This window comes from Carcharodon carcharias, chromosome 5, assembly GCF_017639515.1.
Source record: "Carcharodon carcharias isolate sCarCar2 chromosome 5, sCarCar2.pri, whole genome shotgun sequence".
Taxonomy (NCBI): Eukaryota; Metazoa; Chordata; class Chondrichthyes; order Lamniformes; family Lamnidae; genus Carcharodon; species Carcharodon carcharias.
The window spans coordinates 31,022,524-31,094,612 of record NC_054471.1 but is presented as its reverse complement, the minus strand read 5'-3'; positions in this window follow the sequence as shown (position 1 = coordinate 31,094,612).

Below are 72,089 nucleotides of genomic sequence, written 5' to 3'. Positions count from 1 at the left end.
GTAGATGCAGGAAGTATGTTCCCAATGGTGGGGGAGTCCAGAACCAAGGGTCACAGTCTGAGGATATGGGGTAGACCATTTAGGACTGAGATGAGGAGAAATTTCTTCACCCAGAGAGTGATGAGCCTGTGGAATTCGTTTCCACAGAAAGTAGTTGAGACCAAAACATTGTATGTTTTCAAGAAGGAGTTAGATATAGATCTTGGGGCGAAAGGGATCAAAATATATGGGGAGAAATCGGGAGCAGTCTATTGAGCTGGATGATCAGCCATGATCATAATGAATGGCGGAGCAGGCTCGAAGGGCCGAATGGCCTACTCCTGCTCCTAGTTTCTATGTTTCTATCCCTTTGCTCTATCACTATGTTATTCAACATGGCTGTTGAGGTGATGAAACATTTGCCATATTGGTGGCATTTTAAAGAGCAAGTTGTCTAAACAGAGCTGATATTAAGGGAAACAAATTCTGCAGTTAATCTGCCTTTACTAATAGATCCAATATGTCCAGCTGGTGTTTATAATGGTTCTAATTCTGTTTTTATTTTATGGTCAGTAAGTCCTACTGTGATAATTCACTGCAGTGACATGAAAATGATTGTGAACATGTGTCAATTATACCGTTTTAGAAGATTCCGCTGCAGCTTCCTAATTCAAACAATTTGGTTTCAGATGGTTTCTCAACAATCGAATTACTGCCCGGAGGCTCTTTTGAGGTTTGCAATTAAAGTCGGAATAAGGGTCATGTTGACTTAACTGGAGTTTATGAAGAGCACACTGCTACCTGGATTTGAACTGTGGTTTCTAAATTAATTGAAGCGCTATCCTTTTGGCTTTCTTCCAATGTGTCTATTCTCTCCAATGAGCCGTGATTCATGGTGAAGCATGATTCAATGGCCAGAGACTCATGATGGAGCATTGTTCAGTGGGCAGTCGCTACTGGTAGAGCATTGTACAGTAGGAAGCAATTTTCTGTGGTGGAGCATGTTACAATGGGCAGTGACTGATGGCGGGGCTTTGTTCAATGATGAACCTATGATGAGCTATCACCACCCCTGTTCACACTTCCATCAGGAGTCACTTGATAGCAAGCATGATCGGGAACCCTTGCTGAATTCTGTCTGCTCTAGCCTGGGTGATAAAGCTGATTGAGATGATTTCACTACTTATGTTTGAACCTTGGACCATTTCATGCGATGCAAGGGTCAGTTTTGGCTCAATTTCAGCATTCCAGCCTCTGCCAATGTTGAAGCCTCAGTTCAAAGTCTTGAGTTTGTAACTAGATTGATATTTCGGTCCAGTACTAAGGGAGTCTAATACTGCTGGAGATGTCAAAATTGGAATGAAGCGTTAAAGTCACTACTCTCTGTTAGACTGAAATATCCCACGACTTTATTTGAGAAGTAACAGGGGAATTTCTCTTGGTGTCCCGGCCAGTATTTGATCTCTTAATTAACAGCACTAAAACAGATTATTTGGGCATTTGCTTTTTGTGGGACCTTGCTGTGGGGAAATTAGCTGCCTTTGTTTCCCTACATCATTTTGCAGTTACTCACTGCAAAAATACTTTGTTCATCGTGAAGTTCTTTTGGATGAGATTAAGGTCATAAAACTCTCTATCACCCGGGGGTTGAACAAGAAGAGGGACATTACCAGGCCAAATTCTTCCAGCCATTACAGACAAGGCTCTCAACTTTTGCCTCACTGGCAATAAGGCTCATGTTGTCAAAAAGCTCTTTTATTTGGTCACCCCTCTTGTTCTGAATCTTCCTTGTGTTCTCTGCCATGTTGGGTTTTTTTTTTGTGGTGCTTTAATCTGTCATTTTGGGATAGTTGACCATTTTACCATCAAAAGCATTTTTAAAAAAAAGGAGTTTTTTAATGTCAGAGTTTTGCAGCAAAGTGTACCACGTATGTTTTTATATTTAATATAAACAGTAAGATGGTAGGCAGTTAAATGATAATGAAGTAAGTTTGATGTAATTTTTTAAGTGATAAGTAGTTCATAGGTCTATCTTTGCATGTTCACTTACTGTGAAAAGAGAAGCTTTAGCAACTTATATCTAGGATTGAGAATTTGAATACAATTAAAATAATCTGGAAGTGAAAAGCTAGTATATTTAAAAATGACCGTAAGGGTATCATATTGTGGTAAAAATCCAACTGCTTCACCAGCGTCCTTTAGGGATGGAAACATGCTATTCTTATCTAGCCTGGGCTATATCAGGCCTCGAAACCCACAGCAACATAGTTGACTCTTAGGTTCCCTCAGAAATGGCCTAGCGAGCCAACCAGCTACACCAAACTACTAGAAGACCCGTCATCAGCTTCTCAAGCCAAATAAGGATGAGCAACAAACACCAACTTTGCCAGTGGCGCCCACATCCCAAGAATTTTTCTCAAATTTTGGGCTAAATTCATTCTTCCACATGTCCCATTGGGTATTTATTGAGCTATATATGCTATATACACGAGGGTCAGATGCTAACTGTCTTGGCAAAGAAGTAGAATGCAGTATTGAAAAAAATGGGGATGGTGGTAGTTTGGTGATTAAAGGGGTGGTGGAATATAAGAAATGGCTCAAAAGTGTATATGCAATGATCACAGTTGAGAACATGGGCCTGATTTTTGCACCCGAGATGGGCAGCTCAGGTTGGGAAATTTCCAGGCTCCACGCACCCACCTTGGGAAAATGTACCCCAAATAACATGATTTTCACTCCAAGACTCTGAAGAAGAGTCATACGGACTCGAAACATTAACTCTGTTTCTCTTTCCACAGATGCTGCCAGACCTGCTGAGTTTTTCCAGCATTTTCTGTTTTCATTATTGAAATATCCAGAACGTTTCAATGAAATTGGCAGTTTCAAAGGAGCTGCAACATTATACTTGCAGGTGAATGTAAGTCCATCAAGTGATCTGGCACATTTTGTGCATTGTAAATGCCAGCAACTAAGAGAAGAAACAATGAAAGATTCCACACCACAGAAACTGTGGAAAACTATCATTAAAGGAAGGCCTGAATCAATTCAGCATGTCCATGAACACATAAGACTATTTTAGCCTTACCAGGACAAGCTAGGCATTTCCCAGAAGTCATTTTTGAAGGCAGGCAGGTCATAATACCAGAATCTTTGTGACCTGATATTCTTCAACTTCATCAGCCACACATGGGCATAGATCAGATGAGAAGACTTGCAAGCGAGACAGTCTATTGGCCGGGTATGAACATTGACATTGGAGTCATCTCAAGAAGTGCGAGGCATGTCAAGAGTATGAGTGAAATCAGCACAAAGAACTGCTGATTCTACATAAAGTTCCTACCCATCCCTGGTTCAAAATCATATCTGACCTCTTTCATGTCCATGGTACTGATTTCATCTTCATCGCATTCTACTTCACCAAGTACCTCATCACTCGATAATTGCACAACATGTCAAGCATAACTGTTGCACATACTCCAAGTGCTATTTTCAGTTTATTTGATGTGCCTAGAGAGATTATTATGGATAACAGCCTGCAATTTGTTGGTAAGCCATTTCAGGATATGTGAGAGAAATGGAACATTGATCACACTACTTCTCTTCATTACCTTAGATTCAACGGGCTAGTTGGATGAATGATTCACATGGTGAAATCCCTAATTCTCAAATGTAGACAGACCAAACAAGATCTACATACTGCAATGGTACACCTGAGAGTGACACCTTTAAATGCAACTATTCCATCACTGGCAAAGCTCAGGTCCATCAGACTAGTGCATAACAATTTACCTTCTGTTATCTATTCTACTCTCTCAGAAACTAGAGAGCAACTTTTAAACTACAAAAGAAGATGACCAATGTGTACAATAAAAATGCAGGTACAGAACTGCAAATTTACAGTTGGTACAAGTTTGCATCCAAAATTTGACAGAAGGTATATGGCAACCAGCCAAGGTGACAAGGATTTGTTCAGAACCTATATCCAATGAAGCCATTACACAAAAGGCATAATGGTGAGATGTAACTGGGGGAAAATCAGATCCAATCCAGCTCCTTAACCACTGTGCAGTCCTACTGCATTGAGGACTGAATCCCAAATGCAACCAGGAACAACATCCAAGGATGGCAATCCCACAGATCGCTATGAGCAATTAAAGAAACCTCTAGACAAAGTTACCTTTACATGATTTGGTTGTACCAGCAAATTACCATTATGCTTCAGTGACTCATAGATTCATCTGTTCTATACACTTATGTAATGATAACTGAACATGTAGATGCATTACAAATCATTATACGTTTTTGGAGGTTGGGGGAGAGTATCTTTAAAAAGAAAGGGGGATGTTGTAATATGCCTTTAAGGGTTTGCAGCATGACATCACCAGAAAGGAAGTGTACCATGTGATCCAGTTTTAGTTTCACTTTTGCTTTTCAGCAGAGCACACACACACACAGCTATGTAGCTCTGGTGTCTTCATGCTTTATGCCTCTGTATACATGTTCCCATGTGCCCAGTCTCACTAAATGAACACACAACATGTTTGGACAGCCGCTATCAGTGGTTGGTACACTTATATTCTTATAAAACAGGGCATGGGAAACTGATAGAAAATTTGCAGTAAATGAAATTAATGCTCAGATGATCTGTTTCAGATGGCAGGTAAATGCTAGCCAGGAAACGAGAAGCACATCCCTGCTTTTCTTCAAAAAGTACCATGGAACCTTTAACATTCACCTGAAAGAGCAGGTGAGGCCTTGGTTTAAAGCCTCATCTAAAAGACAGTGCAGCACGCCCTCAGTATTGCACAGAAGGGCCAGCCTAGAAGATGTGCTCAAGTTTCTGGAGTGGGACTGGAATGCACAAGTTTCTGACTCAGCTGTTACTTTTGAGAGGTAATAGAACACCACTTGAAGCAAAGTTACAGCTATATCCCAGACATCAGTTTCATGTTATTTTATGAGGAAAAAAAAACCTTGAGACAAAATTTCATCATACAAAAAGTTTCCTATTAAAAGTCAAAATGCCAGTGATTCAAGGGCAATCTCATGCCAGACAAAGCAAACTGTGTTTTTCTCAGATGTCAGGGCACATTGGAATAGTTCATTTAAACCACCAATGATTGGAGTGCTTGTGTAAACCAACTGGGAGCTTTGTCCAAGGCAGCACGGTAGAAGTGGATGTAGCAAGTGGGAAGGGAAAGCAAACTGCTGTAAAATAAGATGTGATAGACAGGGTGGCCTCTTTCTGTTCCGGAAGTTTCACACCAATGTGAATAAAATTCTTAGCCTTGTTTTCAAATCCTTCCATGGCCTTTCCCCTCCTCATCTCTGTAACACCCCTCGAACTCTAGATTCCTCTAAGACCCCTGCGCTCCTCCAATTCTGGCATCTTGCACATCCCTGATTTTAACTTGTTTCACCACTGGTTAACTGTACCTCCAGCTCCCTAGGGGCTAACCTCTGGAATTCCCATCCTAAACCTCTCCACCTCTTTACTTGTCTCTCCTTCTTTAAGACTCTCCTTAAAAACCTGACTCTTTGACCAAGCTTTTGGTCATATCCCCTACTATCTCCCCATGTAGTTTGGTGTCAAATTATATTTAATAACTCTCCTCTGAAATGCCCCTGGACATTTTGCCACATTAAGGATGCTATATAAATGCAAGCTAGTGTTGTTGCAGATGGGTGTTTTATTCTGCAATTTAGCTGTTGTGCAGTCTACATGGGATAGCTGAGGCTTGATTAGCAAAGCACAGTTGCAGAGTGGCATTGGGCTCTTTGACCTGGGCAGATTTATAATCTTTCAGTTAACAGTAGATGTTTTTACTTTCGCTAGCTCTGAGGTAAGTTTAAAACATTGAAACTTGTCTGAAGTCTCCAAAGCAAAAACTGTTACTAAATTCCTGAGGCTGGAATAGTTCTCAAATTAATCATTGGAAACTATGCCAAATCAGTAACCATTTCCCTTTAATAGAGAGGAATGTGTTCCTACTGAAGCTTTATTCAGCTTTAACATCAGTCTCTTTTGGTGTATTTCTCCCTTGTAGCACTAAACCTCCTTGCCTGTTAATCTATAATTTGATGTTTTAATGGGGAATCAGTGCTTGCAGACCTTATTAAGAGCAGTCTACTCTGAAGCAGTCCGTGTTGATATGCAGCAACGCCTGGACAATATTCAGGCTTGGGCTGATAAGTGGCAAGTAACATTCACACCTGACAAGTGCCAGGCAATGATCATCTCCAACAAGAAAGAATCCAACCACCTGCCCTTGACATTCAATGGTATTGCCTTTGCTGAATCCCCCTCTATACTGGGGGGTTACCATGAGCAGAAACTGAGCTGGGCTAGCCATATAAATACTGTGGCTATAAGAGCAGGTCAGAGGCTGGGAATTCTGTGGTGAGTAACTCACCCCCTGACTCCCCAAACCCATCCACAAGTCTCAAGTCAGGAGTGTGATGGAATAGTCCCCACTTGCTTGGATGAGTGCAGCTCCAATCAAGAAGCTTGACACCATCAAAGGGCAAAGCATCCAGTTCACCACCTGCAACATTTGCCCCCTCCACCACCAATGCACAGTGGCAGCAGCGTGTACTATATGCTAGATGCACTGCATCAATTCACCATTGTTCCTTCGACAGCACCTTCCAAACTTATGACTTCTGCCACCTGGAAGGACAAGGGCAACAGATGCATGGAAACACCACCACCTGGAAGTTCCTGTTCAAATCACACACTGCCCTGTCTTGGAACTACATTGGCGTTCCTTCACTGTGGCTGGTTCAAAATCCTGGAACTCCCTCCCTCACAACACTGTGGGTGTTCCTACAACTCATGGACTGCAGCGGTTCAAGAAGGCAGATCACCGCTAACTTCTCAAGGTCAATGAGGGATGGGTGACAAATACCAGCCTAGCCAGTGACACTCACATCCCATGAACAATTAAATAAAAAAAATTAAAAAGAGGCAATTCCATATTCCTGCATGGAAACCAAGGGGTTGGCAACAGCAGGCCGGACAAAGGATTGCAACATTATAGCGTGCATTCTTTGACCTCTGATCCCTCTGCTTGGAGCTATGGAAACAATGACTTTCTGACTCAATGGGTGAGAGTGCAGCCAACTGAGACATGTTTGCAATTATAATTGTTTGTGTGGAAAGGCACAGCTTCGAAAAAAGGAAAGATTTGCATTTATAAAATACCTATCGCAGCCTCAGGACATCCCTAAGTGCCTTGAAGTGTAGTGACTCTTGTAACATAGGTAGCGTGGCAGTTAAGTTGACCACAGCACCTCCCACAAACAGTAATGTGATAGTGACCAGTCGGCTTTCATGATGTTGATTGAGGGATAAATATTGGTCAGGACACTGGGAGTCACTCACCTGCTCTTCTTCAAAACAGTGCCATGGGATCTTTTATGTCCACTTGAGAGGGTCAGACTTGGTTTATCCGAACAACAAAACCTCCAACAGTGCAGTGCCCCCTCAGTACTACATTGGAGCGTCAGCCTAGATTTTTGAGCTCATGTCCTGGACTGGACATGGAACCCACATCCTTATGGCTCAGAGGGTGAGAGTGCTAGCCACTGAGCCAAGGCTGACACCTAAAAGCATTTGATTCCTGATAACACAACTTCATACGTTAGTCTTTAAATGAGATTGCAGATGTTGGCTCAATTATCGCTAAAATGGGATTCTCACGGCCTGATGTGTGTTGGAATCAACCACAAGTTACACTTTGTGACAAAGTGTAATTTTCCCCTTTCCTCCTGCCACTGTAAGCATGCAGACAGGATAGATATCAAGCATCGCTCTCTGCCAGATTGGACATTTTTGTTGATTTGTGTGTGTGCCTGTGTGTTTTGATTGGATTGGACTGCCTGACAGACTTATTGGTAAAAACATTTGGGCGTCTCATTTGGATGACTGCCTTGACATGATTTGGATGGAGACTGTACACTGAAGTGTTGCAATCATTTCATTTGCCTCTGTACAGAGATGAAAATGTGCTACTTTCCTATTGTTGCCAGCACTTTTGGCAAACCAGTCTTGAGGAGAGGAGGGTGGGGGAGGGGTGCAGAGAAATCAGTTTTCAGCAGCGCTCTCAAAGTGACACACAGGCTTCTGCTCACCGGAGCAACTCTCCGAATCCAGTGTGCCAGTCTTCTCAGTTCAATGCTGGTTTTGGGATTGGAAGAGATTGGGGAATATAAGGAAGTGGTTAAAGCGTAGGGCCTTGGCTGTAATTGATCCATCCCCCATTCAGAGTGGAGTGGAGTTTCTCCAGGGTTTGTGATAAAGGGTTAGGTACTATTGAGCTAGGAGGGTATTGCAGCAGGTGGTGGTGGTTGGGGCATAGGGGGGTAGTGGTGGGATCTTGAATTAGCCTCAATAGTTCAATGAAGAGAAAGATTAGAAGGGCATCCTGTCCATGAAATTGAACCTGTGACTGCCAGAGCGTACAGATGTGGATATTAGGTGGAGACAGCATCTGGCACGGTGGCACAACCTCCTCCCCCATAATTGAACAGACAATAGTCCTGTTGCTTCATGGCTGCTTTCAACAAGTTGCAAGTAAATAGAACGCGCTTCCCTGTGGTCTGGTCAGCTGATGCTGTGATGTGAATTGACTACATTTGCAGAATATCTGGGGAAGGGCGTCAGCAATGGCAGGTGGGCATGCTTTCTACTTTGGCATGAAACGTCAGCATCACAAGAATCCAATAAGGTATGACACAGCTAGCCGCAGAGCGAAGTACCCCCCCACCCCCGCCTTCTGCCTCAAAACTCGAAATCTGCTGCACCTGTTTAACATTCATTCTTCCCGGCAACAGCTGTGCTGTTTCCCTGAATGAGATTGCCAGTTCTTTGGAAAGTAGAAGCAGCCCTGTGTTGTGTTCCAACATGAAGGAGGAACTTGGTACAAACTGCCCAAACACAGAGTAATTCTCTGGTCTTGGGGGTAAATTTGAACCCAGTTCCTGTAGGTGAAAGGACAGTCAGGTATCTCCCTGAACCCTCCCAGATCCTTAAGTGGGGTCTGACAATGTAGCTTTTCACATTGGCTGTGAATGATACCAGCGCTAGTCCTGTGCCAATGAACATGTTAATAAAGAAAGAAAGACCTTTTTTTCATTAGTTCATGGGATGCAGGCATCATTTTTATTGCTCATCACTGATTGCCCTTGTGAAGGTGATGGTGAGCTACCTTCTGGAACTGCTGCAGTCCATCTGGTGTGGGTACAAGTGCATTAGGGAGAGAGTTTTAGGATTTATATCCAGTGACAGTGAAGGAATGGCAACATAGTTCCAAGTCAGAATGGTGTGTAGCTGGGAGGGGATCTTGCTGGTGGTGGTGGTCCCATGTGTCTACTGGCCTTGTCCTTCTAGATGATAGTAGTCGTGGGTTTGGGAGGTGCTGTCGAAGATGGTACACACTGCTGCTGCTGTGTGTTGATGGTGGAGGGAGTGAATGTTTGAGGATGGGGTGCCAATTAAGTGAGCTACTTTGTCCTGGACAGTGTCAAGTTTCTTGAGTGTTGTTGGAGCTGCACTTTTCCAGGCAAGTGGGGAGTGTTCCATCACACTCCTGACTTGTGCCTTGTGGATGGCGCATAGGCTTTGGGGAGTCAGGAGGTGAGTTACTTGCTGGCGATTTCTAGCCTTTGATAAAATCATAGAATCACAGAATGATTGCAGCACAGAAGGAGGCCATCCAGCCTATTCATGCTAACTCCCTGCAGAGAAACTCAGATAGTTTCACATACCTGCCCATTCTCTGTAGCCCTGCAAATATTTTCTCTTCAGGGGCTTATCCAATTCCCTATGAAAGTCATGATTGAATCTGCTTCCAGGCAGTGCATTCCAGACCAGAACCACTCGCTGCGTAAAAATAGCTTTTCCCTATGTTGCCATTGCTTCTTCTGCAAGGGGATATATATACAGGTTGTGTGAGTGGGCAAAAACTTGGCAGATGGAGCTTAATGTAGGAGCTTAATGAGGTCATCACTTTGGTCGGAAAAATTAAAATGAGAGAGACTCCAAAAAAGTGCAGCATAGAGGGATCTGGGTGTTCTTGTGCATGACACACAAAAAGTTAGCATGCAGGTGCAGCAAGTAATTAAGAAAGCAAATGGAATTTTGGCCTGTATTGTTAGGGGGTAAAAATAGGGAAGTCTTGTTACAACTGTATAGGGTGTTGGTGAGGCCACACCTGGAGTACTGTGTACAGTTTTGGTCCCCGTATTTAAGAAAGGATATACTGACATTAGAGGCAGTTCAATAGAGATTCACTAGGCTAATTCCTGGGATGAAGGGGTTGACTTATCAAGAACAGGTTAGGCCTTTATTCATTAGAATTTAGAAGAATGAGGGATGATATTATTGAAATGTACAAGATTCTGAGGGGGCTTGACAGGGTAGATGTTGAGAAGATGTTTCCATTGGTGGGGGAATCTCAAACTAGGGGACATAGTTACAGTATAAGGGGAACTCATTTAAAACTGAGATGTGAAGGAATTTCTTCACTCAGAGGGTAGTGAATGTCTGGAATTCTCTATCCCAGAAAGTTGTGGAGGCTAGATCACTGAAAGTATTTAAAGAAGAGGTGGATAGATTTTTGAAGTATCGGGGAGTTGAGGGTTATGAAGAGCTGGCACGAAAGAGGAGTTGAGGCCTGGGGCAGATCGGCCATGATCGTATTGAATGGTGGGGCAAGTTTCAGGGGCCGACTCCTGCTCCTATTTCTTATGGCTTTATGTTCTTCTACCAATTGCCTGAAATCTGTGCCCTCTGAGTTGCAACCCTCAATCCATTTCTCTCTATCTACCCTGCCTAGATCCTTCAGAGTTTTGAGCATCTCTATCAAATCTCTTCTCAACTTCCTGTTTTATAAGGAGTATTTCTCCAACCTATCCAGCTTCTCCAGTCAATCCACATAACTGAAGTCCGTCATTCCTGGAACTATACTTGTGAATCTTTTCTGCACAACTTTCCTAATGTAAAGTACCGAGACTAGACTCAATACTCCAGTCGAGTGGAGCCAGTGTTTTACAAAGGTTCATCATGACATCCTCTACGCCACTATTTATAAAGCTTTGTATCCCCTATCCCTTATTAACCACCTTCTCAAACTGCCCTGCCACCTTCAACAATTTGTGCACATATGCCCCCAAGTACCTCTGCTCCTTTGCCCCGCTTGATTTCATATTTCCTCTCCCTGTTCTTCCTACCAAAATATATCCCTTCACACTTCTCTGCATTAAATTTCATCTGCCACATGTCCTCCCATTCCACCAGCCTGTCTATGTGCTATAGTTTATCACTAGCCTCCCCACAGTTTACAATACTTTCAAGTTTTATGACACCTTCAAATTTTGAAACTGTGCCCTGGCCACTGAAGCCTAGGTCATTAATATATATCAAGAAAAGCTGGGGCCCCAGTACAGACTTTTGAGGAACCCCAGTGTATGCCACCCTCTAGTCTGAAAAATAACCTTCAACGCTATTCTGTTTCCGGTCACTCAGCCAACTTCTTATCCGTGCTACCACTCTCGCTTTTATTCCATGGACTTTAATTTTGCTGGCAATCCTTATTATATGGCACTATAATCAAATAACTTATGGAAGCTCATGTACACATAACAGCATTACCCTCATCAAGACTCCCTGTTGCCTCATTAAAAAAATTCAGAGCAAACAAAGTCAGAGTTCTCTGGATGCTGAAAGAGATAGAGATGAAGTGGATGAAAATTCATTGATCAATAATGTTTGTTTCTCTCTCCATGGATGCTGACTGACCTGCCGAGTATTTGCAGCATTTTCTGATTTTACTCCAGGGGAGCTCCCCTGCTTTTTTTATATATATATCAGATAGTACCTGAGATCTTTTCTATCCACATGAGATGGCAGAACAGCCTTGGTCCCTCCGTACTGCACTTGAGTGACAATCTAGAATACTGAAGTGTCTGGAGTGGGGCTTGAACCCTCAGTTGAGAATACTCCTGCTGACTCCTGAAGATGATACAAATGACCACATTTCCATAGGATGGGGGAAGTAGATATCTGATCAGTTTGCGAAATAATTGAAGCATAAACCTGCTCTAAAATCTGGCTACACAATGATGTTACTTTTCCTCAGGCCGCACTGCACAAGGCCGATGCATGGGCCGGAATCCGAAGAGTCGGCCGGGAGCACATCTGCAGGCCCGATGCCATTTCACGCTCTAATAGGCGTTGTACAGCACAAGGCCGGACATCTACCCGTCACCTGGAGGGACTTCCACCTTGGAGAGCTGCCAGCCAAGCATATTGGCCGATCGCTCTCCAGCCTCTCCAGGAACAGCACTGCAGTGGCCAGAAGAGGCACTGCAGGGGGCTGCCTGGAACTAAGTGCTGGGAACTGGAGGAGAGGAAAGTGGCAGGGCTCCCAGGGCAGGGAGAGTAGGAAAGGCCTAGGGTAGCTCGCAAAGGGGTTGGGGATGGGGACTAAAAATTGAGGCTGGGCAGGAAAAGGCCCTTAAGTTGTTAAGTGGCTACTTAAAGGCCTTAATTGGGGCAAGGGTGGACTTTCCATCTGTGGCCTTCTCCACCCCAGTGTAAAGTTGTAACCAGGTCAGGGTTGGCCTGATCCCAGAGGGAATCCCGCCCATGCAATTTCACGCTCCCCCTCCATTCCCCCCCTGCCTACCTCAGGACCTGCTGGGGGGGTTGGGGGAGTGTAAAGTTCTGGCTATGATTGTGGCAGCTCAAATGTTTTAATTAGAAATCAAACAATTAATGGTTTTGTGACTTCTTGCTATGAGGTAGCAGATGATATGTACCAGGCAGACCAAATCCATGAGGTAAACTTGGTCACGCTACACAATGGTTTTTCAATTTGTGTTTATAACGAGATGTATGCATTGAATTCAGAAATAATAAGTCTACCAAGACCTTTAGAGATCTTTTTAAAAATTAAATTAAAATATTTATTAACAAAATAAAAGATGTCAAGCACATACATAAGATTATGATTACTACTATATTAACTCCTAAAATTCCAAATTAATCTGGCCCCCAGTTATACTCCTTTTAAGGCAATGGTCCACAATAGATTTTAGATTTAAACTCAGCAAATTAATGCAACACCCTGGACAGTGGAATTCCAAATGACTTTTCTCCAGCTTCAATTTTGTTAGATAGCATACTCATGCACAAACGATGGAAGCTTCATTAAGGCTATTTCACCCACTCCTGTTAGATCTTTCATAGCCTTCTCACACATAACCTTTCATTCTCCTTTATATGTGTTTCTGTTTTTTTAATATGTAAATTCTATTGTTCCATATGTCTTTATAACTATATCTTCCGCATAATGTAAAAACTTTCATGTTGCCACAATATATTGTCAGTAACCTTTGGGAAAAATAAACACTTTCCTTAGCCTTGCTTATCTGGCTAGCTGTAAACAGACTAAGATCCCTTTGAAACCCAAATATCCCTTCATTTATCTAAAAATGCAAATTTCCTTCACACGTTACATTCTAAACCATGTTTACTCATTATAATGCCAAGCACCTAACTTCTTTTGATGATTTAAAGCCTGCGTCTGCTTGACTACAAAATGTAACTAAATCACACACAGACCCAACAATACTTACCCCCATAAACCTACTTCACAATAAACCAGAAAAATGTTAGTTTTATGACACTTTTCTTCTTGCACAATTAAATACCTGTCTGGAGTGTTTAAGTGGCTAAGGTCATGCGGTGGTCATTATATTCCATGAGTAATTCAGAAACTGAGATTAATAAATCAGAGATCATAAGATCATAGGAACACAAGATTTAGGAACAGGAGTAGGCCATTCCAAGCCTGCTCTGCCATAGAGTGAGGTCATGGCTGATCTAATTGAGGCCTTTACTCTACTTCCTGCCTGTCCCCCATAATCCTTGATGTTTTTGTCAATCAGAAATCAGTCCAACTCAACCTTGAATATATTCAACAGCCCGGCCTCCACAGCTTTCTGGGGAAGAAAATTCCAAAGATTAATGACCCTCTAAGAGAAGAAATGCCTCCTCATCTCCGTCTTAAATGGGAAACTCCTTATTTTTAAACAGCTCCCCTTAGTCCTATATTCCCTCACAAAGGGAATCATCCCCTCAGCATCTACCCTGTCAATTGCCCTCAGAGTCTTATACGTTTCAATAAGATCACCTCTCATTCTTCCAAATCCAGTGGGTATAGGGCCAACCTGCTCAACCTTTCCTCATAAGGCAACCCCTTCATTCTGGTGCTTAACCTAATGCACCCTCTTTGAATTGCCTCCAAAGCAAGTATAATCCCTCCTTAAGTAAGGAAACCAAAACTGTGCACTGTACTCTAGGTGCAATCTCACCAATGTCCTGTACAGTTGTAGCAAGACCTCACCACTTATATACTCCAACCGCTTTGCAGAAAACTTGAGGCCAAATCCCATCCATGGAAGTTTGACAATTTGATTTCAGAATACAAAGCCTGGAAATAAAACCACTCTCAGCTAAAATGACCATGAAGTTTATTGGAGTGTTGTAAAGCCCCGACTGTTTCATGAATGTTCTGTGCCATCCTTGCCCACTCTCATGGCAATGACTTTGACTGTTAATTCTGAAGCAGGGCAGCAGTTGTATCAAATTGCTATTGGCAGTTGAAGGAAAAGGCCCACCACCACTTGCTCAGGGAAAATAGGGATAACGAATAAAAGCCAGTGATGCCCAAAGTAAGCTCAGGTGTCCTACATGCGCCACCCCACCCCGCACCTCCCACATCACCCTCCCAACTTTCTACTGATCACTCACTTGATTCTTCAGCTCTGTGATGCTGGGCCATGAAAGGACTTGCATTTATTTAGCGCCTTATATTTACTCTGTCAGAAAAATCCCAAAGTAGCACCAAGACATAGAAGCACATTGAGAAGCTCCCTGATTCAACCCCAGGCCAATGCTGAGTTAACTAATAGTTGAGCTGAGCTGGTGATATCAGCATTGCATCACACCTCAGTCCCACTGGGTTGTGGAAACACAAATGAATCGTTGCTGGCTGCCATCCCATGGCCCCTGTAGATATTGGGGGAGACCAGCTGTAATACATTCAACAACCCAGGTTCACCCATAATGGTGAGGGACTGGGAAGCAGCTGGCTGGGCTCATTTCCCGAGCACTAGTCTTTGTCTTTAGCAGAGGAGATGGGAGGCAGCAACAAAACATGCTACATGGAGCTTAAATGCAAATTTTTCTAGCCCGGAAGTTAAACTGAATGACTTTCTTTTGAGAAGAGCCCTAACAAAAAGAGCATCATTTTTCCTTGAGAAACTCTGTAAAGAACCTCATCAACAAAGGCTTGGATTAGTGAACTGTTCAAGAATCCCTTGTTTGCACATTCTGCTGATGTGAAGTGAAGCACTTACTGCACTGATGATGGGATCTCCTATTGAATTGACGGGTGAGCGACTGATGGATTTCTACACTGGACAGATCTCAAAGAGCTTGAGGAAACAGCAGCTACTGCAGTGGAAGGATAGGCTCTTAACGTTCTTGTTGTGCTTGTGTTTAAGTACAAATATCAAATGTGGTAAAACCATAATTATATGATAGCTTGTTAGCTGTGCAGATGAGGCTGACGACGGCTCTTATTTAAGATCTTGAGTGAGTCTTTTTTTTATTTATTGTTTCACAGAGTGTGAGCATCACTGGCTAGGCCAGCAGTTATTGTCCAACCCTAATTGCTCTTGAGAAGGTGGTGGTGAGTCGCCTTCTTGAATCACTGCAGTCTATGTGGTGTAGGTGTACCCACAGTGCCTTTAGGAAGGGAGTTCCAGGAGTTTGACCCAGCAACAGTCAGGATGGTGAGTGACTTGGAGGGGAACTTTCAGGTGGTGGTGTTCCCATCTATCTGCCGTCCTTATCCTTTGAAGTGGTGGATGGGGTGCCAATCAAGCGGGCTGCTTTGTCCTGGATAGTGCTGAGCTTCTTGAGTGTTATTGGAGCTGCACTTATTCAGGCAAGTGGGGAGTATTCCATCACATTCCTGACTTGTGCCTAGTAAATGGTGGACAGGCTTTGGGGAGTCAGGAGGTGAGTTACTCAGCGCAGGATTCCTCATCTCTGACCTGCTCTTGTAGGCACAGCATTTATCTTATTGGTCATTGGTGAAGCATTTGAAGATGGTTGGGCCTAGGACACTATCCTGAGGAACTCCTGCGGTGATGTCCTGGGGCTGAAATGACTGACCTCCAACAACCACAACCATCTTCCATTGTGCTAGGTGTGACTCCAGTCAGTGAAGAGTTTTCCCCCTGATTCCCATTGACTCCAGTTTTGCTAGGGCTCCTTGATGCCACACTCAGTCAAATGCAGCCTTGATGTCAAGGTAGTCACTCTCAGCTCACCTCTGGAGTTCAGCTCTTTTATCCAGGTTTGGACCAAGGCTGTAAAGAAGTCAGGAACTGAGTGGCCCTGGTGGAACCCAAACTGAGCATTAGTGAGCAAGTTATTGCTGAGCAGGTGCCACTCGATAACACTGTTGAAGACCCCTTTCATCACTTAACTGATGATCGAGAGTAGACTGGTGGGGCGGTAATTGACCAGATTGGATTTGCCTGCTTTTTGTGTACAGGACGTACCTGGGCAATTTTCCACATAGCCGGGTAGTTGCCAGCATTGTAGCTGTACTGGAACAGCTTGACTAGGGGTGAGGCACGCTCTGGAACACAAGTCTTCAGTACTATTGCCAGAAAATTGTCAGGGCCCATAGCCTTTGCAGTATCCAGTGCCTTCAGCTGTTTCTTGATATCATGTGGAGTGAATCGAATTGGCTGAAGACTGGCAACTGTGATGCTGGAGACCTCTGGAGGAGGCCGAGATGGATCATCCACTGCGCAATTCTGGCTGAAAATGTTTGTAAATGCTTACAACATTGATGATGGCGATATTTGTGGAGCCTCTCCTCCAGTGAGTTGTTTAATTGGCCACCATCATTCATCACCGCATGTGGCAGCACTGCAGAGCTTATATCTGATCCGTTGGTTGTGGGATCGCTTATCTCTGTCTACTACATGCTGCTTCCACTGTTTGGCATGCAAGCTGCCCTGTGTTGTAGCTTTGCCAGGTTGACACCTCATTTTTAAGTATACCTGGTGGTTCTCCTTGCAGTGTTGGTGATGGTGTTATCTAGGACATTGTCTATAAGTATGAGTATGACCATGTCAGGCCATTGCTTGACTGGTCTGTAGGACAGCCTTCCCAACTTTAGCACAAGCCCCCAGATGTCAGGCAGGAGGGATTTGCAGGGCTGACAGGTCTAGGTGTACTGTTGTGGTTTCCAATTGTTGATGTCAGGTGGTCTGTCTGGTTTCATTCCTTTTCGACTTTTCTGCAGTGGTTTCATACAACTGAGTGGCTTGCTAGGCCACTTCAAAAGGCACGAAGAGTCAACCATGTTGCCGTGAGTCTGGAGTCATGTGTAGGCCAGACCAGGTAAGGATGGCAAATTTCTTCCCTAAAGGGCACCTGTGAACCAGATGGGTTTTTACAGCATTCGATTCATGGTCACCATTACTGAGACTACTTTTATATTCCAGGTTTATGAATTGAATTGAAATTCCACTAGCTGCCATGATGGGGTTTGAACCCTTATCCCCCAGAAAATGTGTGTGGGCCTCTGGATTACTAGCCCAGTGACATTACCACTTCACCACCAGGTCCCCTCGAATCCATTTGCTAGTGTCAAAAATATATAGTTGTTCCTGAAACCAGATGATATTTGACTCCTGACTCTGTGGTAAGAAGCTTGAGTTCCAGCAGTGGTTTATCCTGAGTCATATGATCAGCTCGAGCTGGCTTTTCTACACCACTGTACAGGATGAGGTGCAGAGAGGAAACAGCTGTGTTTGGTGTCTGTCTCAGTCCATTCCACTGCATCTGAATAAACACTTTGAAAGTTGTGTGATTCTGGGTGGGTGGCAGGATTGTAGCATTCTATCTAACCTCCACACTTATTGTACATTTCCTACATGACAACAGTGAGTACACGACAAAAGCACTTCATTGGGTATGAAGCGTTTTGGGTTATTCTGAGGTCATGTAAGGCCCTGGGCGGAATCCTCTGTGCCTGCTGGCATTGGGTGTGCTTGACATCATGAGTGGACAATATGGCGAGAAGGCCGAAAGTTGGTTTCACGACGTTGTGGAACCAATTTGCGATCGTCCGCTCAGCCCGTTGATGGTGGGCCGCGTTTCCTGCCGTTGGACGTCAAGACCCTCATGGTAATAGATTTGCATATCATTATAAGGCTAGCCTGCCGGACTCATCTCCCCCGCCCGGATCGTCCAACCATGTCGGCATAATTGCACGCCGACGTGTTTCACAACAGCATATAACAGACGTGCACTTGGTGGGCTGCACTTTGAGGGGAACTCAGAGGTGAGTGCACAGTAATGTTGGACAGCGCTTGTGAAGATTGCCTGTTGGACTGCAAGGTTGAGGCACATTGTGGGGAGTGGTGGAGGTAAGGGTGGCCCTGCGGTTGAGGCGTCATTGTGTGGGGGAGTGAGGTGGGCAAAGGCTGCCCTGTGATTGAAGGTAGCTCACAAGCATTTGGAAGGTGAGGGGTTTGGCGAGGGAAGCAGCCATGCATTAGGGCCACCTTGTATAAAGTGACCATTTCTCTGCGCAGACACATTGATATGATTGGAGTCGGGCCTCTGTCTTATCTGCCCACTCAAGCAACGCAGAGGCATCAAAGTGCCACCAAGTGCTCCAACGCTTTCTGCCCCTCGGGCACAGACTGCAAACTAATGAGCGTTTTAGTGGATTGCAGAACTGTTGGACAATTGGGCACATTGTATAATCTCCTTGCTAAAGTTGGCCACGGAGCAATCACTGGTGGAGGCGCTCACAGCCCCTTGGAATGTCAGCATCCCAGTTTGGAACAGTCTCCCCGATGGTACAAGGTAACAGTGCAGCCTTGCAGTGCGGGTTAGGAGAATGCCTACGCCTGAACTGAGAGCACAGCATGCAGTTCAATGGGCAAAGCTGCTGCCAATCGGTCAGGTGGAGTGGGGCGGAGGAGTTTGGGTTTTGGGTAGACATGCAGTGCACTAATCTCTGGCCATCCAATTGGTGGCCACACTCTCTGAGATGTGTGAAGGGGCTTTCAGAGTTAACTGAGAGATGTTCTTGGTGCACCCATGTTAACCCACTCATCTCTGTCTTTCATCCTTCAGGAGGAGGATCATGGAGTCTGGTGAACTAACTGTATGCCTCGTGGCTTACAGAGAATGAACAAGATGAAATAGACAGCAATGGAGGTGGAGAAGCAGCACCCTCAGGAAGAAGGGGCATCTGGGGCTCTGGCACATGCTGCTAGAGTGCTACAGTGAGCTGTCGCTGGTTGGTACCTAGCTAGACCCAAGGTCTATAGACGCCGCCTTTCATTCCTGCAGATGACTGTGAACCAGTGTCGCCGAAGACAGCGCATGTCCAGGGAACTGGTCGGTCACATCTGCCAGCCACTGCAGGATTTGGTGCCACGGGGACATGGAGGGCATCCACTGCCAGTGGAAGTGAAAGTGACAGTGGCGCTCAATTTCTATGCCAGTGGTTCCTTTCAGGACCCCAGAGGTGACCTCTGTAGGACATCACAAGCCTCCACCCACAAATGCGCCCAAGAGGTCATGAATGCCATCTTCATGAAAGCACACAACTTTGTGCATTTTGCCCGGGACCAGGACAGCCAGGATGCAAGAATGATTAGATTTGCCCAGATCTCAGGTGCAGGGTGCCCTTGAATGCACTCATGTGGCACTGAGATCTCCGTCGCTACACACGGTCCACTATGTGACCCATAAGGGATTCCATTCGCTGAATGTGCGGCTGATGTGCGACCACCACAAACACATCCTGCAGGTCCGTGCACCGTTTCCAGGGAGTGTCCACAACTCCTAGATTCTCAGTTGGTCACAGGTCCCTGACATCTTCCAGGGTCCACAGAGCCTGCAGGGTTGGCTCCTCGGGGACAAGGGCTACCCACAGAGGTTGTGGCTGATGACACTCGTGCGGCAGCCTCAGGCTGCAGCAGAGCGAAGGTGTAATGAGACTCATGCTGCAACTTGTAACTTGGTGGAGCAGACCATTGGGATGCTGAAAATGAGGTCCTGATGCCTGGATCGGACGGCTGGAGCCCTGAAAGATAGTCCACCAAGGGTGTCACACATCGTCGTTACTTCCTGTGCCCTTTACAACCTGGCACTGCAGATGGGGAGAGGAGCTGGCTGAGAATCACAGAATCACAGAATCACACTGTGCAGAAGAGGCCCTTCAGCCCATCAAATCTGCACCAACACTTGAGAAACACCTGACCTACCTACCTAATCCCATTTACCAGCACTTGGCCCATAGCCTTGAATGTTATGATGTGCTCATCCAGGTACTTTTTAAAGGATGTGAGGCAACCCGCCTCCACCACCCTCCCAGGCAGTGCATTCCAGACCATCACCACCTTCTGGGTGAAAAAGTTTTTCCTCGCATCCCCCCTAAACCTCCTGCCCCTCACCTTGAACTTATGTCCCCTCGGGACTGACCCTTCAACTAAACGGAACAGCTGCTCCCTATCCACCCTGTCCATGCCCCTCATAATCTTGTACATCTCGATCAGGTCGCCCCTCAGTCTTCCCTGCTCCAACGAAAACAACCCAGGTCTATCCAACCTCTCTTCATAACTTAAATGTTTCATCCCAGGCAACATCCTGGTGAATCTCCTCTGCACCCCCTCTAGTGCAATCACATCCTTCCTATAATGTGGCGACCAGAACTGCACACAGTACTCCAGCTGTGGCTTCTCCAAGGTTCTATACAACTCCAACATGACCTCCCTACTTTTGTAATCTATGCCTTGATTGATAAAGGCAAGTGTCCCATATGCCTTTTTCACCACCCCACTAACATGCCCCTCCGCCTTCAGAGATCTATGGACAGACACGCCATGGTCCCTTTGTTCCTCAGAACTTCCTAGTGTCATGCTGTTCATTGAATATTTCCTTGTCAAATTATTCCTTCCAAAGTGTATCACCTCACACTTCAGGGTTAAATTCCATCTGCCACTCATCTGTCCATTTGACCACCCCATCTATATCTTTCTGTAGCCCAAGACACTCAACCTCACTGTTAACCACCCAGCCAATCTTTGTGTCATCCGCAAACTTACTAATCCTGCCCCCCACATAGTCATCTATGTCATTTATATAAACACAAATAATAGGGGACCCAGCACAGATCCCTGTGGTACACCACTGGACACTGGCTTCCAGTCACTAAAGCATCCTTCTGTCATCACACTCTGTCTCCTAAAACTAAGCCAATTTTGAATACACCTTATCAAGGAGGAGCTGCACATCTCCTCTTATGAGGAGGATGTCAACGTTGATGAGGGTGAGGAGGTCCTTGAAGACGAGGATGACGGTGATGAGGCCTTTCACACTGGTCAGACCAGGCACTGTGTTTGGGACCCCCTCATAGCTGCTAGATTTGTGGAGGACAATGACGACAAGCTGTGAGGAGGCACCATAGTTCCCCACATCGCTTCTGTTAACGTTCGACTCCACTCTGGTGTATGGCAGCGCAAATACCGTCTGTGATAATGGTCCTGAAATAGAAACGCAGTAGAGGCCCTAATGGTTGCTCAGTTGCCGGAGGATGATGATGACATGCAGTGAGGACTCGCCTAATATCTTTACATAGCCTCTGAGAATGCCTGGCTCCTGTCTGGCCAAGGGCAGCTTGCTTGCGCTCTGTGATCAGGGTCATACCATAGAGATGCAGCCATGAAACTTTTAAAGTATCTCTTCAGCACCTGAGCCCTTCAGGAGCACAGCGTCACTGGTCACAGATGCTGAGGAGATGGGGGCCAGCCCCACCTTAAAGGTGCTGAGAACACACAGAGAGAATGACGGATCTCTGGGATGCCTGCCCACAACATTCCAGCAGCACTAACAAGCACAGCCGAGGTGCAGGCATCAAGAATGTGTCCAGGGAGTGTGAGGCCTGACCATCACTTTGGTCTGAAGGCTGCACAGAGCACAGGGAAGAGGCCCTGGACTGAGATGCCTGACTTTATCTTGTGCAGAAAAGTTTCACATCTCTGACAAGAGCACTGCTCAACAGAACAGGGAGTCATAGGCAGGGAGACATTCTTGGGAGTTTATTGACAATAGTGAACATTATGTACAAGTGATTTACACCTGTTCCCAGGCTGTGCAACTAATTCTCTTTACCTTTCCTAACCCTGCCGCTATGTTTTGGCGATCCCCTGACATCAACAGCAGAGTTGGAGGTAGCCTGCTGACTGCTATGCCCTGCCTGTGATGACTTTGGTGGGTGTATTCTGGAGGGCCAAGAACTGCAGGGCCCCAGCCTGCTTTCAGGCCCTGCTTTGTGGCACTGACACCCTCCCCGCCCTGTGGAGCTGGAGCTGATAAGGTCACAGGCAGATGGGTTTCAGATGGGCCGGACACTCCTGGAGTCACCTGGATGGATGGCCCCTGGTTGGGGGGGTGGGGCGCGGTGCACCTCCCTATGGGTGCCCAAGGGCCCCAGGCTGACTCCTTGAACAGAAGGGGCAGCTGGAGTGAGATCGGGTTGCCCACACCCCTCTCGCATACACATTGTTGGAGGCCATCTATGGTGTTCGTGATGGAGTTGAGCCCACACAGCAGTGCAGGAGCGACATTCTGGGCCAAGGTTTCCATGGCAGCTGCCACCCTACCAGTTTTGACCTCAGTGCATTGGCATGCCAGCACTATCATCTCAGGCTGAAGGCGGACGGAGTCCTCCATCATGCCTTACAAACTGAGGAGCTCAGCGGACATCCCTTCCTGATGTTCCCGAGCCTGCCTTTGCAGCTCCAGCAACTGTGATGTGACCAAGTCCAGAGGCTCATCGTCTGACTCAGGCTCAGCACAATTCGGGCCTCCAGCAGTCCTCCGAGTGCCGGACACCTGGGAAGTCCCTGCCGCTGCTGCCGCCTGCTGTGGATCAGAAAGTGTGATGTGCTCGGCAGATTGTGATCCTGAGGCTACTGTAAAGCTAGGCCCCACTGAGGTGCGTGTCTCTCCACTGATGAAGGATATGGGCGAGTACTGTGATGCGTCTTCAGGGAGGGTTTCAGCGGATTCCTCTCGAGCTTCCCTCCGGGCTTGATTGGAGGCCCTGGATCATGAACTCTCTTGACAGCTTCCCAAGTGTGCCTGTGAAATCAAAGGGAGACAATTAGTGTATGGCAGTGGTCTTTGAAACTGGACACATCACTCACAGTATGGTGTGGGTGTTGCTCTGCTGGGTCCTCCCTTGGTTGAGCACCGCCGATCTCACCGTCATCACAGGTATGGTCCAGATCACCACCGACCAGCTGGGTGGCTCTGTTTTCAAAGTCCGTGAGGACCTTGGTTTCAAGAATTCCCCCACCAGCCTGCAACCTCTCCCCCTTGTTGTGTGTCAGCTTGTCCTGCATGGATAGAGATTGAGAGAGTGTAAGCAGGATACCTGCCAAGCCAGATGAGAAGTATGCCTGGCCTGTATGGGTGGTGAGTGGTCCCATGGACAGGATGAGGACAATGAAGATGTACGTGAGAGAGTGAATGGTGATATTCCTTGAACTGGCAGTGAGTGAGATCCCTGTGGATGTGTGATGGGTTTGTGAGTGTGAGAGTTAAGAGTGATGATTTGAGTGACCTACCCTGGCAGAACGGAGGAGATCATCCACCCTCTTGTGGCACTGGGTGGCTGACGTCTTTTGAAGGGCATTGACGCTGACCATCACTGCCACCACCTCCCAAACCGGATTAGACAAGCTGCTGCCCATCCTGTGGCAAGAGCAGGGGCAGAGGACATCACAGTGAACCTCCACCGCTTCCAAGAGGTGCTTGAGGGACGTGTCATTGAACTTGTGGACTGCAGTCTTCTTGTCTTTCAGAGCCATGTCTTCTGTGCAGTAGTCGTGGGCTGGAAGCACTGAGATGTGTACGTACAGCTACACTTTAAATATGGTGCCTGGTGTGATGAAGCAGCAAGGTGATGGTGTTGGGGGCGAATGAGAGTTTCCCAGGGATGCATAATTAACGTAGCGGATTGCTGATGATATGGCATGAAAAACTGTCATTGCAGCCAGCGGGTAAAACGTTACCCACTTGGTGCAAGTCTAGGACAATTCTGCCCAATGCCTTTCTTATAATACATTTACCAAGAGACAGAAAGCAGGGAGTAGTCATGAAAACAGTTGTTTTCCAGCATGGAGGGAAGAAGACAGTTGAGTTTGTTTCCCAGGGAAGATGAGGAGATTTTTTTTCTTTATCATGCAGTGAGTTGTGACCTGAACTGCACTGCCTGAAAGACTGGTGGAAGCAAATTCAGAAATAACTTCCAAAAGAGACCTTGAGGTTCACATAACAAATCTTTCAAAGGGGAATACTCGAAAGGGAGAACTTTACAGGCTGTGGGGAAGAGCTGGGGTGTGGGAATGATTGGGTAGCTGTTGCAAAGAGCTGGCAGGGGCACAATGGGCCAAATGGCCTCCTCCTCTGCTGTGTCATTCCATGTTCCTTTGGACAAGTGAAATATTATACATAGAGGGGAATTGATTGCTCGATTGGCTCCCCATCCACCACCTTCAACACCCACTCCCTCCATCACTGATGTACAGTGACCAGCAGCAATTCATCAAGGCTCCTTAGACAGCACTTTCCAAACCCACGACCTCTACCACCCAGAAAGACAAGGGCAGCAGACACATGGGAACCCCACCACCTGTAAATTCCCCTCCAGGCCACTCACCACCCTGACTTGGAAATATGCTGCCGTTCCTTCACTGTCACTGGGTCAAAATCCTTGAACTCCCTCCCTAAGAGCACTGTGGGTGTATCTATGCCATATGGTCTGCAGCGGTTCAAGGAGACAGCTCAGCATCACCTTCTCAAGGGTAACTAGGGATGGTAATAAAAAGGCTGGCCACTCCAGTGATGCCAATGTCCAGTGAAAGAGTAAAAAAAAATGAAAAGGAAGAATAAGAAAAGAAAAGTTATAATGGAGACTGAGTCACGCTGTCAGTTTGCACACTTGCCTTTTTTAATAAAATTTATTCCGAGGATGTGGGTGACTTGGTAAGGCTACAATGATTGTCTACTCCTAGTTTTCCTGAGAACATGGTTCTGGGCCCTCTCCTTGAACCCCACTACCAACCCTGGGCTGATGTTGCTCTCACAACAGTTTTATTTAGGGAATTCCAGGATATTAATCCAGCAACAGTGATGAATATCAACATGAGGCGAGTGAAGGGAATTCTCGCTGGTGTTCTAATGACACTGCTGCTTATGTCTTTCTTGCAAGTTACCTGGACTTCAGAATGCATATGCTGTAAAGAATCCTGTTCTGGGAAGCCTGCATTGTGTTAGAGGTTGCTAGGAAATGGGTGCAATTGAAGTAACCTTGGAGAGTTGCTGCAGCGCATCCTGTAGATATCACCACTGTGTACCTATGGTGGAGGAAATGGACAATACCTGTTGTTATGACCGGTCCCGGACAAGGTCACCAATTCTTTAAATTCCCGGATGAGATCCCCAATTTGTCATGAATGGGACAGGACCCCAATTTTGTTATGATCCCGGGTGAGGAGGAATGAGCTGGATCCCCTCTTTGTTCAATTCCCCCCGATTAGTTGCAACAAGGTTAGTTTAAAAATCCTCTCCCTGGGGATACCTTTTCCCAGTCCAAATATATTTGCTTTTTATAAGGAGCCAATTTAACCAGGCTTTCTTGAGTCAAAGAAAGAGTAAGTTTACTAGTTACTAAAACCTGAGGATAAATAATAAAATGATGCGACACGCACATACACACTCTTACCAGAAAGGAGAAGTTAAGAGTCCAAATAAAAGTTTAACAATATACAAATCAGCCCTTGGCTTGTCCATGAGGCATAGGTGGTGGTTGGTTGCAGCCGTTAAGTTGGGTGATTTCGATAGAGCTGATTTTGGCAGGTTTGCAGTCTGTTGGAGACACTTGTTGGCTTGTCCCAGAGGGAGGAATTCTGGTTCTCTCTGCAGGGTAACTGAAGAAGCTGTCATGTTTCTTTTTACTTGTGGCCTCTGTTAGAACACACTTGCACCACCACCGCCACATCCCCCAACCCCCCTCCACCCCAGCAGAAGAGAGAGAGAAAAATCACCTGCTTGTCTTTGCAGGGGTAACTGATTGTTTTTTTTTCTTGTTTCTCTCATTCACAAACTGGTCTGCAGCCAGCTTTTAACACATTTTCTTTGTGTATTCCCAGGAGGGAAAATAGTCATGCCTTGTATTCATACCTAAACTTTTTACACACTTTAAGATATAAGTCAACGGGAGATGGATTTTTGGATATCTAACGAAGTATGAAACAGTCTCCATTGTCTTCACAAACACAGGAGATTAAATTCTAGTCTTTTGCATTTTTCATACCACCCTTTCAAGTGTCTCTGTTTAAAGTAGGCCTTGACACCTCTTCAGGTGTGACATTCCATATTCTTTCAGGACAGGTCTGTCAATATAACCCACAAAGGAATTTTCCAGAAAGTGGTCACTTTACATCATCGGCCATCTTTTGATCAGCCTTTATTTGTATTTCTTTTAAAGATACAGGTCTTCCTGTAAAAAAGCTCAATATGCCAGTAGGTAGTTGGTAGCTGTAGTTCGCTGTTGTGACACTGTCGTCACTCAGGCTTGGATTTAGATCCACATTATCCCAATCGGATGAAAGAACCCCCCCTCTTATCTGCTATCTCTAAGACCACTGTATGAAATTTGTGTGAAATCTAGGTTATGCTTACCCCGTTACGTAAAAGACTATTGCTGGCCTTGAATGAATGAGAGTAGAATTCTGTGTTTTATTTAACCACTGTTCCATTCCAGGCTTTGATTCAAGCAAAATACCGCGGATGCTGGAAATCTGAAACAAAAACAAAAATAGCTGGAAAAACTCAGCAGGTCTAACAGCATCTGTGGAGAGAAATACAGAGTTAACATTTTGAGTCTATGTGACTCTTCTTTAGAACTAAAGAGAAGTAGAAAAGTGGTGGAATATATACTGTTAAAGGTGAAGCTGGATAGAAGGCCAGTGATAATTGGAGGCAAAGAAGAGATTGCAAAAGATGTCAAAAGGGTGTTAATGGTGGTGATACTGGCTAAAGGAGGTGCTAATGATGACACTGAGAGTAGAAAGCCGGATGAGCAAGTGACAGATGGCCCGAGAGGGGGTCGGGTGGGAGGGGATGGTGTGGGAAAAAAGATTGAAATGGGCTAAAAGGTGGAGATAAAACAATGAATGAAAGTAAATTTTTAAAATAATAATAGAAATGGTTGGAAAAAAAAATATATATATACACATTAAAAAATAAATATTGAGAAAAGGGAATCAAAAAGGGGTGAGGATAGAGGAAAGAGCTCATGATCTGAAGTTGTTGAACTCAATGTTAAGTCCAGAAGGCTGTAAAGTGCCTAGTCGGAAGATGAGGTGCTGTTCCTCCAGTTTGTGTTGAGCTTCACTGGAACATTGTAGCAGGCCAAGGATGGACATGTGGGCCTGAGAGCAGGATGGTGTGTTGAAATGGCAAGCGACAGGGAGGTCTGGGTCATGCTTGCGGACAGACCGAAAGTGCTCCACAATACGGTCACCCAGTCTGCATTTGGTTTCTTCAATGTAGAGGAGACCACATTGGGAGCAGGGAATGCAGTAGACTAAATTGAGGGAAGTGCAAGTGAAGCGCTGTTTCACTTGAAAGGAGTGTTTGCACCCTTGGACAGTGAGGAGGGGGGAAGTAAAGGAGCAGGTGTTGCACCTTCTGCGATTGCATAAGAAGGTGCTGTGGGAGGGGGTTGAGGTGTAGGGGGTGATGGAGGAGTAGACCAGGGTGTCCTGGAGGGAAAGGTCCCTATGGAATGCCGATGGGGTGTGGTGAAGGGAAGATGTGTTTGGCGGTGGCATCATGCTGGAGTTGGCGGAAACGGCAGGCTTGGCACGATGCTAAACTCTTCTTCTTTTGACAGTTGAAACTGGCAAAACTGACAGCCATCTGGGAAGCTGGTAACCAGTCTGCCGACTTCTGCATTTGATTCCACTCAGTTAGGTTACTGCCTGCAACCCCTCCGGGGAGATGGATTATCAATTTTCATGTGAAAAGCACTCAATTAGAATGATATTGACGTGCCTTTCTCATTTTAACAGGCCTGTGGGTTTCTCGCATGTTTCGGACATTCTCTGCTCTTCCACTTTAAATCAGGATCGAAGTTTCAGGTCTAAGCCATTTCATCTGAACTGGAAGAAATTAGAAAACATAGCAGTTTTCAACCAAGTACGGAAGCGGGGAAAATGGGTGTAGGAGGAATGAACAAAAGGGAACGCATATGAGGGGGCCAAAATGATTGAAATGACAAAAGGGATTAGGGTACAAGTCAAAGAAGCAAGACGTGGATCTGGATGATGTAAATGATAACAGCCACAGAAGTCAATGAGGAATTTGGCATTGAGCGGGCAATGTTAAATATGGTTAGCTATTTTGAGGAAGAAGAACATTAAAGGATGTTGTTGGTCTCAACAAAGATTTAATTCAGAAAAGCTCGTCTGCCGTTTTAACTGACAGTTGGCTTTGGAAGTTTACTCTTCAAATCGATACAGGGTATTATCAATTCAGGCCAGAGGTTTAATGAACAAGGCTGCCAACAGTTTCTACAGGCTGGATTTGGAGCTGTCTGATGTGCTTTATGAATGCAAGTGTGCCATTGCCTCCTGTACAATGACGTTTTACAGCAAGAAAAGTTACTTTACTGAAGTAAGTGTTAAAGTGCTTATAAAGCCATACAGACAAAAAACTCAGGGGTTATTAGTGACTTTCTTTTCACTTTTGACCCTTGCCAAACCTGCTCTCCATGCTGCCCAGACTCTATTCCTGGCCAGCTCAGCTTTGTAATATTAACTGAGCTGAGTTTTGGTGCTGATCCCACCCCATTTTGTGCTAACAAGCAGAGTCCATAAAGCAGTCAAGATGCCCTTGGGAACTTTTACTAACTTAAAGGCAACAACAGGAATTTGAATTTGCACAAGGCTTTTAACATATTTGAAATGTCCCAAGGAGTGTTATCGCAGGAGTGTTACCAAGTAAAATTTGAAACATATGAGGACAGGTGACTAGCAGCTTTGTCAGAGGGGTAGGCAGGTGTTGAGGTGCACCCCAAAGGAGGAATAAAAGGTAGCGAGGTTTAGGAGTGGATTTCCAGGACTCAGGTCCAAGATGGCTGAGGAACGGTTGCCAATGGTGGAGCGATAAAATTTGGATAGAAATAGGAGGACAGAATTGCAGGAAGGCAGAGATCCCATAGGGTCAATTGGCAGGAGAAGGTTGCAGAGAAAGGGAGGAGCAAAGCCATGGAGGGATTTGAACACAAGTCTGAGAAAGGCTTAGTTATTATTGTCATCCTATTAAAACAGAATTCCTGTCCTATAGCTTGCCTATAAGAAATTGCCTAGTCCCAGTACATAGGAACAGGAGTAGGCCATGCAGCCCCATAAACCTATCCTGTAATTCATGTAGATCCTGACTAATCTGTACCTCAACTCCATGTTTCTGCCTTAGCTCATAACCCTTAATATCCTTACCTAATAAAAGTCTATCTAAGTCTCAGGTCAGGATTTTCATGGAGTTGGGATGACCCGATTTCGGATTCCTGGGCCTATTCCCAGCACCCGCAATTTTTGTGGAGTTGAGCCAGCTTCTCCATGACTCCTATGCTTACAGACCCTCAGAGGAGTTGTGAACCACAGACTGGATTCAGGAACTTTTTGAAAAGTAAGTTCAATAGGTCTTACCCATGCCCCCAGCTAATGCCATGACCCTCCATGACGTTTCAGTGCCAATTCACGACCCCCAAGACTTTGCTTGATTGGCAACTTTGAGTGATTATAATAAGTTTTATTTCTGTAATCTCTTTTGCCAATGTCTCAGTGTCCATTTGGACAAGATTAAGAGATGTGAAATGTTTGAAACCTCGGTTATTGATACTTTAATGGTCTGTCTGATTGACACTTGCAGGAACAGCATTTTGTTTCTCAAAGGAGTTTTCTGAATGGGTGTTCTTTTTTCTCAGCAGTTCCACACTTGCCATTGTTAATATATGGTTCAGTCATTATGTACACCGTGCATACTGGTTGAATTGGCATGGAAAGAGCATGAGTTTGCATTGAATTGGCATGGAGAGTATGAGGGAGCCATAGGGAGTGGTTGGGGGAGGATGAGTTGGCACTGAATTGGCATAGAGGGTATAAGGGGCCATGGGGAGTGGGTTTGGGATAAGATGGTGTGAAGGGTGAGGGATAGAGACCCTAAGTGCTTCTATTACAACTGGGATGAAACCCCAGAGAACAAAGGCAGGACTTCTAACCAGCCAGCTTCAGTACTCACCTGGCCCAATGGTTAACTAGGATCTGCTTCCTGGGTCGGCGGGCCAGACTTGATCCTGTACCCACTCCTTCAGATTGAAAATTCTGTGTGTGTGGGTGCTTTAAATTGAGGTAGATCTGCTAAGCCGGAAATTTCCTGACTCAAGCTACCCACTTCAGTAGTGAAAATCCAGTCCTTAGTCTTGAACACCCCAATAACCCTTGACATTTATAGACTTGTGGTCAAAAACGTTCCATATTATTGCTACCCTCCATGGGAAAAAGCACTTCCTGATTTTGTTTCTTGATGGCCTAGCATTAAGAACCTTTTGGAAATATGTCCAGATGTTCTTGATTCCCAAAAGGAAGTAATTCCTCCATATCGACCCGAGCAAACCCCTTTGAAATTTTAAACATCTTGATCAGATCATCTAACAATTTTTTATACTCAAAGGAAGATAAACCAAGTTTATGCAACCTGTGCTTAATCTCTAACCTCTGGTATCACTCTAGTGGCAACAGAAGATCACAACCTATAGAGACATGACTGAAGTCAGGAAATGAATGCCATTGTTGGAAACAGGAAACTGAAGGTGCTGAATATTCTGGAGATGGCTCGCAAACAGGCTATTGATTGCAATTGTGGCCTTAGATAACATGTCAGTGAATAACAATGGTCCAGTTAATCAGTGGCTTCTTGTGATTATAGAGAATTTCCTAAAGGTTGAACATGTAAAAGGGAAGCTAGGTAAACAGATGCGGAAGAGAAGAATAAAATGCTGTGCTAATCCAATTAGATATAATGAGGTCATAGTCATAGTCATAGAGTCTATAGTCACAGAGGTCTACAGCACAGAAAAAGGCCTTGCAGCCCATCAAGTCTGCGCTGGTCAAACAAGTACCTAACTATTTTAATCCCATTTTCCAGCACTAGGCCCATAGCCTTGTATGCCATGGCATCGCAAGTGCACATCCAAATACTTCTTAAATATTATGCAGTGAGTTCCAGATTCCCACCACCCTCTGGGTGAAAAAATTCTTCCTCACATCCCCTCTAAACCTCCTACCCCTTACCTTAATCTAAGCCCCCTGGTTATTGATCCCTCCACCAAGGGCAAAATTTCCTTCCTGCCTACCCTATCTATACCCCCCCATAATTTTATACACCTCAATCGTGTCTCCCCTCAACCTCCTCTGCTCCAGGGAAAATAACCCCAGCCTATCCAATCTCCCCTCATAACTAAAACTCTCCAGCCCAGGCAACATCCTGGTAAATCTCCTCTGCACTCTCTCTAGCACAATCACATCCTTCCTATGATGCGGATTCCAGAACTGCATGCAATACTCTAGTAAAATGCTGGTGGGCTAACCAGCATTTTATACAATTCCAGCATAATCTCCCTGCTCTTATATTCTATGCCTCTGCTAATAAAGGCAAGTATCCCACATGCCTTCTTAACCACCTTATCTACCTGTCCCGCTACCTTAAGAGACCAGTGGACATGCACACCGAGGTCCCTCTGACCCTTGGTACTTCCCAGGGTCCTACCATTCATCGTGTATTCCCTTGCCTTGTTTGTCCTGCCCAAGTGCATCACCTCACACGTATTTAGATTAAATTCCATTTGCCACTGATCAAGCCATCTGACCAGCCCGTCTATATCCTCCCGTAATCTAAGGCTATCTCCCTCACTATTTACCATCCCACCAATTTTCGTGTCATCCACGAGCTTACTGATGAGGACTGGCATGCTGCAAGGAGTCAGTTGAGCTGAGTGGCTTGTTTCTGTACTGTACATTCTATGTAATTCTATAAGGACTTTTGGTTGCCTCAAACTGACATAGATTACCCAAGGAATATTTCCGCTGGCTGGTGATTTTGTCTTAATGGGGCATTGACACAGGATGAAAACATGGGGCATGAAGAGGGAGGCTTTGTTTTTTTAAAATATAGACCTGAATTTTGCGCTCGTCGGGTGCGCTTGATCGATGGGCTTGGGAGCGGTCGGGAACTCGTGATCAGCCCTTGAAACGTGCTCTGAAATGTTCAGCGCTGCCGGGGCGGGGGTCAGGTGGGAAAAGGGCGGGCGACAATGTCACCGTGGGCGCCGGTGAAAGCTGTGAGAGAGCTCCCTGAAGACAGACAGGTGCCTCATGGAGCTGCAGACATCCAAATAATAAAAGGAAGCACAAAAATGCTGCAAAAAACGTCCATGGAGCACAATCAAGCACCTGAAAGCATCCTTCATAAAAATGCTGTGCCCAGATATTTCTTTTTATTCCATATCCTAAAGGAGGTTTCATTCCGCCCTTGGATGAGGGTAGGGTAAGGATGGACAGCCCACGAAAATACCGCTTACAATTGTGCCAATAATGGGCTTAATTGCCCGCTTAATTGTCGGTGGGCGCTCTCCTGACTGCCGAGCGAAATATCGCGCGGGTGTGCGATGATAGCAGGATGCTTGTCCGATGTCACCTCGCGCGATTTTATGCCCGTTTGGGTTGGGTGCGCGCCCGCCCATGGAACGTAAAATTCTGACCATAGAGAAGTTGAAATTAAGTTAATCACAATAATCAAGGTAGTTAGCTCAATGTTGGAAGAAGAAAATTATTAAACAGTGCAGGGACAGAGCAGGGAAATGCGCTCTGAGCAGATAAGTAGCACTGGCACAGACACGGTGGGTTGAAAGGCATCTTGCTGTGTTGAAATCTTTTATGCTTCTTAGCTTATGTAGGCTGTACATTCCATTTGGACTTCAGTACTTGGATGTTCGTACACACAGTTAGTTTGTTTTCAAGTATGGGTACAGGAACTGGCTTGTATTAGATTGCGCTACTTAACAAAACATAAGAAACAGGTGCAGGAATAGGTCCCTTGGACCTACTCCGACATTCAGTAAGATCATGGAGGATCTGATCTTTGCCTCAGCTCCACTTTACTGCCTTTTCCAATAATCCTTGACTCCCATGAAGTTTAAGAATCTGTCAATCTCAGCCTTGAATATACCCAATGACTCAGCCTCAGCAGCTCTCTAGGCTAGTGAATTCCAGAGATTCATGACTCACTGAGAGAAGAAATTCCTCCTTATCTCCCTCTTAAATGGGTAACCTCACCCTAGTTCTGTTTCCCTATGAGAGAAAACATTCTCTCAGCATCTACCCCATCAAGGCCGCTCTTATCTGTTTCAATAAGACTCTCACTCTTCTAAACGCCAATGAGTTTAGGCTCAACCTACTCAATTTTTTTCTCATAAGACAGCGCCTTCATCCCAGAATTCAACGGAGAGTACCTTCTTTGAGCTACCTCCAATGCAAGTGTATCCTAGCTTGAATAAGGAGACCAAAACTGTACACATTGCTTGAGGTGGGGTGTCGCCAATGTCCTGTTCAGTTGTAGCAAGACTCCCCTGTGTTTATACTCCATTCCCCTTGCAATAAACACCAACATTCCTGATTACTTGTACCTGTAAGCTAACTTTTGTGAACAATATCCAGGCTTGGGTTGACAAGTGGCAAGTAACATTTGCGCCACACAAGTGCCAGGCAATGACCATCTCCAACAAGACGGAATCTAACTATCGCTCCTTGACGTTCAATGGCATTGCCATTGCTAAAAAAGCCACTATCAACACCCTGGGGATTACTATTGACCAGAAACTGAACTGAACTAGCCATATGAATACTGTGGCTACAAGAGCAGGTCAGAGGCTAGGAATCCTGTGGTGAGTAACTCTCCTGACTCCCCAAATCCTGTCCACCATCTACAAGGTACAAATCAGGTGTGTGATAGAATACTCCCCACTTGCCTGGATAGTGCAGCTCCAACAACATTCAAGAAGCTTGACATCATACAGGAGAAAGCAGCCCGTTTGATTGGCACCACATCCACAAATATTCATTCCCTCCATCACCAATGCACAGTAGCAACAGTGTGTACCACCTACAAGATGCACTGCAGGAATTCACCTAGGCTCCTTAGACAGCACCTTCCAAACCCACGACTGCTACCATCTAAAAGGCCAAGGGCAGTAGATACGTGGGCACACCACCACCTGCAAGTTCCCCTCCATCGAAGTTGCTCACCATCCTGACTTGGAAATATATTACCATTCCTTTATTGTCACTGGGTCAAAATCCTGGAACACAGCACTGTGGGTACCTACACCACATGGACTACAGCGGTTCAAGAATGCAACTTACCACCACCTTCTCAAGGGCAACTAGGATGCCCACATCCTGTAAAGGAATGAAAAAAAGGTCATCCAGATCCCTCTGTCCTGTAGTCTCTCTCCCTGCCAAAGTGGATAACCTTACACGTTCGTACATTATGCTCCAACTGTTATTTTTTTTCCCCACTCTCACTTAACCTGTCTCTATTCCTTTCCAGACTCTTTGGACTGGCATTTTGTATTGTGGCCAGGACCCCTACATCGGGAGCATTTCTATGTTCTGAATGTTCATTGCTTTGGTACCGGAGGTCCAGCCTAATCTTTGAATAGCTGGACCAATCAGTGGCGAAGCTGTATGTTTATCATCCAATTAAGGATGGAGGTTGGGTTCCAGAGGTTGGAAGGGCAAAAGGAGGTCCTCTAGGGAGATTGGAAGCTCCCCCCCCCACCACCACCCCATCAGAGATGACAGCTGCCAATGTAGGGAAGAGAAGGAGAGAGAGGCACCTCAAAAGGGAGGAGGCCTCTGCAGACATTTTAATATAGGTGAAGCTTATATTGGCCACGGCTGCCAGACTGTTACTTTCTAAGGGTTAAAAAGGCTATTTGGAGCACTGGTGCAACCTCCTGCCACCAGGAGGCTGAATCCATGCTTTGGCCAGGTTCAGCTGCCATGAGGGGGGCCCAACAGATGACTGGAAAGTTCCAGTCACATCCCTTCAATGCCCTTGCGAGGCCCTTTAAGGCTCTTAATTGATTTCCCATTTTCCAGTGGGATTTCACTGTTTGAACGGGGAGCCTGGTTGCCAGGGTTTGATTGTCTCCTTGACAGCATGAGTTTGCAGATTTTTCAAGTTAGAAAACTAGCTTTAACAGGAGGATCATGGGAAGATTGCTGCTTCCCTCCCCTGGCTGAGGAGCTGCCACACAAATGTGGTAGATATCCAACTCCAGCAAGCCATAGGACTATTTCTGAAATGTTGAGGGCAACACAGCTTGAGTGGCTTTCTGTGTGAGCACATACTGATGTCTGCTGGGGACTCATCCACGTCATAGTAGATCACCAACTGACAGCTAACAAAGTACTGCCATTGACGCTGGACCTCAAAAAAAAACCCCACATACCTGCCTGAAATCCCTACCCCCTGCAGAAGCAGACTCCAAAGCACCTTCCACACCCGTGACCTTGACCAACTAGGATAACAAAGACTGCAGATGCATGGGAACACCACCACCTGCAAGTTCCCCTCCAAACCACAGAGCATCCTGACTTGTAACTATATCGCTGTTCCTTCATTGTTGCTGGGTCAAAATCCTGAATTTCCTCCCTAACAGCACTGTGGGTGTACCCTACGCCACAGGGAATGCAACGGTTCAAGAAGGCAGCTCACCACCACCTTCTCAAGGGAACTTAGGGATGGGCAATAAATGCTGGCCCAGCCGGTGTTGCCTACATCCTGTGAAAGAATGGAAAAACTCCAAACCCTACAGCCTGATGCCAACTTCACCTCTCCATGGTGAACCTCCTAGTTGAGTGTAAACATTACCAACCACAACCTGTTAACTGTCCTGGGTGGTGAAATGCCAGGTTTCAACCTTACACTGAAAATCTGGACAACCCCCCAACCGGATGGGCCAGGTGAGATGTGACCACCTGCTTCACAGTGGAACTTGAGTAACAGCTAAAAATGTGACTGTGGCCATCCAAGTCAAACCATTGCCCACATGCTGAACTTCTGCCCTCAGTGATCCATCCCTGGTGGCATCACACCCATTCACACTGCGTCAGTTGAAGCCGTTGAATGGGCTGTGAAGCTTGGTATTGAACTACAATTACTTCCCCAGTCATTCAAAATTATTTATTGGCTACCTGCCGCTTGTGGCTGGGTAGACATCAACATGGTTTCCCCCTCCATAACCTCTCCTAAGCGAATCAAAAATTCTGCCTTTTCTTCACAATTTGCTTTCCCACCTACCTTTGTGTCATCAGCAAATTTGGTTACAATATACTCGTTCCCTTTATCCAAATCATTAATATAAATTGTAAATAGAGGCCCCAGTACTGTGACACTCCATAGTTTGTCAGCCTGAAAATGACCCATTTCTCCTGACCATCTGTTTCCTATCATGTTGGCCAATCCTCTGTTCATGCTAATATGTTATGCCCAATGCCATCTTATCTCTTGCAGCAACATTTTATGTGGCATCTTATCGATTGTCTTTTGGAAATCCAAATATGCTACATCTAATTGTTCCCTCTTATTCACCCTGCTCACTACATCCTTGAAGAGCTCTAAAATATTTGTCAAGCACAATTTCCTCTTTGCAGAACCATGTTGGATCTGCTTGATTGTATTACGATATCTTGATACTACATCCTTAATAATGACGTCCAACATTTTCCCAACGGCAGATGTTGGGCTAACTGGACAATGGTTCCCCGCTTCCCATCTCCCTCCTTTCTTGAATAATGGTGTAATATTTGCAATTTTCCTATCCTTTGAGACATTCCAGAATCTAGAGTGTTGATAACTGGCTGTTAGTAATTGTGTTTTTGTGTTGATTAGTATCTTCATAAACCAGACAGGGACTAATTATAAGTTCATCAGCTCATAGCTCAGATTACATTACTGTGGAGGACCAGGAGAGAGACACAGTGTTCAAACTGAGCAAAGTGACTCAGTCTTGCTAAAGGAATTCCCACCCCATGTAGACAAATGTCTTAAAGAAGGGTGTGCTTGACGTTCTGGGTGTATGCACTGGGAGCATATACTTAGTGACATTGTCTAGACTGCCTCAGATTTTACACCATATAGTTTAATTAACTACAAGTACCATCAACTGTGAGAACACTGCAGGTAAACATATGGGCTTGTTAAAGCTAACTTGACCTTCAGATATATTGCAAAATTTCACTGATTTCTCCTCCAGCTGGGCCCGTGACTACCACAGGTGTAAGGAGACAGCTATGATCTGTCTTGTACCTTGAACACTGACTTCAGCTAGTGAAAAAGATGGAATGGAGAGTGTGTGTTAGTGAAGAATTCAATAAGGGTGCTAGAGCTTCTCTTATTTCTGTTCATGAGATGTGGGTGTAGCTGGCAAAGCCAGCATTTATTGCCCATCCCTAAGTTCCCTTGAGAAGGTGGTGATGAACCGCCTTGAACCGCTGCAGTCCATGTGGTGTATGTACACCCACAGTGCTGTTAGGGAGAGAGTTCCAGGATTTTGACTCAACGACAGTGAAGGAATGGTGATGTAGCTCCAAACCGAAATGGTGTGTGATTGGAGGGGCATGTGCAGGAAGTGGTGATTCCATGTATCTGCTGCCCTTATTCTTCTAGGTGGTAGAGGTCAGGTGTTTGGAAGGTGCTGTTGAAGGTGGTTTGGTGAGTTGTTGCAGTGCATCTTAAAGATGGCACACACTGTAACCATAGTGACGGGGGAGGAGGCGGGGTGAAGGAAGTGAAAAGATGTCCTAGAGTTGTCCTAGTTTGAATCCATAGAGATGTAGTTAAGAAAATGAAAATATACTGTTCTTGCTGCACTTAACATGATGTGAAACAGTGGAGGTAAGATATAGAAAAAGGTCTGTAGATCTATTTGGGAAGAACAGTGCAATAACACTGCCCAAAATAAATTAGATTCTAAGTATTCTTGTGGTCAAAATGAGGAACACTTAACTGTAGGCAAGAAAGAAGGAACCTAAATTTACATAGTGCCCATCATGACCTCAGGGCATAAAAGTACTTTACAGCCATTGAAGTACTTTTGACATGTAGTCTCTGTTGTAATGTAGGAAATACAATAGCCAATTTGCACACAGTGAGTTCCCACAAACAGCAATGTGATAATGACCAGATAATCTGTTTTCAGTAATATTGGTGAATACAGTAGATGTCGTATTCTTGGATTTTCAGAAGGAATTTGTTAGGCTATCACACCAAGAAACTGTTTAGGAAAGCTCAAATATATATAGCGTAAGAGAAAAATGTAACAATTTGCGGTTGATGTTCTGGAAACACAGAGTGAGGGTATATGGAGTTGCTCAGGCTAAAAGGGTAGGGCGTGGTTTACCATAGAGAATAATGCTCGGTTCACTTTTTTCTCAGTATATAAGGATGATTTGTATTTGGGTGGAGGGAAAACGTTTTTGAAGTTTGCTGGTGGCACAAAAGCATAAATTTTGGAAAACAGTGGGAAGACTGCAAAAGATCCCAGGATGGGTTAGTGGAATGGATAGGTAGCATCTACAATGGCATGCTGATAAGTCTAAGGTAATACACGTGGGCAGGACAAACAAGGAATGGGAGTACCAATTCAAGGGAAGGACAATAGGAATGAGTAGAGAGTCCTAGGGTTTTGGATACATAGTTGACGGAAGAAGAATGTAGAAGTAGATAAAACTTACAAGAAAGTCCAGTTGAATTTTGAGTTTTATAAATCGGAGTATTCAGTAAAAATGTACAGTGGAAAGGACAGTAAAGCTAGAGGGAGATTAGAATATAATTTCACCAGAATTATACCACCAACAAGAACAACTTGCATTTATATAGCACCTGTAACACAGCTAGATTGCTGGCAAGGAAAATTTAAAGCACAGAGACAATGCAAAGGTGGTGGTAGACACCTCATAATATTTGAGTATGTACAAGCTGTAGGTGACTTCATCGTCTTCTGTGGGTCCTGTCATGGCTGAAGAGTTTGATGCTTGACACATAGAACGGGCAGCTCATTTTGTCATTGTTGGTGCTTGAGGGAACTTCCACAGCTGTACCACCTCTGGCTTTACTCTGGGCACATGGATGTTGCGAGTTTAGTGGAGATGGTCCTCGAAGTGTGCTGAACCAAATTTCAGTGCTTGCCTCCTCCTTGGGCAAGTTGGAAGCAGTATTTTTCCAAGACAGGTGGCCTGCAAAGCTCTTTTTTAGGGTGTCATTGTATTGTTTGCCCTGAGACAATTCCCCATAGAAGGTCTGCTTGAAGATTCCGTAGTCATCTGTGTGGGAGACATGGTCTGCTTGTCTAAGTTGAATTTTCTGGAGAGTGATCTTCATGTTGCTGAGCCAAGCATGATGAGGGACCTCGTTGTTTGTGATTTTGCTCTGTCATTGAATTTCCATGATGGACTTAATGTGTCTTTGGTGGAAGTGTTCCAGAGCTTGTATGTGGCATTTATAGTAGACCCAAGATTTTGTGCCAAACAGCAGGGTGAAAGTACAATGGCCTGGAGGAATCCAATGCAGCCATTGACATCAAAACCCAATGCTTCCACGCTTTCAGCTGCTATTCAATCAATTTTCTAGCGGGATAATGGATAATGAATCCCCAGTGTCTTTAGAGGCCTGTTCAGCCCTTGAAAATAAGTCATCATAAAAGCATTCCTTAAGGCTGGCAGTGCAATATCTGATCATATTGTGGAAGTGTATGAACAAGGCCCATCAAGAATGGTGAATGAAAGGTGAAATGACCCATTTCTGTATCATTGCTTTAACCATTTACGCCTCCTTTAGGCCCAGTTTTTGTTTCTTATTTATCCTGTTACCAATCACTATTAGCCTTGCAGCATCATCCCTTGTGCTATTTAACCTCTCCTCCCTACCACAAACTTTCCTTTTTGTTCATCCCTCCCCCTACCACTTTTCCCTGCCTCTGTACAGCTCTTGAGGATGGGACTTTCTCCCACTGAAGGGTGGAAGTCCTACTAGCACATGTTAACTCTGGGGATTGAACTTCTTTCAGGTGTGTCAGCTGTCAGCTGACTTTTTTTCCACAGTGAGGTGGAGGTGTGAGGGAGGAGGTGGGGGTGGTGGGGGGGTGGTGGGGAGTAGTGGTGGGCAGTCCAGCTCCACCCCCAAATAAAATCCAGCCAGTTAACTCTATTTCATTCTCCGTAGATGCTGCCAGACCTGCATTTTCCAGCATTTTCTGCTTTTATTTCATATTTCTATCATCTTTAGTATTTTACTTTCATGTTAATTTTACACAGTTGACACTGATAATATCCTGGATGAGATCACTTGAGTAACTATAATTCTGAGCGGCGATATAAGATGAAAGATATCCAGTCAGTCACTATGCATCTCTCCTGACCTTCATTTCTACCGGAGAGGTTTATAATAAGCCGCTCTTTTCACACTACAGTATTGGCCAGAGCCCTAACTGAAATATATCTATCTAATCTCCCTCTGAAGTGTTCATGCAACATAAAAGAAGCAATGCTTTCAGCTGTCTGAGCTCTATGCTCTGAATTTCTTCCTTAAACATCTTTGCGTCTCTACCTCTCTAGAGACATTGCTTAAAATTCTTTGACTAAGCCTTAGATCACTGATCTAATGCCACTTCATGCAGCTCAGCTCAGTACCAAATTTTGTTCAACAATTATTCCTGCGAAGTGTCAAGGTCCTTTTGAAAACACCTTCCAAACCTGCAACCTCTAACACCTAGAAGAACAAGGGCAGCAGACGCATGGGAACACCACCACCCACGAGATCCCCTCCAAACCACACACCATCCTGACTTGGAACTATTTTGTTGTTCCTCCACTGTCGCTGAGTCAAAATCCTGAAACTTCCCTCCTAACAGCGGTTGTACCTGCAACACATGGAATGTAATGGTTTAAGAAGGCAGCTCATCACCACCTTCTCAAGGGCAATCGGGGATGAACAAGAAATGCTATCCTTGTAAGTGATGTCCACATCCCATGAATGAATACAAGAAACACATCGAAGACTTTACATAAATGTGATGCATAGAGAAGTTTAGATTCATATTCAAGCATAAAGACCACACAAAATACACTGCAGTAACTGAATTCATTGCCACATTACCAATATCATTACCTACAGTATGAAAGATGTTGCTTGTATAGAGCTTTGAAGGTCAGATGCTAGTAAACCTTGTAAAAAAAGGAAGTATAAAAAAAAAAGAGGCTGCTGTGTGCATATGTCGCATATAGGTTTACTGTGGTATTGGGGTACGGTGTGCAATTGAGCTTCACCAGAAGCCAATTTTCTGACATCAAATGGTGCTAGTATGGGCAGTGCATGCAGAGAACTCTTTGCAAATGGTTGTGGTACAGTCCGTACCAGTTGGTGTATGGAAGAAATCCAAAGTTGCCTTCAGTGCTATTGGATGCTCCCCTTGCTCTTGGTGGGACTAGCATTAACTCCACTTTTTTTCTGCTCCTCCGAATGCTTTGCAGGCATAAAAGCTTTCATTAAAGCTGAGGTTTCGGAGAACATTCAGCAGGCCCAATGGCACCGCATAAGACCATCGGGAATACAGTTTAGACAAGGAGGCATGGTATATTACAAAAAAGAAGAGTGGACAGGACCTGACAAGGTAATAGGGAGTGATGGGAAAGTGGTAACTGTGCAGCATGGCAATTAAACTGTTAGGGTACATTCTTCAAGGTTAGTTGGTACTGACTATACCTTTACAGACTCCGAACAGGACATAGAAAATGAGGAGGCACCATGCCCAGCACGTGCACACACATGGCAGTTATGAGGAGCAGACTATGGTAGATACAGGTCAACTGACCATGAACAAAAAGGTACAGGGTAACACCATTTGTCCAAAAGGGCAGCTACCCAAAGTAAGAGCAAAGGTAACATACATGGCAGAAAGGACCCGTGTGTGGAAGGATGCCACCACCATGAGAGCAGGAAAGGCCACTGGTAACAACAAACATTGGCTGAATGTGCAGCATGAAGGACAGGAGGTAAGACCCATGAATTGGCAAACCGAGGTAAAGATGTGGAAGCCCAGAAAATGGAGGATGAGTCCTGACAGTGGACCAAAAAGTGGTTGTGACCCCAGAAAAAAACCATGGACTTGCTAAAGGGATTCTGCCTGTATGGGAGAAAGATCATATAGCAGTGCAGAATTGGAGGAATGTGAGTAGAGGTCATAGCTTGACAAGAATGAAGACTGTAGAATAAGCTAGGAATATCAATAGAAGAAGCCCTTATGACTGAGAGATCTTTGTAGCTGCTAATAAATTAGAAAATAGGCTGATAAAGGAAGCCAAACAGGTTTGGAAAGTTGGTGGGAATTTAGGGCATATACTGAAATACCTGACAGGGCACAGCCAGCCTTCTTGCAAAGGTAGATTTGTGCAGATAAGGTACTCTCAGATGGTATATATAAGGCCAAAGTGAGATTAGTAGCCCAAGACTTTGAAGACAGACTCTGGGGTCAGGATGTCAGGGCGGGTACACCTACTGTGGGGAAAGTGTGATGATGTGCCAGTTGATGTGTACCAGGTGGACCAAATCCACAAGGGAAACTTGGTCACTCTCACAACAGTTTTGAAATTTGTATTTATTACGAGAAGTAATGAGTCCGCAAAGACCTTCTAGAGATTTTTAAAACTTAAAATATTTATTAACAAAATAAAATTTCAAGCACATGCATAAGATTACAGTTACTTAATACTATAACAAATGCCAAAATTTCTAATTGACCTAACTCCCAACTACATACCCCCTTTAAGGCAGGAGTCCAAAATAGATTTTAAATTTAAAAAGCAAGCCAGCAAGTTACCACAGCACCCACACGACAGTGGAATTCCAAAGGCTTTTCTCCAACTTTAGTAACTGGACACAGCTGACTTCTGCAAAAATGGCTGGAGGCTTCTTCAAGGCTGTTTCTCACGTTCCTGTTAGACCTTACAAGACCCCTAGCATAGCCTTTCATTGCCCTTTATATATGTTTCTCCCTCTTTAATCTGTAAATTCCATTGTTCCATATGTCTTTGCAAATTTACTTTTCCCATAATATAAAAATCTTTCATGTTGTCAATATGACTTCTTTCCTTTTGGGGAAAATAAACACACTGCTTGGCCTTGCTTATCTTACCAGTCGTAAACATCCTACCATCCCTTTGAAATCCAAATCACTTCTCTAAAAATGCAAATTTCTTTCACACCTCATAGGCTAAGACCCCATCCATGTTTACTTATTTGCATTTCAAGTGCCCTTCTATACCTAACTCCTTTTGATAACTTCAAGCTTGCAGCCTAGCTGACTCCCATTCAATTAAATCACACACAGACAGAATCATCAATGCTCATTCCTGTAACTTACTTCACAATAACCCACAGTAATATTATGAAAATGATTATCGCTTTGTGGCAAAAGTGAAATTTTTAGTCATTTTGGGAGTGCAAGTAGAAGTTTAAAAATGAAATTTTTTTTTTGGAAATGGCCCAAAGAAACTGGTGATGTAGAAGGAAAGATGTGGAAATTGAACAAGTTTTTACGGATTGAACGATGTGTCAAGAGTATGGTATTAGGAAGTGTGTAGCACCGAGGAGCTGTATAGAGGAGAAACCAGCTTTGGATTCATTCTTTCACCATGAGCATTTATTGTGAGTAGCACGTTTTCCCCTTCGGCATTGGGCTGTAGCCAGGTGGTGAGGACCTGTTGCCAGTTAATGAATCCTTTCATTTTTTTCACCTGTAAGTTAACAGCAATGAAGCTGAAATTGACCCTTTAATGGGTGGGAGATCTGCTCCTTCAGTCTCCTGTATGAAAATTGCCCTCTTCTCCCTTAGTGCTTTTGGCTCATGGTTGAATTTGCCCAATAACGTGAAAACACTTCTCTTGTGTTTGGGCAGGTGAAGTGCTGGGCATATTCAGCTGAGAGCCAGAAATGCTGCTCTCCTGTTGGAGCCTGAAGGCTGTGGCTTTGAGTCCCACAGCTTTAGCACATAATCAAAGCTGACACTTTAAGTGCACTACTGACGGAGTGCTGCACAGTTGGATGTGCCAACTTTTGGGTGAAATGTTAAATTGAGGACCTGTCAGCTCTTGCAGGTAAATGACCCTGTGACACTATTTTAAGCAGAGAAGCGCTCTCCTATATTTATCCCTCAACAGACATCATTAAAACACAGTATCTTGGTATTAGGTCTTCGGCCAGAATTTTACATTCATCGGGATGGCTCGGCAGGAGTGGGTGAGGGCAGTCGGGGAGCTGCCCGTCGCCCGCGATTGGTTCCGCACCGCCATTTCACGTGGGCTGGCCAATTAAGGCCCACCCTGCATGGATTGTGAGAGGTAGTGCTACCTGTGCGAGTGGGGGGGAGGAGGGAGATTCGGGCCTAGCGCACAGTTTGCATGGAGCTGCCTCAGGGAGATTGAAGCGCTTTTTAAAAAAATAAGCAAAGACATTAAAAATTTAATGAAACACGTCCCCTCATGTGACTGGGTCACATGAGAAGGGACATGTTTTTATTTTCAAAATAAAGGCTTTATTTAATTAGTATTAGCTTTAGGAAACCTCGTCCCGGTTGTGGATGAGGTTTTCTAAAAAAATGTAAAGGCTGCTTGGCCTTTTCGCCTGCCTGCCAACCGTAAGGTTGGACGGGCAGCGTAAAATTCAGCTTAATTAACTTGTTAATGGCCTTAACAAGGCCTTTCAATTATTAGCGCCCGCCGAACAAAATATCGCACGAGTTCGCGATGACCTCGGGACGCATGCCCGAGGTCATCATGCGTCATTTTACGTTCCATTGTGTCGGGCATGTGGCCACCTGCCAAATGAAAAATTCCAGCCTTTGTTGCGTTGTGGTTTTTGGGAGCTTGCTGCGTGCAAATTTGGCTACTGCATTTCTTGCGTTACAACAGTGACTACACTTAAAAAGTGCTTTATTGGCTGCAAAGTGCTATGGAATATCCTGACATCAGGACGCTTAAGAAATGCATGTACTTTCTTTATTTAACTATTACAAGCAAAGCTATCATTCGCTATAGCATTCGGACCAGTATTTATAATGTGTACTGGCAATACTTGATTTAGTTGGATGGGAGTGCATAATCAGAATTTCCTGCTGGACACGAAAACATATTCATCTAGCTGAATCATTTCAGGTTTATCAACATTGGCAGACAGCTCGTGTGCTTCAGCTGCACCTTGGATGATTTATGACTCAAGATTGCATCAGTTCCCCACACTTCTCTTTATGGCGGGCAGTTATTGACGGGCAGCAAGTCTGGGCCGGAGAGCTTACCTTGGATGCCGAATTAAGTCGCTCTGTACCAAGAGGGTCCTAACAGTGACATGTTAATCCTTTGTCTCTAGATTCACCTCTATAACAGTGTGCTCCTGGCTGACCTCCCATTCCACTATCTGAGTTTAAGGTCTTCCAAAGCTCAGCTTGTATTCCAACTCGAATTACGTCCTGTTCCCTATTCCACCACTCCTCCACCACACCCCACGCATGCTGAGTTACATTAGCTGTATGGCAATGCCTCAATTTTAAAATTTTTATCCTCTGTGGGATTGTTTTTCTCCCCCCCTCCCACCACCACTCCCTACCCGTCCCCACTCACCCCCACCCCAGCCCTCCTCCTTATCTCTGCAACCTCCTCCAGCCCTACAACCCCTAGATATCTGCATTCGTCTAATTCAAGCTCGTTGTGCATCCCTAATTTTTGCTCTGCCCTTGATGATTGTGCCTTGAACTGCTGAATTGCTGAACTCTGGTATTCCTTCCAAAAAACCTCTATCTCAACTTCTCTCTCCCCCCTATCAAGATGACCTGTCCTAATATCTCCTTATGTGATTCAGTGTCAAATTTTATTTGCTGACCCTTTCCATTTTACTTTGTTAAAGGCACAAAATAAATGCAAGCTTTTGTATGATGTGACTGCCAGGATGAAGTGAACTAGATAGGCCTCGGTGTCATCTTGGGTCCCGCGTTGTTCCTTTATTATACTTGTCAGTTTGAAAGTATTGGTCTCAGTTGACCTTTTTCTGCTCCACTTGCTACTGCGCACCTCTGAAGAGCTACCCCCTTATTAGGTCCTCAAAAAGTGAACGAGAAACTATCTCAGTTCCAGTCAAATTCTGTCAGCACTCCCTGCTTCAAAGCCCAAGATTTTTTTTCCCCCAGTCTTCTGTCATGAAACAAATTTCCACACGGCAGCTGCCAAAACATCTGCTGCAGTGTGAAGCTCCCTGGTGGTGCTATTGCAGCTGGGTATTTGAAGCAAGATGCTCACAGTTTTGCTCAAAATTGAACCTGATGGAAACTCCCCTTAAAGCAAAGTCTCATTTACATAAAAACTGGTTACCATTTGCAAGAAGAGTTATTTTGCACTCTGGGTTTTTCCCAGTGTACAATGAACTGCCCCGCTGCTCTTTCTTCACCATGAGCCCAGTGATGTGGTATTTTTGAATGCCAGTGCATGCTGACAAGCGGCATGCAGACGTAGCTCCCTTCGCTCTGCTGAGCTGCCTGCCTCTGCAGAGTGTACTGTTGTAGGAACAACAAACGCTTGCACAACAGAGATTGGTACAGTTGACTAGCAAGGGATTAAAAGTCTGAGGGGGCAGATGGGCATCACAAGAGGCCCAACAGCCATTTGGGTTTGTCATTTTTGTTAATGATGTTAGAGAACTCACTGCCGATGTTAGAAAAAAGAACTAAGTGTCTGCCATATAAGCAAAAGAACCAAACACAGGCCACCTAGTTATTCACCTCATGGCTGTTGGTGGGATCTTGCTGTGCACGACCTAACTTTTTTCATTCATTCACAGGATGGGGGCTTCGCTGGCTGGGCCAGCATTTATTGCCCATCCCTAATTGCCCTTGAGAAGGTGGTGGTGAGCTGCCTTCTTGAACCGCTGCAGTCTGTTTGGTGTAGGTACACCTACAGAGCTGTTAGGGAAGGATTTCCAGGATTTTGACCCAGCGACAGTGAAGGAACAGCAATATATTTCTAAGTCAGGATGGTGAGTGACTTGGAGGGAAACTTCTAGGTTATGGTGTTCCCATGTACCTGCTGCCTTGCCCTTTTAGATGGCAGTGGTTGTGGGTTTGGAAGACTCTATCTAAGAAACCTTGGTGAATTTCTGCAGTGCATTTTGTAGATAGTACACACTGCTACTATTGTGTGTGGCCGGTGGAGGGAGTGAATGTTGGTGGATATGGTGCCATTCAAGTTGAGTGGACTGCTTTGTCTTGGATGGTGTCAACTTTTCTTGAGTGCTGTGGAAGCTGCACTCACCCAAGCAACTGGGGACTATTCCATCGCACTCCTGACTTGTGCCTTGTAGATGGTGGACAGGCTTTGGGGAGTCAGGAGCTGAGTTATTCACCCCAGGATTCCTAGCCTCTGACCTGCTCTTGTAGCCATATTTTTATATGGCTAACCCAGTTCAATTTCTGGTTAACGATAACCCCCAAGACAATGTTACTGGGGGATTTGGTGATGGTAATGACAGTGAATGTCAAAGGACAATGGTTGGATTCTCTCTTGTTGGAGATGGTCATTGCCTGACACTTGTGTGGCATGAATGTTATTTGTCACTTGTCAACCAAGCCTGGATATTGTCCAGGTCTTGCTGCATTGGACATGGACTGCTTCAGTATCTGAGGAATCGCAAAGGGTGCTGAACACACAGCAAATATCCATTCTGACCTTATGATGGAAGGAAAGTCACTAAAGCAGCTAAAGATAGTTGGGCCAAGGACACTACCCTGAGGAACTCCAGCAGTGATGTGCTGGAGCTGAGATGACTGACCTCCAACAACCACAACCATCTTACTTTGTGCTAGGTACGACCCCAACCAGTGGAGGGTTTTTCCCCTTGATTCCCACGGACTTCAGTTTTGCTAGGGCTCCTTGATGCCACACTCAATCAAATGTGGCCCTGATGTTAAGGGCAGTCAGTCTATCTTCACCTTGGGAATTCAGCTCTTTTGTCCATGTTTGAAACAAGGCTGTAATGAAGTCAGGAGCTGAATGTCCCTGCCAGAACCCAAACTAGGTGTCAGTGAGCAAGTTATTGCTATGCAAGTGCAGCTTGATAGCACTGTTGATGACCCCTTCCATTACTTTACTAATGATCCAGAGTAGACTGATGAGGCGGTAATTGGCCAGGTTGCATTTGCCCTGTTTTTTGCGTACAGGACATACTTGGGCATATAGCCAGTAGATGCCAGTGTTGCAGCTATAGTGGAACAGCTTGACTAGGAGTGCGGGAAGTTCTGGAGTACAAGCTGGCATATTGTCCAAGCCTGTAGCCTTGACAGTATCCAGTGCCTTCAGCCATTTCTTTATCATGTAGAGTGAATCAAATTGGCTGAAGACTGACATCAGTGAGATCCTTCAGTGGAGGCCAAGATGAATATTCCACTCTGTACTTCTGGATGAAGATTGTAGCAAATGCTTCAGCCTTATCTCTTGCACTGCTGTGCTGGGCTCCCCCATCATTGATGATGGAGATATTTGTGAAGCCTCCTCCTCCAGTGAGTTGTTTAATTGTCCGCCACCATTCATGCCTGGATGTGACAGGACTGCAGAACTTAGAGATAAAAACAAAAAAACTGCGGATGCTGGAAATCCAAAACAACAAAAACAAAAACAGAATTACCTGGAAAAACTCAGCAGGTCTGGCAGCATCGGCGGAGAAGAAAAGAGTTGACATTTCGAGTCCTCATGACCCTTCGACAGAACTTGAGTTCGAGTCCAAGAAAGAGTTGAAATATAAGCTGGTTTAAGGTGTGTGTGTTGGGGGCGGAGAGAGAGAGAGAGAGGTGGAGTGGGGGTGTGGTTGTAGGGACGAACAAGCAGTGATAGAAGCAGATCATCAAAAGATGTCAGCAACAATAGTACAAAAGAACACGTAGGTGTTAAAGTTAAAGTTGGTGATATTATCTAAACGAATGTGCTAATTAAGAATGGATGGTAGGGCACTCAAGGTATAGCTCTAGTGGGGGCGGGGAGAGCATAAAAGATGTTTTTTTTATATAATGGAAATAGGTGGGAAAAGGAAAATCTATATAATTTATTGGAAAAAAAAGAAAAGGAAGGGGGAAACAGAAAGGGGGTGGGGATGGGGGAGGGAGCTCACGACCTAAAGTTGTTGAATTCAATATTCAGTCCGGATGGCTGTAAAGTGCCTAGTCGGAAGATGGAGGAACAACACCTCATCTTCCGACTAGTCACTTTACAGCCATCCGGACTGAATATTGAATTCAACAACTTTAGCTCCGTCCCCCATCCCCACCCCCTTTCTGTTTCCCCCTTCCTTTTCTTTTTTTTCCAATAAATTATATAGATTTTCCTTTTCCCACCTATTTCCATTATATAAAAAAAACATCTTTTATGCTCTCCCCACCCCCACTAGAGCTATACCTTGAGTGCCCTACCATCCATTCTTAATTAGTACATTCGTTTAGATAATATCACCAACTTTAACTTTAACACCTATGTGTTCTTTTGTACTATTGTTGCTGACATCTTTTGATGATCTGCTTCTATCACTGCTTGTTCGTCCCTACAACCACACCCCCACTCCACCTCTCTCTCTCTCTCTCTCTCTCCGCCCCCCACACACACACCTTAAACCAGCTTATATTTCAACTCTTTCTTGGACTCGAACTCAAGTTCTGTCGAAGGGTCATGAGGACTTGAAACGTCAACTCTTTTCTTCTCCGCCGATGCTGCCAGACCCGCTGAGTTTTTCCAGGTAATTCTGTTTTTGTTTTTGTTGTGCTGCAGAACTTAGATCTGATCCATCGGCTGTGGGATCGCTTAGCTCTGCCGATCACTTGCACACAAGTAGTCCTGTGTTGTAGCTTCACCAGGTTGATGCCTCATTTTTAGGTATGCCTGGAACTGCTCCTGGTATGTCCTCCTGCACTCTCCTTTGAACCAAGGTTGATCCCCTAGCTTGATGGTAATGGTAGAGTCGGGCATATGTCAGGCCATAAGGTTTCAGATTGTGTTCAAGTACAATTCTGCTGTGCCTCATGGATGTCCAGTCTTGAGTTGCTAGTTCTGTTTGAAATCTAGCACAGTGGTAGTGCAGCACAACACAATGGAGGGTATCCTCTCCACTTTGTCTCCACGATGACTGTGCGGTGGTCACTCATTCTGTCATGGACAGATGCATCTCAGGCAGGTTACTGAGGATGAGGTCAAGCATGTTTTTCCCTTCCCTCACCCCCTATGTCATTTAGGGCTTGATCAGTAGAGGTGCTATTAAGCCACTCTTGGTGTTGGACATTGAAGTCCCCCACCCAGGGTGCATTCTATGCCCTTGCCATCCTCAGTGCTTCCCAAGTGGTGTTCAACATGGAGCACTGATTCATCGTCTGAGGGAGGTAATCAGGGCAGTGGGCAGTAATTAGCACGTGGCTTACTGATGCCTTGATCATTCGTAGGTACTGAACCAGATGGGCAACAATCAACAGTGATGATCATCAGGTTTTTATTTCCAGAGTTTTATGGTTGAATTTGAATTCAATCTGCCATGATGGGATTTGAACCCAGGTCCCCAGAGTATTACCCTGGGTCTCTGGATTACAAGTCCAGTGACAATGCCTTCTGCTGTTGTAGGTTGCATTTTTGGGAGCAGCAGCCAGTTTATGGCATTTAAAGTAAATCTGTCTCCCTGATCCCTCTGGCGGACTCAGACCTGATAGCAAAAACTAATTAGTACTGTCTCAGGGACGCTGATAGAGAGACATGTTGCCAAAACTTTTCATCTTGCACTCATCAGGATAAAGCCGGGAATGCTAAATTTCAAATTATCCATCCATGAGGATGACATTGTGTTAATGTCACTGAGTTAATATTCCAGCAGCCCAGGCTAATGCCCTGGGTACAGGGGTTCAAATTCCATTAGAGCAGCTGGTGGAATTTAAATTTGATTAATAAATCTGGAACATTATCTAGTCTCATAATAAAATGAATTACATATTATATTATAATTTGTTTTCCTATTACTTAGTGGTTGCTTTTCCATTCTTCGCCTCCACATTTTCATTGAATAATAGAGCATAGGAGGTCATTTGGCCCATTGAGTCTGTGCTAGTGTCATTACAGTTTTGGAGCGTCAACCTAAATTTTGTGCGCTGAAGTTTCTGGAGTGGAATTTAAGTCTCCAATCTTCCGACTCAGGGTTGTACCACTGAGCCAGGTCTGACAGTTTTACATGTCATACAAGAAGTAATTATATTACATAATACATACAAAACTCCAGTTTAACTGCAAATTATAACAGCACTGTTTGTTTAGTGCAGATTTGGACTTGTAATTCTGACACACACCCAGAGAATCAGCCCAGCATCTCTGAAGACCTCATCACTTGTCACTGGGTCCATTGAGCACAAACTGAGAGGTGCAGTCTGTAATGCCTCAGGCTATACAAAAACTATCATTGTCCTTCCTTTGTGGAAAGTTTACCTATCCAAACATTCTGTCTCCTGATTCTATAAACAGTAGGTACAGAGGGAACTTGCTTTGAAGAGTCCACTGGGAGTGTGGGCAGGGCGATTGATTGGGCTAAGAGACAAAAGACAGTGATAGAGAGATCCATTAATGAGTCCAAGTATACTTCAACAGGTTTTCTTCTTTCAGTTGTACATCTAACCATGTTTCCCTTACAATGTCTGAGTCACCAACTATGAATCATTTCCCTCAGCGAACAGGCTTTTTAGCAGAAATACTGAAAATGGAAAAAACCCAAAAGGAAGTGAAAATCAATCATGTTTCACATTGCAGTTGTGATACAGTGCAGGCGTCATTATTAACCTCACTGTTCTTTCTTTATTGCAAAGTATTTACAGTACAGAAACAGGTCATTTGTCCCAACATGCCAGCATTTATGTTCCTCAAGCCTCCTTCCATCCCTCATAGTGCAGTGGATGCTGTCTACATGGATTTTATGAAAGCATTTGACAAGGTCCCACATGGCAACTGGTCAGCAAAGTGAGATCCAATGGGATACAGGGGAAGGTGGCAAGTTTGATCCAAAATTGGCTCAGCGACAGGAAACAAAGGATAAAGGTCAATGGGTGTATTTTACAAATGGAAAGCGGTTTCCAGTGATGTTTCACAGGGGTCAGTACTGGGGCCCTTGCTGTTCGTTGTATATATTAATGATTTGGACTTAACTTCCTCGACCAAGTCTCCCACATTTGCAGATGACACAAAAATTGGTTGTGTAGTTGATAGTGAAGAGGATTGCTGTTGTCTCCAGAATGAAAGCAATGATTTTGTTAAATGAGTGGAAAAGTGGCAAATGGAATTCCATCTGGAAACGTGTGAGGTAATGCATTTGGGGAGGGCAAACAAAGCAATAAATGTGAGGATATTGAGAGGGGTTGAGGAAGTGACAGACCTTGGGAGTGCATGTCCAGAGGTCCCTGAAGGTGGCAGGACAAGTGGTTAAGGTGGTAAAGAAAGCATATGGAATGTTTTGGAATGGAATGACGGAGCAGACTTGATGGGCCGAATGGCCTAATTTCTGCTCCTAAATCTTATGGTTTTTTTCCTTTATTGATTGACATACTGAATACAAAAGTAGGGATGTAATGCTGGAACTGTATAAAACAGTGGTTAGGCCACAGCTGGAATTTTGTGTACAGTTCTTGTCACAACATTACAGGAAGGGCATAATTGCTCTGGAGAGAGTGGACAAAGGAGATTTACAAGAATGTTGTCAGGGCTTGAAAATTGCAGCAATGAGGAAAGATTGGATAGGCTAGGGTTGTTTTCCTTCTGTCATCTCTCAGTGTCTTCTGTTCTAATTGAGGTGTACAAAGTTGAGGGGTCGAGACAGGAAAGACATGTTTTCCCTAGCTGAGGGGTTGATTACCAGGGGGCATAGATTTAAGGTGATTGGTAGAATGATTAAAGGGGACATGAAGAAAAACCTTTTCATCCAGGTAGTGAGCATCTGGAATTCACTGCCTAAGTTGATGGTTGAGTCTAAAATGCTCAACTCATTTAAAAGGTACCTGGGATCTGCACCTGGTGTGCTGTAACCCACAAGGCTACAGATCAGGTGCTGGAAAGTGGGATTAAAAATGAGTGGCTAGTTTCTTTATTCTCTTTTGTCTCAAGTACGAAGGGCTGAATGGCCTCTTCCTGCACCTTAACTTTTCTATGATTCTATAGGTACCTATTAACATTGTCCTATTCCTTTTTCCCTCCTTTGCTTATCTGGCTTTCTCTTGAATATGCCTATGTGGTTTGCCTCAACCACCCCTTGTGGTAGCTTGCTGCACCTTATAATAGCGCTCTGAAGAAATGTTACATTTTTTAACTTTTTGGAATTATTATCTTTCTTGCCCCGATTCTAGTTCCACCTGCAAATGGAAACATCTCTGCATCTAACCTCTCGAATCCGTTTAAAGGCCACCATCAGATTACTTCTCAGTCTTTTCTAGAAAAATTAGCCTCGGTTTTTTTTTCTGCCCTTCTTGGCTTGACTAAGACCCCAAGCAGCTGCTTAAATGTGAGAACACCTCCCCAGAGGAAACATTGTTTGATTGACAGCACAGGCTCTCTGACCTCTGTGGTCAATTTCACAATGCTTGTTGACCTAACTTAAGTGGTTTCAAGGATTTGTGATCTTTGAAACTTCCAAGGGCCTGGATGATTAACACTTTTTTATTAGCTTGGTCCACACTTTTTTTCATAGGAGAAATGTATTAATAGATTGCATTTTTCAAAGCTATATTTTTTTTAGCAGATCCCACCGTACACGATGGTGTTCATTGGTCCTAGAAAGTATATAGTGGATCAATAAGCATGGATAGGGGGAATTAGGGGACATAAGGATGGGTGGAAGGGCAGAACTTGGCATAGGGGACAAGAGAAGCCTGAAGGGGTGAGTGGGTGCATGAGGTGGCATGGATGGGGCATGGTGTTTGGAGGGGTGAGGGCTTCAGGACATTTTTTCCACTGGGACAAAGTCCCACACACTGAGGGGGGTCTTTTAAACAGCCCAACTCAGCACCCGGCAGCCCCTGTGGCTGTCTCCGTCCTTCTTCCGGGGTCAGCGGGCCTGACACCAGCCCTAACCCTGCCCCCAGCAATGAAGATCCCATCTTTGTGGGCACTTTCTCCCGAAGTGGGCAGGCTGAGCCAGGAATTTTCCTGACTCACTCACCTGCCTCGAGGATGGAAATCCAGGCCATTAACTTTGTTTCTCTCTTCACTGATGCTGTCAAACCTGCTGAGGTTTTTCAGATCTATCAGTTTTTATTTCAGATCTCCAGCATCTGCAGTATTTTATTTTTATTGCTACTGATTCTGCTACTTGTCCCTGGACTCCACATAACCAGACCTTAGTCATAAATCTACCATATGGTAACTTATCAAAGGCTTTTCAAAAATCCAAATATATTATGCCTAATGGAATAACCTGCCTGCTCTTTCTGTTACTTTCTCGAAGAATCTACTCTGTATTTCATCTTCAATTTCGAAATGTTTTGCTGTCACATTTTTCAGTAATGGCATTATATTTCCTACTATTGATGCCAAACTAATTGGTCCAGTTCCCTGGATTTGTTCTGTCTCCTTTTCTCATATGCAGGAATGAAATTAGCTGCCTACCAGCCCTCTGCACCTATTCCCTTTAAATAATATTTTTGTATATATTTCACAATGCCAGGCCCAGATGAAATGCAACCCAGGCTGTTGATGCTCAAAGGAAGTAATAGCAGAGGCTTCGATCATCATTTTCCAATCCTTTCTGGCTACAAATGTAGTACTAGAGGACTCAGAGGGCTGCTCATTTTTGTATCATTCTTTAAGAAGGGAGAAGGAATAGGCCGAGTGGTTATAGACCATTCAAGGCAACCTCGCTAGTGGGCGAATTACTGGAAAAAAAATTCAGAGGGGTGGTACAAATCGTACCTTAGGATTAATCAGGGTCAGTATAGGTTTGTTCAGGGAAAGTTGTGCCTGACGACCTTGATTGAATTTGTAGAGCAGCTAGCAAGGAAGTTTGGTGGCAGCATGTTTGACAGAGTCTTCCTCGATTTTAGCAAAGGATTTGACTCAGTCTGACATGGCAGTCTCACATCAGTGGTAGGGAAACTATTGAAGGAGAGATTCTGTCCCCGCCTGGAGAGGCAAGGTTTGATCAGGGATAGTCAGCATGGCTTTGTCAGAGGGAGGCCATGCCTAACAAATTTGATTGCATTTTTTGAGGAGATGACCAGGTGTGTAGATGAAGGTAGTGCAGTTGTTGTAGTTTATATGGATTTCAGCAAAGCCTTTGACAAGGTCCCACATGGGAGACTTATAAAGAAGGCAAAGGTACGTGGGATACAGGGGAATTTGATAAGGTGGATTCAAAATTGGCTTAGTTGTAGGAGACAGAGGGTGATGACAGAAGGATGCTTTAGTGATTGGAAGCCAGTGTCCAGTGGCATACCACAGGGATCTGTGCTGGGTCCCCTATTATTCGTCATTTATATAAATGGCAAAGATGACTATGTGGGGGGTAGGATTAGTAAGTTTGCAGATAACACAAAGATTGGCTGGGTGGTTAACAGTGAGGTTGAGTGTCTTGGGCTACAAGAAGATATAGGCAGGATGGTCAAATGGGCAGATAAGTCGCAGATGGAATTTAACCCTGAAAAGTGTGAGGTGATACACTTTGGAAGGAGTAATTTGACAAGGAAGTATTCAATGATCGACATGGCACTAGGAAGTTCTGAGGAACAAAGGGACCTTGGTGTGTGTGCCCATAGATGCTGAAGGCAGAGGGGCATGTTAGTTGGATGGTGAAAAAGGCATATGGGATATTTGCCACTATCAATCGAGGATCGATTACAAAAGTAGGGAGGTCATGTTGGAGTTGTATAGAATCTAGATGAGGCCACAGCTGGAGTACTGTGTGCAGTTCTGGTCACCACATTATAGGAAGGATGTGATTGCACTGAAGGAGGTGCAGAGGAGATTCACCAGGATGTTGCCTGGGATGAATCATTTAAGTTATGAAGAGAGGTTGGATAGACTTGGGTTGTTTTCATTGGAGCAGAGAAGACTGAGGGGCGACCTGATCTAGGTGTACAAGATTATGAGGGCTGGATAGGGAGCAGCTGTTCTCCTTAATTGAAGGGTCAGTCAAGAGGGGACACAAGTTCAAGGTGAGGGGCTTGAGGTTTAGGGAAGATGTGAGGAAAAACTTTTTTACCCAGAGGGCGGTGACGGTCTGGAATGCGCTGCCTGGGAGGGTGGTGGAGGCGGGTTGCTTCACATCCTTTAAAAAGTACCTGGATGAGCAGTTGGCACATCATAACATTCAAGGTTATGGGCCAAGTGCTGGTAACTGAGATTAGGCAGATAGATCCGGTGTTTCTCAAATGTCTGTGCCGTCTCAATGGGCTGAAGGGCCTCTTCTGCACTGTGTGATTCTGTGATTCTGTGAATAGTAATTGTAGCCTTGTGTATGTGCTTGACATTACTTATTTCAACAAATATTTTAATTTACTTTTTAAAAATCTCAGGCTTGGTGGGCTTTACTTCTGAATTCAGTGCACGCATCTCGAAATAAATACAAATTGAAAAACCATTGCGATAGCGTGACCAAGTTTCCCTTATGGATTTGGCTCACCTGGCGGACATATCTGCTGGGTCATAACAAAAATAAAAGTCAATGGAATTCGAGGGAAGCTGATGAAATGGATCCAATATTCACTCAGTAGCAATATGCAAAGGGCAATGTCCAACAGATGTTTCTGACCTTCTTTAGTTTTTCAAGGAGTTGGGCATCGTTGGCTGGGCCAGCATTTTTACTACTCATCCCTAGTTGCCCTTGAAGGTGGTGGCGATCTGCCTTAAACCGCTGCAGTCCATGTGGTGTCGGTATGTCCACAGTGCTGTTAGGGAGGGAGTTCCAGAATTTTGACCCAGTAACAGTGAAGGAACGGCGACATAGTTCCAAGTCAGGATGGTGTGTGGCTTGGAGGGGAACCTGTAGCTTGTGGTGTTCCCCTGCACCTGCTGCCCCTCCTCCGAGGTGGTGGAGGTCACCAGTTTGGAAGATGCTGCCAAACGAGCCTTGGTGACTTCCTGCAGTGCATCTTGTAGATGGTACACACTGCTGCTACTGTGCATTGGTGGAGGGAATGGATGTTGAGGGTAGTGGATAGGGTGCCAGTAAAATGGGTTGTTTTACCCTGGGTGGTGTTGAGCTTCTTGAGCATTGATGGAGCTGCACTCACACAAGAAAGCGGAGAGTATTCCATGACACTCCTGACTTGTGCCTTGTAGATGGTGGACAGGCTTTGGGAAGTTGGGCGATGAGTTATCCTCCACAGAATTCCTAGCCTCTGATTTGCTCTTGCTTATTTTTATGGTTGGTTCAGTTCAGTTTCTGATCAATGGTATCCCCCAGGATGTTGATAATGGGGGATTCAGCGATATTAATGCCATTGAATATCAAAGGGAGATGAATAGATTCGCTCTTGTTGGCATTGGTCATTGCCCAGCACCTGTGGCATGCGTGTAACTTGACAAAATGAATCAGACTTCAATATGTGGATTTGATTAAGAAGTTTAGAAATGATACTAAACTTAGATAAAAGCAAAATACTGGGAATCTGAAACAAAAGCAGAAAATGCTGGAGGAGTCATACAGACTTCAACCGTTAACTCTGGGCTGGATTTTACCGTCGGCAAGTGGGGGTGGGGTCCACTTGCCAACCCGTAAAATGATGCACGGTGATGTTGTGGGAAACTCTTGACGTCACCCCACCCCATTTAAATTTTCAGGAAGGCGGGGGCGCAGCAAAATTAGCTGCGCACCCGCCGACCTGTCAATGGCCAATCGAGGCCATGGATAGGGTCAATTAATGTAATTAGCGGACCTGCCCATCCAACCTTCAGAAGCCTCGGTGGCAACTAGAAAAAACATGAAACCTCATCCACGGGCGGGATGAGGTTTCATGTAGGGCTTTAAATATTTTAATAACGTTTTTTTTGGAAATTACGAACATGTCCCAGCTCATGGGACATTGTCCCATGAGGGGACATGTTAGGGAAATTTTATTTTTCTATTTTGAGCTTTTTTACATTTGGAGCCAATCTTCCTTGAGGCTGCACTTAGCTTTAGAGGGATGAGTGCGCACTTTCGTGCGCATGTGCGAAAGAGCACCCTCACGATTTTGGGATTCCCCCACCCGCATAGGGAGTACATATCGCCTCCCTGTGGATGTCACGCAGGGCGGGCCTTAATTGGCCTGGCCACGTAAAATGGCGCCGCGCCTCTGATCGGGGGTGCCGATCGGAAGCGCACCCATACGCGTCCGCTCATCAATTTTCTCCCCGACGGTGGGGGGGGGTGGATTCATTCCTCTGTTTTTTATCTCTGCACAGATACTGTTAGACCTGCTGGGTTTTTCCAGCATTTTCTGTTTTTGATACAAAACTTAGTTGTGTGCAGAAGTCATCAACAGATTGACCATGTGCAGAGAAAAGTGACAAATGGGAATTCAATCCAGAGAAGTGTGAGGCAATGGACTTGGGGAGGAGGGTCGATAAGTTGGTCAAAAAGGCACACAGGAAACTTTCTTTTATTAACCGAAGGATAGAATATAAGAGTGTGGAGGTTATGCTAGAACTGCGTAAAGCTCTAGTTAGGCCACAGCTGGAGTATTGCATACCGTTCTGTTTGCCACATTACAGGAAAGATGTGATCACATTAGAACAGGGTACAAAGGAGATTAACAAGGATGTTGTCCTGAATGGAGAATTTTAGCTTTGAGAAAAGGTTGTAGGCTGGGACAAAAACAAAAATACCTGGAAAAACTCAGCAGGTCTGACAGTATCTGTGGAGAGGAGCACAGTTAACGTTTCGAGTCTGTATGACTCTTCATTAGAACTAAGGAAAAATAGAAATGAGGTGGAACATAAACTGGTTGAAGTGGGGGGGTGGGGTGGGGGGAAGGGATCAAAATAGGCTAAAACGCAGAGATAAAACGATGGATGGAAATACGTTTAAAAATAATGGAAATAGGTTGGAAAAGAAAAATATGTAAAAAATATATATATATAAAAAATTATAAATTATTAGAAAGGGGCTGGGGATGGAGGAAAGATTTCATGATCTAAAGTTGCTGAACTCAGCATTAAGTCTGGAAGGCTGTAAAGTGCCTAATCGGAAGATGAGGTGCTGTTAACCCAGTTTGCGTTGAGCTTCACTGAAACATTGCAGCAGGCCAAGGATGGATATGTGGGCCTGGGAGCAGGGTGGAAAGTTGAAATGGCAAGCGACAGGAAGGTCTGGGTCATGCTTGCGGACAGACCGAAGGTGTTCCGCAAAACGGTCACTCAGTCTGCGTTTGGTCTCTCCAATGTAGAGAAGACTGTATTAGGAACAGCGAATGCAGTAGACTAAATTGAGGGAAGTGCAAATGAAATGCTGCTTCACTTGAAAGGAGTGTTTGGGCCCTTGGACAGTGAGGAGGGGGGAAGTAAAGGGGCAGGTGTTGTACCTTCTGTGGTTGCATGGGAAGGTGCCGTGGGAGAGGGTTGAGGTGTAGGGGGTGATGGAGGAGTGGACCAGGGTATCCCGGAGGGAATGATTCCTGCGGAATGACGCCGTTGGGGTGAAGGGAAGATGTGTTTGGTGGTGGCATCATGCTGGAAATGCTAGAGGATGATCCTTTGAATGCGGAGGCTGGTGGCATGATAAGTGAGGACAAGGTGGACCCTATCATGGTTCTGGGAGGGAGAGGAAGGTGTGAGGGCGGATGCGCATGAGATGGGCCGGACATGGTTGAGGGCCCTGTCAACCACCGTGTGTGGAAAACCTCGTTTAAGGAAAAAGGAAGACATGTCAGAAGCACTGTTTTGTAAAGTGGCATCATCGGAACAGATGTGAAGGAGGTGTAGAAACTGAGAGAATGGGATGGAGTCCTTACAAGAAGTGGGGTGTGAGGACCTGTAGTTGAGGTAGCTGTGGGAGTCGGTAGGCTTGTAATGGATATTGGTGGACAGTCTATCACCAGAAATAGAGATAGAGAGGTCAAGGAAGGGAAGGAAAGTGTCAGAGATGGACCATGTGAAAATGATAGAGGGGTGGAAATTGGAAGCAAGTTAATAAATTTTTCCAGGCTGGGATTGTTTTCTTTGGAATAGAGGTTGTTCGGGGGTGATATAATTGCGGTGCATAAAATTGAAGGGCCTGGATAGAGAGAACACTAAGAACCTATTTCTATTTATAGAGAAGTCAACCAGCAGGGGGCATAGATTTACATGAATAGGTAGAAGGATTAGGGGGAATTGAGGAATTTTTTTCAGCCAGAGGTTGTGGGGTCTGGAACTCACTGCCTGAAAGGATGGTAAACATTGAAACTCATATTGCAAGAAGCTCTTGGCTGTGCTCTTCAAACACATAACCTACAACAAGCTGCAAAGTGGGATTAGACTGGATAGCTCTTTTGTGACTGGCACAGAGATGATGGGCTGAATGGTCTCCTTCTTCCCTGCTGTAAAATTGATTTGGGTTCATGATTCTAGCAGCAGCTCTGCTATTTCTTCACCGACTTCTTTTAATTTGGGGAGATGCAGCCCATGCAGGGGCAGAATTTTCCATTTGACATGTGGGGTCCGCGCGTAAAATTACGCGGGGTGATGTTGGGCGAGCGTCCCGATGTCACCGTGCGCCATCGCGATATTTCGCTGGGAGGGCGTGCGATGAAGTCCAATGCGTGCCCTTCATTAATTCACGGGACACTTAAGGCCCTTTAGTGCTCAATAGACACTGATTTTTCGGCGCCTGTGCTATCTTCAGGTTGCCACACGGGCGCAACGGGCAGGCGGGTAGGAGACACTAGTATTAATTTCACCCACGGGCGAGATAAGAGGGCTCAGTGGGGTCGTGAATCTGCTCTGTGAAGTATTTATTGTTGAAAGTTTTTCAAACTTGCCTGTGTGATCTGCAGTACTTCAGAATGCATCCCAGCTGCTTTTTCTGGACTCTTAACCTTCAGGTCAGGGCTCTGCAGTGAGCAATCTTTTCCAGGCCTGCAGGTTTCTGGAAGCCTTCCTTTAGCCTGGGTATGGGAGCTGGTATGGAGGCAGCTCCTCTGAGGAGGAAGGGGGGACTAGAAGGTGGTGGTGGCCAGGAGTGTACATTCAGCCTCCAGGGGAGCCATCTTAGGAAGGCCAGGTGCAGGCACAAGGGACGCAGGGGCAAGAGGTTGTCCAAGGCAGAAGGGACCATAGGAGACGCCACTATCCTGCTGCCAGGGTTTACAGGCGGCGAAGCAGCTACCTCAATATAACTGAGGTGCAGGGCCGAAGGAGGCTCTGACTCTCAAGCGAGACAGTCAACTATATCTGTCAGATGATTGGCCCTGAGATATCTCCTCATTGTGTGGGCGGACACCCCATGTCAACGACTCTGAAGGTGATAGTGGTTACATGCTGCACTCTCCACAATCTTGCGCTGGGAAGGGGGGATGCAGTGGACGATGAAGACGCCGCCAAGGTCATCAAGGTCAACAGGACAGTAGAGTCAGCAGGCTGGCTCAGGTGCCACTCCGAGCGAGGACGCAGTAGCTGCGGTTGCACACGATGAGTCCAGCAGTGAGTCCGAGGATGAGCAGGCATAGGGAAATGTTAAGGGGGTAGACGCTGACCCAGGACCACTCCAGGGAGGCAGGGACACCTGGGATGCTTTAATCCAACGAACCTCTAGCTAGCACACCACAGCTGGATCACCAGGGCAAACCTGGGCTGCCGCCTCGATACTCGTCACCTAAGTGTAAAATCTGCCAGGTTAGCAGCACTAACTAAGGGCCTTGTAGATAAAGGTGAATGTCCAACAAATCACTCATTACACTTTTGTTAACCATACACATGCAGAAGAAATGAGGCACCCTCAGCCATGGTCACACATCTGCATTTAATGTGTGAAGGAAAGGAACTTATCACAAAGAGAAAACAATAGCGTTAACAATCAAAAAGAAATCATAAGGATCTCATCTTGGGCCAACGCAAAAGCACCAGTGATAAACCCGTGCTTTGTCTGAGGTGCCTTATGTTTATGTTTTCGGGTGTTATGTCTTGGTGCTGCCCCGTCGCTCGGAGTGGCGCCTGAGACAGCCTGCTGATTCTGCTGTCTTGTTTGTCTCGATGACCTTGGCAGCTGTCCTCTGGTCCGTGGAGCCTGTGCTGGCCCCGCCTGGGAGGGAGATGCCAGTTCCACAGTTGGCATCTCCCCAGTCGTCATAGCCTCACTGGATGATACGGTCACTGAGAGAGGGGTGGAGGAGCTGCTGCCCTCATCCGGAGCGCCCTGAGAGGAGCCCACAGAGACGCCAGGCACCTGCTGCGCCGACCTGAGGTCACTTCAGTCCTCCCTGCTCACCGTGGATGGATGGGCAACGAGCTGGGAAGCTTGATGCCCACACCATCTCCCATACTGGCAGTAAGCAGCTGAGCTCAATGCTGGTGTGAGGGCTTGCTGGTCAGAGCGCATCCCCAGGAAGCCCTGATGGATCTCCTGGAGGAGCCTCTCCACGAGAGTCGCCACTGTCTCCATAAAGGATGCATGGCGCTCGGATGTGTGGCTCATTGCTTCGGCGAATGTCCACATAGACCCCTCCACCACGGAGACCATGCCAAGCATAGCCTCATGTATCAACCCCAGATGCTCCCGCACACCCAGCCGCATTTCCTGCACCTGCTGCGTTGTGGAGAACTCCAGAGGCACATCATCAGGCACCGACTGAGCATGTGCCTGATCCCCTGCAGTCCTCTGACTGTTGGCACCATGGGCACTCTCTGTCTCTGCCAGCTCCTCCAGCGAGTACGAAGTGCCGTCACCAATGTGCCCCGGGACACTAGCCGTTCTTCTAATTCCTACTGAGGTGCTAGTATCTGCGCTGGTGCCTGCCTGGCAGAAATGGTGTGACGCTGATGAGACTTCAGGCCCCTCAGGTATGAGAGGAAGCATCTGCTGCTCCGCCTCCTGGCCCTGCTCCAGTGATGCTGAAAGGAAGACAGTGGATCAGTTAACGTGCAGACAAGGACAAAGTTCATCCCTGTCCCCCCCCGGCTCATTATGCGCTTAACTTTCCATAACCAATGGTTCAGAAATGTTTCAGCAATAACTAATTTAACATTCAGCAGCGCTATAGCTGTTGGGAGGACAATGCTGACCTCAGTGTTGGGCATAAATACCTGGCCATGGCACCCCAGCCTCACCGATACCAGTAGACCTGGGTGCATGGCACCTCTCCAGTTCAAGGGCCTCCTGCTCTAAGCAGCTTAGTATGGAGAGCTGGACCTGGCCACCTCCAGTCCTCATATGCTCAGCCGTGTTTTGCACATTCTTCTCCTGAAAAAGAGAAAAGCGTTGATTAGGGCAAATTGCACATGGACTCTGTTTGTGTATGGCACACCCCAACCAGAGTGAGACATATCAGGCCTCCAGTGCCTCCTCATCCCGCTGCTGCCGATCACTCAGCTAGGCCTGCTCCCCACCTCCCCATCGACCCCTTGGACAAATGCTACCTACATCACATTGGGAACCACACGGTATTTCCTCCCATAGCAAAGAGGCGCAAGCACGTGCAGCGTAGAGAGTAGCAGATAGTTCATTGCTGCGCCACCTTGAAGCTCCCCTTCCACCATCTCATCACCTGGACTAGGACATGTCCTGAGTCCTGAGTCTGCGCCGAGGTGCATCTACTCCAGGTTGCCCCCAAAACCAGTCATGTGGGACTCAGGTCAACAAATGGTGCGGGGGGAAATTCATCTCCTCATGACCCACTCAGGCCGACCTTGGCATGGGCACTATCTGCTTGCCCACCCAGCAAAGGAAAAGTGCCGTCAATGATTCAATGCAGTCACAACATTGAGACTTGGGGGAGGGGGGGGGCATGCGGGGTGGGGGGGAGGTGGTTTGGGCACGGGGGGCGGGGGTGCGCAGAGGATAAGGATATCTGCTGGGTTAAATGCCCAATGCCAACATGGTACTCCCCCTTGCAGAGCATAACAAAACGTTGAAGCGCTAGCAGCACTAGATCCAGGTGCGTGGCACCGCATCGCTGGAGCTCACCACCACCCCCGACCCCGTCCCAGGCATGTTTCGTCATGTGAGCAGGGGGGGTGTGGGGGGGGGTGGGGGCCTCCTCCTCCCATCCTGGGGAAGCAACATCTCCCGCCGTGCTGCCATCTCCCCAGAGAAACGATGACTGGCCCCCCCGGTGGCCTACCCTCTAGCCTGGCCAGCTCACCCAAGCCCCTCTGCTGCAGCCTAGCACTGGCCATTGTGAGGAGCCTACAAATGCCTACCAGGCCTTCTTTTAAACAGATTGCCGGGTTGCCATTGGACCCGGTGGTCTGTGCACGCTTGCTGCCGCCTGCTCACTCCCGCTATCCTCGGGAGCTGGGGAATACGCTGAGTGCGCCTTAATTGGCCCGCCGGCGTAAAATGGCGGCGTGGACCCAATCGCCGGTGACGATCAGGTCTGCGCCCGCCCACACCTGCTCCCACTCCGCCAGATGGAAAATTCTGCCCCAAGAGTTCTGTTAATTTTGTTTGATTGTGAATCAAATTCCACCCCCCCCTTGAAATATTTTAATGTTCTTTTTGATCTATGTTTCTAATGTCAAGTCCATCGTGTAACTACCTTTGTTAAACACTGAGACAATGTGTGACCGTGGAATACTTTACTGTTTCTTTTTCGTAATTCAATCTTTTCTTTGCTTTCTTAATTGCTTTGACTTCTTTCCTAAAAGCGTTTCATATTCTCTTTTGCCATCCATCGCATTGTTGCCTACATACTTTGTATATTTATTTTTCTTTAATTTCATTCTTGCCCTTGTTTCTCCATCCTTGGTGTGGTGTGACTGGTCAGTTTGTGCTTGCTTTTTAGTTGGGCGTCTATCTCTCCTACTATTCATACTTTTAAATGGTTCCCATTGTCATTCGATTCTTCACGTACCTCAGTAATCTTTTTCTCCCCAACTTACTTTACTTTGCTCTCTTTACGTCCCCTTAAAATCAAGTTTTTCCCAAATGATTAATTTGTTCTTTGTCTTTCTTGCATCCTTTTCAATCATTACGTTAAACCTATGGGGTTGGATTTTACAGGGTGCCAGATAACTGCTCCACCCACCTCGAGTAAAAAAGTCAGTCGTGAGCCAACCCCGCCCGAAATGCCGACTGCCCCACAGCCAAAATATGTTTGGAGGGCCTTTCATCGCCCAAGATAGTTTTGGGAAGGAAGTTCACTTTCGAGAGCTGCCGGCTAATCCAATTGGGGTTTGGCAGCTCTGTAGTGCCAGGTTCAAGTGGTGGCCATCTGCTGGACTAGCCGTATAAATGCTGTGGCTACAAGAGCAAGCCAGAGGCTGGAAATCCTGTGGAGTGTAGCTCACCACCTGAGCGCCCCCACCCCCCAACCCCTTCCGAAGCCTGTCCACCATCTACAAGGCACAAATCAAGAGTGTGATGGAATACTCTCCACTTTCCTGGATGAGTGCAGCTCCGAAAACAGTCATGAAGCTCGACGCCGTTCAGGACCATGCAGCCCGCTTGATTGACACCCCATCCACCACCTTCAGCATTCACTCTCTCTACCACACAAAAGGTGGCAAGTGTGTACCATCTGCAAGCATTGGGAACTAGAGTTAGTATTAAGTAAGTTATATTTGTATGCGTGCATTAGGAATAAGCTACAGCTTTAAGTTTGTTTATATGTTTTTTTAACTTGAGTTAAAAGGGTGAAACCTGGGTCTTTGTTTCACTTTAGAATGTTGCCTGCAAGTGTGTAGGTTTTTATGCCTGCATTTTAATGAGGTTTTGCGATCTTGAAGTGGTTTTGGGAAGTTAAAACAAATTAGTAAAATTTATGGCACTGGCTATTTGGCCACCATGTCTGTGTCAACAAAGAGCTCCCATTATTTTAGCTCTTGGTACATATCTTCCCTGTAGGTTATTGCTTTTCAAGTGCATATCCTGGTATTTTTTTAAAATGCGAGGGTTTCTGCTTCTACCCCCCCGGCCCCCATGCCACACTTTCATGTAGTGAGATCCAGACCTCACCACTATCTGGATGAAACTATTTCTCCTCAACTCCCTTCTGATCATTTTTACCAATTGCTTTAAATCTAGTTATTGACCTCTCTGTTCAGGGAAATAAGTCCTTCCTATCCACTCTATCTAGGCCCCTTGTCATTTTATACATGTCAATTAAGTCTCTCCTCAGCCTCCTCTGTTCCAAAGAAAACAACTCTGGCCTATGAAATATTTCTTAATAGCTAAAATTCACCATTCCTGGCAACTTCTTTGTAAATCTCCTCTGTGTCCTCTCTAATGCAGTCGCATCCTTCCTGTAATGTAGTGACCAGAGCTGTACGCAGCACTTTAGTTGTGGTCTAATTATAGTGATCTAGTTATAATTTAACCTTTTGCTCTTATATTCTATGCCTCAGCGAATAAAGGGAAGTATCCCATATGCCAAAAAAGAGTCTAATATTAGATGTGACTTTGTGGTTGGGTAACATTTGCTGAACAATTAGAATTGCACTAACAACCAATTTAAGATTATTAGTTAGGCTCAGTGTGGCTCACCTATGCTTGCTAGAAGCTACATTTATTCATATGCAGGGACCTGTCCCATGCAGATAAAAGGAATGTGTGCATACATTGTATCTTCTTTCAATAAACAAAAGATTGACGGACAATAGCTTCCAGGTGCATTCTCCATGGCAATTCCTCCCTCAGACTTGACTTGCCATCCAATCAGCACCCTTTTCTTGTGTGCAGTATAAATTATTGCTCCCTTTGAAATTTGGCATTCTTGCACCTGTCCTGATGAGTGCAAGATGAAAAGCTTCGACAGCATGTCTCTTTTTTCTGTAATAGGCAAGCTCTGTAATACCAAACGACTATCCCATATGCTGCCTTCTGCAAATGTCAAATGATGCTAGGTCAATTGTTTAATTATAAGTCTGTAACTGATATAAATTTTTGTTAACCAAAGTTAAGGAATATGGAGCAAAGGAAGGTATATGTTGCAGAGTTAGGTTGCAGATCAACTGCTATCTTATTGAATAGAAAAATAGGCTTGGTAGGCTAAATGGCCAACTCCTGTTCCTGTGACCAAATTTCCCTATCCAATATTTAACACCCATCTTCCTTAATTATCTTGCATCGTCCAAAAAATAAAATAGGTGAAGAAAGATACAAAGCGTTCATCAAGAGCCATGCCTAAGTCTTCCACTGCCAGGCCACCCCTTCCCTTGGCTATCCTCTTGCTCTTTGTGTGTTTATCAAACATCTGTTGGCTTTTCTTGATTTTTACATCAGTATTTTTTTTAATGCCCTTATTACTTTCTTAGTTTCCTTTATAATTGCACCACTGAATTTTCGATCCTCCTCTAGGCTTCCCACAGTATTGAGCTTTCAGAATCTGACATAAGATTCCCTTTTTATTCTCTTCAGTGTCTAACCCAGAGACTGCACGTTAAGCTTCATGTGCAATAGCATTCCCCTGGAAATCCACGAAGGGAAGAAAAATCTTTGGAAGACGTGACTAGAAACAAGGCAGATTCATGATCTATCACAAATGTGTGAGTAAAATTGTCAGCAAACAGTGATGTGCCTGTATGGAATTCTTATGCCATTATGACAATAAACAATAAGCTGTTAAAATTGCGGCAAATGAATTTCAAATGAACACACTGACCTTTACTTACCATTACTGCACAGACAGTATCATCTCCAGTGTGAGGATGAGGTCGTTATGCTGGAGAAGAGCTGGTTACCATTTTCATGCATATGACATCTTGCTAAAATGTCAGAACATAGGGCTTAGGACTTAGAAGACGGAATAAGCTGTTCAGCCCTTTGAGCCTGCTCTACCATTCAATGAGATCATGGCTGATCTGGTTGTGGTTTCAACTCTACTTGCCTTTTGCTCCACCATAGCCCTTGATTCTCTTGCCTATCAAAAACCTGTCTAACTCAGCCTTGAATAAATTTTAAGACCCAGACTCCACTGCTTTCTGGGGAAGAGGATTCCACATACTAACATCCCTCAGAAAAGGTTTCTCCTTATCTCCGTGTTAAATGGGAGACGTCTTATTCCTAAACGGTGCCCCCAGGTTCTGGTCTCTCTCAGTATCTACCCTAACAAATCCCGTCAGGATCTTACATGTTTCAGTAAGGTCACCTCTCATTCTTCTAAACCCCAATGGGTATAGGCCCAACGTGTTCAACCGTTTTTCATTGGATAAGCCCCTCATCCCAGGAATGAACTGAGCAAACATTCTTTGAACAGCTTCTAACGCAAATGTCTTTTTTCAATTGAGGAAACCAAAACTGTTCACAGTACTCCAGATGTGGTCTCATGTCTTTTTGGTGACAATTTTATTCAGAGCAGTGCTTTTGGCACATATGGAGAAACTCGGCCAAACCGTTTCTGATAAAGAATCCTCTGACACTCGGTAGTATTAATCTAGGAAGTTCAATTTCTAGTCTGTGGTGAGATAACCGATTTGGCCAGAGTGGCAACAGGGGCTGATTAGAGCTGGCAAGTGAAAAACATCAACCTGGCCATTGAGGAACCATACCTCAGGATGGTCCTGAGCCTTCAGAGGGGCAAAAGCGATGGGATGCCCTTGCAGAGGCTGCAGAAGAGGTTTACTGGAATGGTACCAGGAATGAGGGTCTTCAATTAAGTGGAGGGACTCGAAGCTGGGGTTGGCTGAGAGGATACGACAGATGTATCCAAGATCGTGAATAGTTTTGACAGAGTACATAAAAATCAACTGTTTCCAGTTGCAGAATGATCGGTCACCAGGGGACACAGTGCAGGTGATTGGCAAGAGAATAAGAGGACATAAAGAAACTTTTTTTTACACACACTGGCTTGAATCTTGTGCTTGTCTGGCGTGTGCGATTGGCAGGCCCGGGAGCAGAGGTGAAATGCGCTTCTGGCACCCCCCCACCCCCCCGAACACGATTTCACGCTGGCTGGCAATAAATGGGCAGCCAGCGTGAACGGGAAGAGAGTGGGTGCCAAGGAAAAGTGAGGGTGCAAGCGGGTGCTCCTAACAAGCTCCCTGAAGATGGACAGCGGCTGCAGACTTTCCTCAGGGAGCTGCAGACTTGTACCGGTTAAATGAGAAGAAAAAAAACGCGGCAAACTGCGTCTATGCAGCACATTCAAGCACCTGACAGCAGAATCCAAAAAAACGTCAGTCCCCGGTGTCATGAAAAGCCGATTACAGCCACAAATTACTTATGGGCATATTGAAATATTTAAGGAAGGCGTGTGTGTTCTTAAAGAAATACAAGTGAGGGCACTGAACGAAAGATGGCTGATGATGTAAAACAACCACTTTCAGTTTAATCCACGTAGGATACAGACTCGAAACGTTGACTCTGTCTCTCTCTCTCTCTCTCTCCACGGATGCTGCCAGACCTGCTGAGTTTTTCCAGCCCTTTTTGTTTTCGTTTCAGATTTCCGGCATCCGCAGTATTTTGCCTTTATTTACCTATTATCCATCTGCTGATTCATATCTCAATGTGCGAAATGGTCGGAGACCAAAGAAAGCAGACTCTGGGTGCAAGACAAGGGCCAGAATTGTCTGCCCCCATTGGCATTGGGCACCATGGCAGTTGGGTGGGGGAGGGGGCAAAATGGCAGGAAGGCCAAAAATTGGCTTAACACCAGCATGAACGCCCAGTGGGATGGCAGTACACCAAACCCGCTGGAGGCCGCAAAGTAAGGCCTGACTGGAATTATTTCCACAACCCCCACCCCCACCCACCCCCCCCAACACCCTACTCCCCCATGCCAGATTTAATGTTGTGCCATTGGGAGAAAACACCGGCTGAGAGCACACCTGGACAAGTGAGGTGCAGAAGTTGGGACTCGCCATTAGAACCTGGCTCAGATCTCAGGCATCCGAGGGAAGATGCTGGAGGAGCTCATGGAAGGCGGGAGGTCTCCTTTGACTTCTCGGGTCTGCTTTGGAACATGACAGTCTTGGCTATGGGCTACCACAGACAATTTGCGAAGTGGAGGAGAGGAAGATATAGCTGTGAGTGGGAGAGGAATGTGCACCTGGTGGGGTGGGAGATGGTGTAGGGGAGGGGGCTGGAGGAGTGAGGTTGGGAGGAGTGGACAGAAGGTGTCAGGGTGAGGTGGGGAGGAGGGTGAACTGGAGAAGTAAGTGTAAGGGGGGAAGGAGTCTGGGGAGAGGAAGCAGCTTGGGGGAAGGAGTAAGGGTGGAGGAGGGAGTAAGGGTGGAGGACTGAGTAAGCAGGGGGTGGGGGAATGTCCTGGTGAGCTTGTAAGGGAGGGGGTCTGTGGAATCAATGACAGTTCGCATCCCAGGAAGCAGAGGCTGGATGTGGTAGGAGGGAATGGTGAGTATGAGGGGGCAAAGCGAGCCGGTACGATGGACGGGGAGGGTGTGACGGCAGTGGTAGAAGGGACTGTGAAGATGGTTCGCGGGGACTCTGCGGTAAACATGGACCCTGGGAGTCAGAAGGAGGAGGTCGGGGAGTCAATGTGGATGGTGGATTCTCAGGAAAGTAGGGAACATGTACGTTCATCTGGACATCCTTGAAAGACAAAGGTTCGGGTTGGTAGGTGATGGTGGGAATGGACATGGGTGACCGGGGAAGTGGAAAGGATTGGGGAACTTATGAGAAACTTGACTACGACCATGTTTTTCAAATCTAAAATGAGCTGAGCCTTGTCTTGGACGGGCGCGGACGCTGCATTGGAGCGCAATCAGTGGCTGGGTGGAGATGCAGGTCACCTCAGATAGACAACTGAAAGCGAACCCAGCAGGCAGTCTTGAAAATGCTCGGGGCAGTGAAATGAGTGTGATGGAAGAAGGCTGCAACCCATGTGTGTAGGAGACTGCTTGCACGAAACTCCAAAAAGCCTGCCACATACATATGTCTCCATCCAGAATCACTTGTGGTCTGGCTGCTGAACTGCCAGTGGTGGGGGGCGGTTGCAGGAGAAGGACTCATAAAGCCTGTCAATGAGCTGAAAGACACCATTACACATTATTCAGTGACAAAATATGTTCACCCGTGCAACTATTTGTGATCAAATTCTTAACTTTTCTAGGCCTACCACTTCTTTTAGGTGCTGCCCTGCTATCCACAGCATGGGTGGAGACAGCCTGTGCAATGGTCGGCCCTGTTGCCTCTGACTTTGGTGTGCGTCGTCTGGAGAACCGAGGCCTTCAGGGCCTCAGCTTGCTTTGGCTGTCCTCCTGTGGGCCAGTTGCTCCCTCTGCTGTGATAAGAGACGAAGTTGAGGGGATCAGAAGCAAAGGGGACCCGGAGGGAGAGGACAGCCTCTCAGATTTCGGAGTGGATAGCCCAGGGGTGTCCTGCTGCCACTCCTCCTCTCTTTAGGTGCGTAAGGGCCTTGGCCTGACTCCTTGAGGGAAAGGAACACCAGGACTGATGTTGAGGTGCTCGGTTTCTCTCTCTCGCATTGCCACTGCAGGAACTCGCCCATGGCTACCGCGATGGCGTACAGGTCTGTTCATATCTCTGTGTCCTGGGCCAGGATCTGCATGGCTTCCACCTTCCTTCCCAAGGAGACCCCCACATGCGCACCACACTATATCATCAGAGAACAGGTGGACGCTCTCCTCTGACTCGCTTGCCCATCTGCTGAGGTTTTCCAACAGCTATGTGTGATGTT